The sequence below is a fragment of the Pleurodeles waltl genome, chromosome 7 (assembly GCF_031143425.1).
Source record: "Pleurodeles waltl isolate 20211129_DDA chromosome 7, aPleWal1.hap1.20221129, whole genome shotgun sequence".
In the NCBI taxonomy this organism is placed as follows: domain Eukaryota; kingdom Metazoa; phylum Chordata; class Amphibia; order Caudata; family Salamandridae; genus Pleurodeles; species Pleurodeles waltl.
This window is the reverse complement of record NC_090446.1, coordinates 65,686,446-65,758,534: the sequence shown is the minus strand read 5'-3', so window position 1 is coordinate 65,758,534 and position 72,089 is coordinate 65,686,446. Positions and strand designations below refer to the sequence as shown.

The window sequence follows — 72,089 nt, the reverse complement described above, 5'->3', positions numbered from 1 at the left end:
CTCATACACGTGAATGAAGCCTCACTCCTTCCCCGTCTCTGGCCTCATAGACTTCAGTGGAATCTCACTCCCGCCTGTAACTGTCGTCATACACGTGAATGAAGTCTCACTCCTTCCCCGTCTCTGGCCTCACATACTTCAGTGGAGTCTCACTCCCTGCCTATAACTGTCCTCATACACGTGAATGAAGTCTCACTCCATCCCCGTCTCTGGCCTCGTAGACTTCAGTGGAGTCTCACTCCCTGCCTATAACTGTCCTCATACACGTGAATGAAGCCTCACTCCTTCCCCGTCTCTGGCCTCATAGACTTCAGTGGAATCTCACTCCCGCCTGTAACTGTCGTCACACACGTGAATGAAGTCTCACTCCTTCCCTGTCTCTAGCCTCACATACTTCAGTGGAATCTCACTCCCTTCCATAACTGGCCTCCTACATGTGCACGAAGTCTCACTCCATCCCCGTCTCTGGCCTCATAGACCTCTGTGGAGTCTCACTCCCTGCCTATAACTGGCCTCATACATGTGAATGAAGTCTCACTCTTTCCCCGTCTCTGGCCTCACAGGCCTCTGTGGATTCTCACTCCCAGCCTATAACTGTCCTCATACACTTGAATGATGTCTCACTACTTCTCCGTCTCTGGCCTCATAGACTTCAGTGGAGTCTCACTCTATGACTAGAACTGGCCTCATACTTGTCAATGGAGTCTCACTCCTTCCCCGTCTCTGTCCTCATAGACTTCAGTGGAGTCTCACCCTATGACTAGAACTGGCCTCATACATGTCAATGGAGTCTCACTCCTTCCACGTCTCTGTCCTCATAGACTTCAGTGGAGTCTCACTCCCAGCCTATAACTGTCTTCATACACGTGAATGAAGTCTCACTCCATCCCCGTCTCTGGCCTCGTAGACTTCAGTGGAGCCTCATACCCCCCCTCCCCCCCAATAACTGACCTCATACATGTGAATGAAGTCTCACTCTTTCCCCGTCTCTGGCCTCACAGGCGTCTGTGGATTCTCGATTCTCACTCCCTGCCTATAACTGACCTCCTACATGTCAATGAAGTCTCACTAACTCTTCCATAGTTAGTCTCGCTCACCCCAGCATCTCTGGCCTCACAGACTTCAGTGGAGTCTGTCTCACTCTCCTAGCACTGACCTTGTACATTTCGTAGGAGACTCACTCCCCCATCACTGGCCTCACCCATGTCAATGGGGTCTCACTCTTCTCCAGGTCTGGCCTCTCAGGCGTCAATGGAATGTTTCCCTTATGAACTCCAATGGGCGCTCACTTCCACACCCTCCCCTCCCCCAATCACTGACCCCATGAACTCCAGTGAGTTCTCACTCAGTCCACCATCTCTCCCATGGCGTCTGGTCTTTCCACATCAGTGACTTCAAAGGAGTCTCACTCCTATCACTACCCTCAGTGGAGTCGCACTCTCCCATCACTGCCCTCAGTGGCGCCTCACTCACTCCCCCATCACTGCTCTCAGTGCAGTCTCTCCCCCCAACACTGCTATCAGTGGAGTCTCACTCCCCCCCCCCCCCATCACTGCCCTGAGTGGAGTTTCACTCTTCTCCCCCCATCACTGCCCTTTGTGGAGTCTCACTACCCCCCACCGAACACTGCCCTTAGTGGAGGTCCCCATCCCTCCTCCCCCCCTCCCCCCCCCCCCCCGCATTCACTGCCCTCACACTCCAGTGGAGCCTCACTAATTACTACATTTGAAGGAAGTCCCACTCACATCCGAGGTCCACACCTTCCGCCATCACTGTCCGTACACACCTGGCTGGAGTCGTCCTCCGCCCTCAGCTCTGACGTCATGCTGACAGTGAGACAGGTGTGCTGGTGCTCGCGGTATGTGCTCTCAGTGGTCCTTGTTATGGCCTCCTTTAGAGAGCTTCTCTCAAGAGTTTCCGCATACAGGGCAGGTGAAGAGTCCGCCACATGAAACACGAAAGTTCCTCCAACTCCAAATAGAACAGGGGAGCTGCACGTTTGTCGGGGTGGAAGTGTGGGCCACTGGAATAATGCGGCAGAAGAGGGCCAAATTATGCGGCAGTGTTGACTAAACTATGTAGCAAGAAAAACACGTTAATTAGCATATTGAACCACATTTTGTGTTTACTATTATCTCGTCATTTCGCTAATTTTATACCAGCTAATTAATACTTGCCAGGCAAAGGTTCCACCTCATTAGTACCACTTTGACACCCAAATACAGAAATACCCAACCGAAAGGTGGCTAGTCAGCCTCTGCGAAGGGCCTCCCGCTGTTCAACGTGTTACGGCCTTCCTAGTAACTTTGAATCCAATTTAACGAAAAATGTTGCTTTTCTAAAATCTTCAGATTACGCAGAAGATGATGGATTATGTGATTAAGGGCAGCACATCCATAAATATACGGAAATCGCTGCAGCCGCTAAAGTGTATAATCCCAATGGCCCTGAAGATAGATACACCGCTTTCTATTAGCATATGTGTGAACGATATGTGTGGCACACACCCGGCCGAAAGGCAGCAGTGCCCTGTGGGATCAGCTAAAAATGTACAGTCAAGGTGTGATTTGAAGGGGAAACGTTTTATAAAAGCGAAGAGGGACTGTCTATGCATTAATTATGTTGTATTTTTAAGGCAACCCTCGAGCGTGAGCCGTGCCCTCTGTATACCACCATGAAGAGCTCTGTTTTTGAGGGCACCTGGGCACATAATGTTTGCAATCACCCACCTTCCGAACTGTATAGGAAGTGACGTCATCTCCAGGGGTGCGTCTCCGTGACCCCCACAGCTCCCGTGCGCGACTTGCCCCCGGGTGTATTCTGATGGCCCATATATTATCCAGGAGCCGTTTAGTCGTTAATGAACTGGCTAAATTGCTCGGCAAAATGAGTCCATTAACCGCGAGGAATTCGTCAAATGGAGATGGATGGGAGAAACTTCTAGAGAGGACCAGTGAAACATTCACCCGAAGGAAAACATGGGACCATGGGAGGGGAACGGGACCGCGGCCGAGCAATTGTTTCCGCCGAGCAAATGAGACGGGACTATGGACGAAAACGTGTTCTGCCTAATTCATTTAAAAGCCTATGCTTCGGGAGAAGCTGCTTGGCGCTACAAGCCTTAGTTATCACCGAGGCATAGGTCTAGGCACAGGGTATCATTTGTCAGTCTAGCTGTCAAACAGAGGAGAGGGTGTGGCTTAATGGCCAGAGCTGCTGACTTTGAAAATGCGGAATCAGGTTCGAGTCTCGGCTTCGCCTCAACAATCTGTGATTCTGGGCGAATGTCCCAATCTCCCGGCGCCTACGGAACCATGAATGTGCCTTTCTCTAAGGTAACTGGTGCGCGTGTAAAGCGCTCCAATAGCTTCAGGTCGAGTTCGTGCTATAGAAAACTGCAAAAAAAAAAAAGTTAAGCAAAAAACCCACAAAATTTAGTGTGTGTTGCTGGGACGTTGGTCTTTACCCCACCTGGCCTCAGCACTTCCAAAAAGTCCAAAGCAAAAATGACATGGCGACCTGTCCACCGTGCCAAAGCGCTGTTGCAGAACTGTCTTAATTAAAAAAAAAAAATACTCTACTTATAAGGGTCACATTAAAATTCCTTGACACATTGGAAGTAGGTGGTATTTTTAAATATATCTGTGCAGCAGCCCTTGACAGCCAGTCCCATAGAGACGGGACAAGTACGGATGTGGCCTCCGACCAGTTGCCCCAAAACTGTGTGCCAGCTAGGTGCCATTTTCCTCAGCTTAGTGTAGCCTAAATACATTTTCAAGATGTTGGCATCGAGGGTGACCCAAGCACTGGGCACACGGCCTATTGCAGCCTCATTACCGGAAAGCAGTGGAGGACAGACAGAACAGCCACCATTTTTGGTAGATGTCCTGTTACTGTTCCCCTGTACTCCTTATCAACGTTTAGTAGAGTGCTCAATACCGTCATAGAATCATTATTAACTAATAATAGCAAAAATTTGCCTATTTTAGAATTCTGCATTCAATATTTCATCTCAATGTAATTTTTGGATAACCCATATACTGTGTGATCTCATGTGTGTGTGTGTGTGTGTGTGTGTGTATATATATATATATGTATATATATATATATATCTCGCCTGTAAAAATAAAAGGTTAAAGTAAGGTTATAGTTAGGAGAATTTGTCAATGACAACATTAATGATTTGAACAAAAAAAAAACACAGTAATTCAGCATTTATAGTTAGCAGCACTAACTATAACTTGCGACCCCCGACATCCACTGCTTATGACCTCACATATGACATCACTCATTATATTTTCTATGACGTCCTTTATGCCATTAGTGGTGATATCTCAAATTACATCATCAAAGTTTCATTTTTCTATAAATCGGTCTATAAATTGATATGACATTAGAGGCCTGACAGTAAGTACAAAATAGCTCAGGTGAATATCAGCCACCATTGCTCCCATCACATATACAAACTCTGCAGGTGTAGAAAGCAAGCATTGTGTCCACCATTCACCCTATACCATACACTTTATAAGTGGCGTAGTTCACATTGACAATCAGCCACAGATATATTGGACATGGTCATTGAGTATGGTATTCAATCTGTATACAACTGCTCTCTGAAAGCTAAGTTCCTAACAATAGTGAATGTCAGTTCCACAACAAATCACCTTCTACACACAGCGTTTATCTTATCAAACCCCTGAAACTCACCTACTTTGAGAAATTAAGTTGATATCAGTGATGAAATGGGTACAATAAATAGTGCGTACACTATGGGGAGGGTTTACTCTATACCACACTGACTGCGGACAGTGAAACGTTCATGAGGAATGCACCACAGAGTATTAAAAATGTATCTACTAAGAACAGTGTACACTCTATGCAACAGTTGCCAAAAATAAACTATTTGCTAAAAATAACCAAGATATGAAGATACTAAACATCATACTACCTTCATACTATGGTGAAATGCTTATAGGTAGTCCATCTTCTCAAACAAAACAAACATATGCACACAGCTTACTTCCTGGTTCACACAGTCCTCTATGTCATGTGGAAACTCATGCTGACATGATTCTCTCTAATAACTCAAGGTTGCTTACAAAAGTTGGTATCTACTATGTAGCATCTCTTATTGCAAACTTTTTCTGCTGCCTTTGTGGAACATAATGTACACAGGTCAAATGTCACGTGCACACATAACTACTATTGAATGCAAAATTTATAGCATGTTCAATGCCCTAAAACATCTATGGTGCACGAGGAGCGTGTGTGTTTTGTAAACACTTACACCCATGCTGTACACAATTAGGTAGACAGGTAATATACTTCTTACCTGCTAGTATGTAAACTTTAAAATTTACTAGCATACCCATTGGATGATGTCATCAGTGATCTATTTCTAAGGATTTTTAAACCTAAACTGGTTAGGTTTAAAAATCCTTAGAAATTCACAGAAAAAAACAAAGGTTAAAGTAAAGTTACAGTCAGTTGGACTTGTCAATGACAACATTACCATTTTGAACTTAAAAACCCCCAGAAATTCACCAATTATAGTTAGCAGCACTAACTATAAATTGCACCCCCGCCAAGCACTGCTTATGACCTCACATATGAAATGTTCTATGACATCATTTATGATAAAACTCATGACATCTCAAATGATATCACGGATGACATCATCCAAAGGGTATGCTAGTAAATTTTAAATTCACTAAAAAAAACAAAGGTTGAAGTAACATTATATAGTTAGGTGTGACTACTTGGCTGGAGATTTGAAAATGCTCCCACCAAGTGAGAGCATACACAGGTTTCCATGCCTCCGCTGGTAAGGGCAGGGAAACCGCTATTACCTGGGAGTGGGCTCCCTGGGACATAGCCTGTGAGCTCCTTGGGATGTAGCCTGTAAGCCAGCCTCAGGGGATGGGGTCCCCAGACCATTAATGGGTGATAGAGGGGGGCCGCACGACCCCCTCCCTGAAAAGTACTCAGCCCCGAGGGTGGGCTCCCTGGGGCCTTTGGAGGCTCGGAGAGGGGGTGCTGCATGCCCCTCTCCCCATTTTATAAAGCTTCAACCCGGGGTGGGCTCCCTTGGGGCTGTTGAGGCTTGACTAGGGAGGCCGCCTGGCCCACCTCCCAATTTTTTTAAGTTTCATTCCCCGGGTCGGGTCATTGTTCAGCTGTGGTAAGAGGAACCAAGTACATTGTTTCTGGACCATTGATCTGTGATTATCCTGAGAATCCCAAAGGGCTCCAACAGTGGCATTACAAGACTCAAGACAAAACATTAAGCAAGATGTATAATGTGTTGATCTAAACTCCGAGCGCCCTCTTTCGTGAACAGTGTCTGTGATGTAAGATAAATGTGCATGGATAATGAAAAAATATTTCCACAACAAAGAATGATTCCTTCTTTCTACCATGCTAGAACTACTTATAGGTTTGTAAGAGAAATGTATTCATGTTGCTGAGAAAATCCTTTCCCTCAGTCCATCAACTGGGGACATTATTACCATGTGGATAAAATGTTCACCTCTTTAATACCTGTTTAATACCCCAAAACAGCAATAAAAAGTATCCAGGCAACTTTTGCAGTTTTTGCCACAATGCTGTTGTCCGACCAAGAAACAAAATGCATTTTAATTGAAATCTGCATATTAACCTACAAATTCTGGATTTTGGGAAAAGTGCAATAAATCAGTTTATATGGTGAAAATGCCACAGCTGCAGGCTCGTGTATTTCCGGTGATTCTGGCCCTGGACATTGTTAGGATTGGTCAGTCCACGACCAGTGTTAACCAATGGTGTATTTGTCTTTCTTGTGGGTTATGGGCATTGTTAAAAGACCTGTACTGTACAAAGTACAACCCAGGAGTGTCCAAGGTCCTCACTCGGGCCTGTGGGCCTTGTCTGTGGACCATCCACGCTCTCTTCAGGCAGGCACGTACTTAGATAGGAGTGGCTCACAGTAGCCCATGGCCCAGGATTATTTTCTGGACTTTCAGCCCCACGGATGGTGAAGCTGTCCATGGTGCTGAAATTGTTTCTAAAACGGTTATTTGGGGCAATCAGGACTGCGGTCCCCTTGGTCCCATTTTTCACAGCCCCCCCAGGCTTCTTGCCACCGTATCATTATATTTCAAGAACTAAGCCTTTGGGAATAAGTACATTTTTATAATATTTTAATTGCTTTACCTCACAATTAAGATTCCCCGCTGTCACGAAACCTTGGTTCGGTTTTGGTTAGTTTTAAGGCCTCCGAAGGGAATAGAACAGCCCTGCATCTGGCTTCCTGACAATCAGAGGGAGGATTGTTGGTACCCCGAAGTCTGGATGTGGGGCATCAAACACCCATGGGCCACCTGAAAGTCAAAGTAAGGCGCATGCCCCACTCTTCGATGCTTTTCATTTCTTCTGCCTTGGGGTCAGCCCTGTCCCAGCAGCCACAGACTTTGAGGGAGGCTCGATCCCCAGGAGTGTTGGTGGGAGTGGGGGGGGGGGGGGGGGCGGGGGGGATGTAGTTTAGCTCTGATAGCACTTGAAACACATGGGATCAGACATTTACCGCATATGTGGCGCCTCTGCGGATCTCTGGGGGCTGTCAGGCAAGGCCCGGGCTGTCTCTTGTGTGTCCTTTCACTGACTGTTTCTAGCAGGGCAGGGGGCAGACATGTTGTGGGCAGGGCATAGACAAGCAGGCCATGTCCACAGGAAGGGGTCTAGCATCATCTTGGCCGGAAATGACGTTGCCACCAAATGGGTCGACTCTTTGGAGGTTTCCCTAAATCTTTTCGAATTACCACGATGGTATTGGCTTGAGGGCCCAAAGTTACGGAGCTGTGGCGTTACCACATTGTCCAGTCCAGATAGAATATTCTTTGATTTTCAAAGTCTCTGGTTTCTTCATGAACAAATTTGTGTGTTCCAGCCACACCTGCAGACAGAGCAAAACTACAGTGGTGTGAGTTTTGGCTTGTGGGAACAACTTGTGTGCAATTTATCCTGGCCCACAATGGGAGCCCCACGGATGCTGTGGGCATCCTCCCCTCTGTCAAGGTAACTACCCTACAGGCATAGTAATGGTATGAGGCCTTTCTTGTGGAGTGGGGGCTACATGGATTGTAACCTGTAGGGGCCAGTAAGCACTGACATCGGAATCTATGGTATATTGCCACCAACCGGACTTCTGAAAGGGAACGGGTGGGTAGACGTGAGACTCATATGTAGACTCGTGGAGTGGGTGGGTGGGTGGATGTGGTACTCAGAGAGGAGACTATTGAAAGGGAATTGATGAGTGTGTGTGAGACTCAGTGTCAGACTCAGGAGGTAGGCTCTTGGAAGGGGTGGGTGAGTGTCAGACTCAGGAGCTGGACTCTTGGAAGGGAAGGAGTGGTTGAGCGTAAGACTAAGGTGGGAGGTTCATGGAAGGGAACAGGTGGGTGGGTGTGATAATCAGGTGTGAAACTCTTAAACGGAAGGCTGGGTGAGTGTCAGACTCAGGAGGTATACTCTTGAAAGGGAAGGGGTGGATAGGCAAGAAACTCAGACTGGAGGGTCTTGAAAGAGAGTGGGTGGGGAGGCGTGACACTCAGGTGGGAGACTCTTGGAAGGGGTGGGTAGGCGTGAGGCTCATGCAGGAGACTCTTGAAAGGGATGGATGGGCGTGACACTCAGGCGAGAGTATCTGGAAAGGGAGGGGGTGTGTTGGCCTGAGACTCAGAAGGAAGACTCTTGAAAGTGAAGGGTCGGGTGGGCGTAAGACTCCGGTGAAACCAATGTTTTAACTGGGAAAGTACTGTCAGGTACTGAGTACATGCAGTTCTTTAAGTCTAAAGGAAGAGTATCTGGACTTCTGAACACTGGTTCAAGAGACTACTTGTACCTCTCATCACTGGTGCAATACTTTTAATGGGAGAGCATCTGTATGTCTCATCACTGGTGCAATACTTTTAATGGGAGAGCATCTGTATGTCTCATCACTGGTGCAATACTTTTAATGGGAGAGCATCTGTATGTCTCATCACTGGTGCAATTCTTTTAATGGGAGAATACTTGCAATTCAAAACCAATAGGAAAGAAAAAAGTGTGAGGCTAATCTGGGTACTGCAACTGCCTCTAATCTATTAAATCACAAAAGGATGTGGTAATCACTTAATGGGGTACTTTAACATTCTTAGTGTACCCGATTATTTTGAATATCAGATGGTCTACCTAAGGCTATTCAGCTACCTCAAATGCGGGCAATTCCAAGAATTGGACGAGGTGGGCTCACTCACGTAGTGTGACATGCTTAATTATTGCCCACTTCGCCCCATCCCAGTAAAATAGAACTACCTGGGCAAACTGAATCCCAAGGGGGAGATTCACTCGAGGGAGTTATTGGAAATAACTCATCTGCATACATTTTCTGAGATCCAGCTGCATTTATAAAAAATACCTTCGGATAAACTACAAGATTATTCTTTATTCATGGTACCCTCGATATATGTTAAAAATACTACAGAGTATTTTTAGAGAGGACAACGCTGGGTATTTTGGCCCTTGTGTACCTCTCTTACGCTGACATGTTTCTGCTATTTGTAAAACCTAATACAGGGTTAGGCATTCTTCGGAGCTGCCTAGGATCCCTATTTTCGCTAGGTTTTAATAGTGTAGTGAAAATAAAGGAAAGGACCTACCCCTCTTCATCTCTTGACAGGTAATTTACCTAATTTCTTTAGACCCCGTACCTCATGGCAGTGGCGCAGCGTGGGTTGTCAGCACCCGGGCCAAGGCAAGTAATTTGCGCCCCCTAACCCGTGGATTTTAGCACTCGCGAGTGCGAGCGCGCCCCCCCAGATGTTGCGCCCGGTGCGGCCGGCCCCCCCTGCACCCCTCATGGTCTGTAGGAGGGTGGGCGCCTCCGGTGGGCACACTTTGGTCACAGAGAATCGCCCTCTGAATTCCTACTATTCCGCCCCCTCATATAGCCATCTCGTAGCTCTCATCACTGGTTCACAATGTTTCCTACCACTTTTCCTGTGTGACTACCTGCACATCTCACCACTGGTGCAATACATTTAAAAGAAAACTACTGGCACATCTTGGCACTGGTGCAATACTGTTTTAAAAAATATATATTTATGAAATTTTCAGTGCAGACAAGTAAGGGCCCGATTTAGGAAAAGTGGCACTCCACCAGTGCAGCGCTGCTTTTCTTGCACCCCTTAGCGCCCCCTTATCGCCACCATGTGTGCACCTTATTGAATATATGGCGCACAATGGCGGTAGTTAGGGAACTAGCACCAGAATTTTTTCTGCTAATTTGACGCTTTGCAGTATTAGCGTAAAAAATTCTGACGCTAATCCTGCAAAGCACCCAGACGCCCTTTGAAACTAATAGGAGCCTCCTTTAAATGCCTGCTCCGAGCCGGCGTTAAAAGTGCCGAAAAAAATTATGCAAAGAAATCTCTCAGATTTCTTTACACCATTTTTTCACCCCCCCCAATGGGAAAAATGCCTCCTTTGCATACATTATGCCTGGCGCAGGCATAATGTAGCACAAAGGGTTACAAAGTGGTGCAACTCATGCTCGTTGGGCCACATTAGCGTTAAAAAAATGACACTAATGTGGTGCAAGGAGGTGGTGGGGCTCTTAAATCTGCCCCTAAGTGTGCAATACTTTTAATGGGGGAGCACAGGCACTTCTCACTGCTGGTGAAAATACTTTTAATGTGATAGGACCTGCACTTCTTATCACTGGTGCAACACCTTTAGTGGGGAGCACCTGCACGGGTGCAATACTTTTAATGGACAGTGCTGACACTTCTTGTCACTGGTGCAAAACCTTTAATGGGAAAGCCCTGGCACTTCTCATCACTAGTTCAATACTTTTACTGGTAGACTACTGGCATGTATAGTTACTGGTGCAATCATTTAATGCAAGCAGTGCAATACTTTTAATGTGAGAGCAGAGGCACTTTTCATCACTCGTGCAATACTTTTAATGTGAGAGTATCTGCACTTCTCATCACTAGTTCAAGAGACTACCTGCGTCTCTGTTCACCGGTGCAATACTTTTATTGGGAGAGAACCTCAGCTTCTCATCACTGGTTCACTACTTTTACTGTGAGACTATCTGCACATCTCACCAGGTGCAATACTTTTAAAGCAAAACTACCGGCACTTCTTGGCACTTGCGCAATGCAAAAAAAAAATCAAAAACCGTTATGAAATTTTAATTGCAAAAAAGCACTTAACAACCGTCCCCTGGAGCTAGGAGACTAAGGGTGCAATGTTTTTAATGGGGGGAAAAGACACTTGTCATCACTGGTGCAATACGTTCAGTGGGAGGGCTCCTGCTCTTCTCAGCACTGGTGCCATACGTTTGATAGACAGTACTGACACTCCTCTGCATTGGTGCAATACTCTTAGTACGAGAGTACCTGCAGTTCTCCTCATTACCTCAATACTTTTAAAGGGAGAGTACCTGTAGTTCTCATCACTGGTTCCGTACTTTTACTGGTAGATTACCCGCACGCATCCGCACTGGTGCTATACTTTTAATGGGAGAGCATCTACACATACCAACACTTCTCAGCAATGGTGCAAGAATGTTATTGGAAGAGTGCCTGTATGTCTCATCACTGATTCAGTGCTTTTAATGAGAGACTACCTATACGTCTCAACACTAGTGCAATACCTTTAATGGGAGATAACAAACACTACTTATCACTGGGGCAAGACTTTTAGTGGGAGAGCTCCTGCACTTCTCAGCACTGGTGCAAGACTTTTAGTGGGAGAGCTCCTGCACTTCTCAGCACTGGTGCAAGACTTAGTGGGAGAGCTCCTGCACTTCTCAGCACTGGAGCAAGACTTTTAGTGGGAGAGCTCCTGCACTTCTCAGCACTGGTGCAAGACTTTTAGTGGGAGAGCTCCTGCACTTCTCAGCACTGGTGCAAGACTTTTAATAAGGGACTACTTGGCCCTCTGATCACTAGTGCAATCATTTTAATGGGAGAGCGCCAGCACTTCTGAGTAGCAGCAGGTACTCTGAGTACCTGCACTTCCATACTTTCATTAAAGCGCTGGGAGGGTGTCCCTCATTAGAGGAGGGTGTGTGGCTGAAGATGGGAAGGCTCGAGGGTGGAAGCAAGGCCTTCTCAGAGGGCTATGGCTGGGGGAGGAGGAGATACCTGGGGAGGCTGTGTTAGTGAGGGGCTGGGGAGGAGGAGAGATGGGGAGGCTGTGTGAGTGAGGGCTGGGGGAGAGATGGGGAGGCTGTGTGAGTGAGGGCTGGGGGAGAGATGGGGAGGCTGTGTGAGTGAGGGCTGGGGGAGAGATGGGGAGGCTGTGTGAGTGAGGGCTGGGGGAGAGATGGGGAGGCTGTGTGAGTGAGGGCTGGGGAGGAGTAGAGATGGGGAGGCTGTGTTAGTGAGGGCTGGGGAAGAGGGAGAAGGAGAGATGGGGAGGCTGTGTGAGTGAGGGCTGGGGAAGGAGAGATGGGGAGGCTTTGTTAGTGAGGGCTGGGGGAGGAGGAGAGATGGGGTGCTTTGTTAGTGAGGGCTGGGGGAAGGGCGGAGGAGAGATGGGGATGCTATGTAAGTGAGGGCTGGGGGGAGAGATGGGGAGGTTGTGTTTCTGAGGGCTGGGGAGGAGGAGATGGGGAGGCTGGGTTACTGAGGGCTGGGGCGGAGGGCGGTGGGAGGAGTTCCCTGGTGGGCAGGTGTGTGTGAGCGTGAGAGTGGTAGAATCACTGCGGAGGGGAGCTCTGGAAAGCACGCATCAGCCACGGGGCCAGATCCGCACGGACCCCCCAGTGACGGCCAGTCTCAGAGCCCCCCCCCCCTCACCCCAGCACCCCGAGCCCTCCCGCACGCTGCTTCCACTTCTGCTGTCTTTCCTCGGCTTCTGCCAGGAGGAATCTATTCTACGCCCGGTGCCCCTTCTGCCCCACCCTCATCCCTGTGCCATCAACTCTTTCCCGGTACCGCCCTTAGATCTCAACCAGCGCTTTTAGTCGTTCCCACGGCGCTCTCTGCCCTCAGTGGTGCCCTCAGCGGTGCCCTCAGCTCAGATCTTTCTTCCCTCTGATCTCATCCTGGGCCCTCACTTCTTAAGCCGGTGCCTTCTGCCTTCGCTGGTTCCTTCGGCTCTTACCTCGGTGCCCTCACTTACTTCAGTGCCCTCACCCTGTGCCCTCAGCGCTTACCTCTGCACCGTCTGACCTCATCCTGGCCCTCACTTCTTACCCCGGTACCCTCCGATCTCAACCGGTGCCTCTAGCTCTTATCACGTTGTACTCTACCCTTCCTTCTGCCCTCAGCTCTGATCTCTCTGCCCTCAGACCCCACCCTGAGCCCTCGCTTATTACCCCGGTGCCCACTTGACTTCAACCCGTGCCCTCAGCTTCTACTCCGGTGCCTTATGCTATCTCGCTGGCTCCCTCGGCTCTTACCGTCGTGCCTTCAGCACTTACCTCAGTGCCCTCTTCCTGTGCCCTCAGCACTTACCCCAGTGCCCTTACCATGTGCCCTCAGTTTCTAGCTTGGTGCTTTCTGCCCTAGCTAGTTCGCTCAGCTCTGACACCTGTGCCCTCACCCAGTGCCCTCAGTTCTGACTCCTGTGCCCTCAGCTCTGACACCTGTGTCCTGACCCTATGCCCTCAGCTCTGACGCCTGTGCCCTCAACCAGTGCCCTCAGTTCTGACTCCAGTGCCCTCAGCTCGGACACCTGTGCCCTCACCCAGTGCCCTTAGTTCTGACTCCTGTGCCCTCAGCTCTGACACCTGTGTCCTGACCCTGCGCCCTCAGCTCTGACGCCTGTGCCCTCTGACCCTCACTCGGCCACCATGGCCAGCATGGCTTCGGAGATCGTGGCCTTCCTGCTGGCCCTCTCGGGCTGGGTGCTGGTCTGCTCCACGCTGCCCACGGACTACTGGAAGGTGTCCAGCATCGACGGCACCGTCATCACCACGGCCACCTTCTGGTCCAACCTGTGGAAGACCTGCATCACTGACTCCACCGGCATCTCCAACTGCAAGGACTTCCCGTCCATGCTGGCCCTGGAGGGTGCGTGCGCGCGGGGCTGCTGGGGGAAGGGGCTGTGCCCACCCTGGGAGGAGGCTGCGGGGGACCGGGGGCTCTACCCACCTGGGAGGGGGCTGCTGGGGACCGGGGGCTCTACCCACATGGGAGGGGGCTGCTGGGGGACCGAGGGCTCTACCCACCCTGGGAGGGGGCTGCTGGGGACCGGGGGCTCTACCCTCCCTAGGATGGGGCTGCTGGGGGACCGAGGGCTCTACCTACCCTGGGAGGGGGCTGCTGGGGGGCGAGGGCTCTGCTGGGCATGGGAGGGGACTGCTGGGGGACCGAGGGCTCTACCCACCTGGGAGGGGCTGCTGGGGACCGGGGGCTCTACCCACATGGGAGGGGGCTGCTGGGGGACCGAGGGCTCTACCCACCCTGAGAGGGGGCTGCTGGGCTCTTCCCACCATGGGAGGGGCTGCTGGGGGCTGAAGCTGTGCCCGCTCCGGGAGGGGCTGGTCTGACATCCCAGGGTCTCTGCCAACCTGAACAGCGGCTGGCTAAGCACCCTAGGGGCCGCCAACAGCGAGCCCGCAAGATTGTTCTATAGCACGGATTTTATCTAGGGTATGTGGAGGTATTTTTTCTTATATTGCCATTGCAAGCTGACGCAATGTAAGGTACTGGTACTTTACGTAATTGCTCTTTGGGTCCTGGTGAGGCCTGCGGTCCAATCGGAGACTTATAAGCACGTGCGACCCTCAGCTGCGACCTGCGCTGTTTATTTGTACCCTAATTAACTCGTGTCTCTGGTCCCCGGATGTTGGTACTCTCTTGCTTCAGTGTGTAATCTGCACCTGTTGTAGAGGCTGCGTTGGGAGTATATTACCCCTGACACAGGGCACAAGTCCTAAAAATAGGAAGTTGGGGGACTACCAAGTTAGGCGGTATGCCTGTGACATCATGGTGAGTAACATCGCACGTGGCGTTACAGGAAGTGGCATCACAACCTATGAATTTACAGGAAGTGACATCATAAGAAGTGACATTAGATCTAAAGACCTCACACATATGCTTAGTAGGTCTATCATGAGTATATTTCAGCGCATTATGAGTATACATACAAACACTCCTCGCATGTGACGCCTATGTGACGCAAGGTATCGCAATGCAGGGAAATGTGCTGCCTTGCATTCGTGTTTGTTTTTTCTTAAACAAATCAACTCAACCAAGATTTATGTGGCACTATAAATCCCAAGATAGTTTTTGCATCAGGGTTGCACCAGATACCCGTTGTAACTCTAATGCAAAATTTGCTCCTCAACGTATGCATTTGCTTTAAAAAAAACTCTACCACAAAGAAATTGGCAACAAGGAGACAGTAAATCTGTTCTGCTTACTTGGTGGAAAAGTCTGGATTTTAAAGTATCTTATGGGGTAAAGAAACCTGCTGCAGAGCTTTGGGTTTCTAGTAAATCTGGGAGAATAATAACTGTAAAATAAATTTAGTGGTTAACACATTTGCTTGAAAGATTTGTGTTTTGTCTAGTACGCCTTTACCTCAAAGTAGGATAGATGTGTCTCCTGCAAAGCTCATCATGTAACATGCAGTGGACAGACTTTTATTTATGTAGATAGGTAAGTGGGTTTCTGCTTATAACACAGAAATACTTTTATTACTTGCAGTTCTTAAATTGTATTCTGTCTAATATAGCGCAGTGAGCTATGATGGATGATATGTGACTCCTACACTTTGTAACCCTCACTGTCTTACGTAACATATCCTGAGCACTGATGTACAAATTTGTGTGACTGAATGTCAATGTAATGAGTGTGTTTGATTTAAAGCGATGTAACTCTGCATTTTGATAAGTAGCGCTATAACAGAAATAAAAAATAGTGGTATTTGAATTGTTGTTTTGTTAAATACCGGGGTGGACCAACACATCTGACATTCTTGCGCAGTGCATGCATATCACTCATATACAGGGACTGCACAACGTGAAAGTGTGCCCCTCTAAAGTACTTGTGAAGTACTAACAAACTGTGAGCCTCCTCTACTGCATTTATATCTAGATGCAAGGCTCCAGATAGGTGCGAGGCCGGATACTGCAACAAAAGGAGCCCTGAAGGCCCCTTACATTTGGCCTTTGTTATGGGTCCAGATGGAGCTTGAATCTTGCACGTTGTTGCTCAGATCGAAAGCAGACACCGTGCAGTCGCTGCTGACTGTGTCCCTGTGTCTGAAAATGACACCGAGATCCTTCAGCATTTTAGAGTAGGGCCCAGCTTCTTCTTGCAGGGTGGACAGCACCCACTCTTTGGAAATAGTGGGGGGACTTCCCACCCGTGCGCACTCCCGACTTGTGCCCTGTCCTGACCGAGGCTCTGTGACTGTCTTTGTCACAGTGTGGGATCTCCTTGAGGGGGCTGGCGCGGTACCCTAGCACGAGCCCGTGAGGGCGCGCGGAGGTGCGTGGTGCACGCGCATCACTTGCGCGCTGCACTAGTGGCTTTGCTGTCGGAGTGTGGTGGCTATGCCAGTGTGTTGCCTGGAGGCAGGCACACTCATGTTGAACGGTGTTGCTTTGGGTGCATGTGCTTCCTAATGGTGCAGCATCACTGTCCTCCAGGGGTCCACTGACAGCTGATGAGGGCACGAGTCTGCCATGTCGGACCTCAGCCTCCCTCACCAGTCATTATCACTCATGTTTGGGGCATTAAGGAGACACTGGTTACATTGCCCTGTGTTAAGTTATGGTATTACAATTGATATATTGTTATATTACGTTTCAGATGGTGGTTTATTGCTAAGGCCACTGGATTTATGCAGTAGGGGAGCACCAAATTATGCGGAACAGTTCACTAAATTATGCTGCAAGAAAAGGCAAATAATGGCACATAATGTGACACATTTTTTTTATAGTATTACTTGATTATTTTATTTTTAAACCTGATAATACTGTTTTGGCAAATAATTCACCTCAGTAGTACCGGTCCAAATGCAGAAGTTAGCAACTGAAAGATGATTGGTTAACCTCTGGGGAGTGCCTTGCACTATGCGCGGACATATATAACAACGTTTTAGTCACTTTTGATTCGTTTGAGATAGAAACCATTTTTTTATTAAAAACTGAAGATTATGCAGCAGCAGATAGATTATGTGGCAAATGCGGCAAAGCCATAACTATATGGAAATAGCCGCAGAAACTCAAAACTCTGGTGGCCCTGGTTATTGCACAGCTTTCTCGCGCTTTCAGTTTCTTTCTACGATTTGTCCACAGTAACTTCTTTGGTTCTAGCTTAGGGTTGGTACCAGAAGTGGAAACTTTGCAACTTTTCAGTATAGTCTGCGCATCCAGCATCTCATTCAGCAGTCACAGTTCACATCATTTTGGAAGTCCGAACAAAAGAGAGGCAGCAAAGTACCACGGACCCTCGGGGGCTCTGCTGTCAGTGTACATGTTTCTATGGTCACTGAGGGGCTCCCCTCTTGCTGTCAGTGTACATGTTTCTACGGTCACTGCAGGGCTCCCCTCTTGCTGTCAGTGTATGTGTTTCTATGGTCACTGAGGGGCTCCCCTCTTGCTGTCAGTGTACATGTTTCTAAGGTTACTGAGGAGCTGCCCTCTTGCTGTCAGTGTACATGTTCCTACGGTCACTGAGCGGCTCCCCTCTCGCTGTCAGTGTACATGTTTCTATGGTCACTGCAGGGCTCCCCTCTTGCTGTCAGTGTATGTGTTTCTATGATCACTGAGGGGCTCCCCTCTTGCTGTCAGTGTACATGTTTCTAAGGTTACTGAGGAGCTGCTCTCTTGCTGTCAGTGTATATGTTCCCACGGTCACTGAGGGGCTCCCCTTCTGCTGTCAGTGTGTGTACTACCGTCACTGAAGGCCTCCCCTCTTGCTGTCAGTACGTGTGTTAATAGTCACTGAGGGGCTGCCCTCTTGCTGTCAGTACGTGTGTTAATAGTCACTGAGGGGCTGCCCTCTTGCTGTCAGTACGTGTGTTAATAGTCACTGAGGGGCTGCCCTCTTGCTGTCAGTGTTTATGTTCCAACGGTCACTGAGGGGCTCCCCTTCTGCTGTCAGTGTGTGTGTACTACCGTCACTGAAGGCCTCCCCTCTTGCTGTCAGTACGTGTGTTAATAGTCACTGAGGGGCTGCCCTCTTGCTGTCCGTACGTGTGTTAATAGTCACTGAGGGGCTGCCCTCTTGCTGTCAGTACATGTGTTAATAGTCACTGAGGGGCTGCCCTCTTGCTGTCAGTGTTTATGTTCCAACGGTCACTGCAGGGCTCCCCTCCTGCTATCAGTGTATTTGTTTCTATGGTCACTGTTGAGCTCCCCTCATGGTGTCAGTGTACATGTTCCTACGGTCACTGAGCGGCTCCCCTCTCGCTGTCAGTGTATGTGTTTCTACGGTCACTGCAGGGCTCCCCTCTTGCTGTCAGTGTATGTGTTTCTATGATCACTGAGGGGCTCCCCTCTTGCTGTCAGTGTACATGTTTCTACGGTCACTGCAGGGCTCCCCTCTTGCTGTCAGTGTACATGTTTCTACGGTCACTGCAGGGCTCCCCTCTCGCTGTCAGTGTACATGTTTCTATGGTCACTGAGCAGCTCCCCTCTCGCTGTCAGTGTACATGTTTCTATGGTCACTGAGTGGCTCCCCTTGTGCTGTCAGTGTACATGTTTCTACGGTCACTGTGAGTCTCCTCTCTTGCTGTCAGTGTACATGTTTCTACGGTTGGTGTGGGACTCTCCTCTTGCTGTCAGTGTATGTGTTTCTATGGTCACTGAGGGGATCTCCTCTTGCTGTCAGTGTACATGTTTCTACGGTCACTATGAGTCTCCTCTCTTGCTGTCAGTGTACATGTTTCTATGGTTAGTGCGGGGCTCCACTCTTGCTGTCAGTGTATGTGTTTCTATGGTCACTGAGGGGATCTCCTCTTGCTGTCAGTGTACATGTTTCTACAGTCACTGTGCGACTCCTCTCTAGCAGTCAGTGTATATGTTTCTATGGTCAGTGTGGGGTTCTTCTCTTGCTGTTAGTGTACATGTTCCTACGGTCACTGAGCGGCTCCCCTCTCGCTGTCAGTGTACATGTTCCTAAGCCCTAAGGTCACTGAGGGGCTCCCCTCTTGCTGTCAGTGTACATGTTTCTACGGTCACTGCAGGGCTCCCCTCTTGCTGTCAGTGTATGTGTTTCTATGGTCACTGAGGGGCTCTCCTCTTGCTGTCAGTGTACATGTGTCTATGGTTAGTGTGGACTTCCCTCTTGCTGTCAGTGTACATGTTTCTACGGTCACTGTGAGACTCCTCTCTTACTGTCGGTGTACATGTTTCTACGGTCGGTGTAGGGCTTGCCTCTTACTGTCAGTGTACCTGTTCCTACAGTCACTGGGGGGCTCGCCTCTTGCTGTCAGTGTACATATTTCTACGGTCACTGTAGACTCCTCTCTTGCTGTCAGTGTACATGTTTCTACGGTCGGTGTAGGGCTTGCCTCTTGCTGTCAGTGTACGTGTTCCTACAGTCACTGAGGGTCTCGCCTCTTGCTCTCAGTGTACATATTTCTACGGTCACTGTGAGACTCCCCTCTCGCTGTCAGTGTATATGCTTATGTGCTATTGAGACTCGACTTCTAATATCTATGTATGGTTTTGTGGTCAGTGTGTGGTTGCTTGTGATTCCTCAGGCTAGGTAAGACTAGAAAGATGTCTATGGCAGCACCATCGAGGTTCATCAAGTTAGCTCTACAAGTAGTAATGTCCCTCCCCCTCCCACCACCAGGAGAAGTTAAGAATATTACTTAATGTAGTGAAGTAAAAATTCCTCCACAGGCCCTGACCTCAGAAAATCTGATTATCACGGCAGCCTTTAACCCCTCCCCCCGGCTGCTCTGTCCTGCTGCCCTGAGAGAGTCATCTGCTGAATGACGGTACTAGGTTCTTCACTGGAGTGCAATTAAATTGTGGTCCTGGGACCCCAGTGGCGAACAGCTGTTGCTGTATATGCTACTGCCACAACTCCACTGAGTATCCTTTAAAGGAAGTAGTTCAGTTCTTTCACCCAAAGCCTTCTGTTTTGGGCAAGAATGGCTGTCGTGGTTGGGAGGTGGAAGGGGAGAGCTCTGACTCGGATGTGAAGCCACGATTTGCTATGTTTGCCCTCCTCTTTGCTCTGCCTTATAGGGTCGAGCGCAAAGTGCTCCGTCCCTGGTGTAATCTCTCTGTGGGCTTTTAACCACGCCCACGTTACACCCATCCCTTTCATTGGTTCGCGGGCTTGTCTTTTAAAATTCGCTTGATTTAATTAGTGGAAGGCATGCATATGTCATGCCTTTTCTGGTGTTTATCCCGCCTCGAGCACACCGAACAACTACTGAAAACATACAAGGCTTGATGTTTTCCCTATGGTTTCTGGACTACTTTTTCTTTTTATTTCATAGACAGCGCAATCTCACTGGGCACTAGTTGAGTGCTTTGCATGACATTGACCCTGTTACATGGATATTTGCACTTTTGCTGGTTACATTGATAATTGCTCTTTTGCAGGTTACATGCATAATTGCACTTTGGCGATACGTTTCACTGCAAGCGAACTTCTGTTTCCTTCTGTGTGTCTGCTTTGCACTCGTGGTGGCCGTCGGCTCGCTAATGTGAAACTGTTTTACTTTTCAGTTTATGAGGCAAGGAAAGTCCAGTTAGTTATGTGAAACTGTTTTACTTTTCGTCTTCAATTTATGTGGCAAGAAAAATCTGGTTAGGCGTTTACAATGCTAATAGTCTTAACTTGTTACTTGCTAGGGCTGGCAAAGCCAGTAGGTCATGTTTCAATGCAGTACACATCATTTTCTCTTGTACAGCATGTACACAGCTTTTATGAAGGGTGTTTTCTAAGAGATGGTATCGAGAAGGACAGGCACATTTTCTTCTACCTTAACAGCTTTCTCTCTTTTATTTAGAACGCTGCTTTAGGCTACAAAGGCAAATATCAAGCTCTAAATACACAAAGTACTATACAATGAGGCACCTAAAATTAGAAACAAACTCAACTTTTACATTACACCGTTTATTGACAGTCGCAGCAACATTCCTGCTAAGACGCTGGCCAGCGTAGCAATGGTGTGTACATCCAGTCTGAAAAGAATATGTGCAAAAACAAAGTAATACGGTTTCGTTGTCGCTTTTCTGTTTGTTTTGTGACGCTTCTGTTAGCTTCACACTGATGTATTGTATGGTTGGTGCTACACAACAAGCATTGGCAAAAGCAATGATATCACATTTTGTTTATTTCAAACATATGTTGCAAAATAAATAAACAAAAAATGTTGTTACCTACATGGAATGACCATACATTTGCAATAAAAAACCTGCAAATATGTTTAAGCATTTTTTATCATTTTAAAAGAAGAGGTGCTTCCTAGCAGATGTGCACAGTTTAAAAATGGGTATAGAAAGCCTTTCTAATATTAATGCACATCATAATATGGGAAATAGGATTCTTAATAACACAAAGAAAATGTACTTTGGAATTTAGGTTACTTGTATCTGAAGACTTAGTTAAGTACTCCAGGAAGACTAAAATAAAGAAAGTGCAAAGAATGGAAAGTCATTAAATAATTGTTCCCTTAAAACTGTTGCCGCAGGCACTGGTAATAAGGCAGGGCTGCTAGAGGCTGAAGTGCTCGCTGTAGGTGAACGGGGGAGGAGCATTGGTCTTCTAGTGTCTCAGCTTTCAATTTAAATGGTAATAGCTTCTTATCTGTGGCCAAGTTCTGGGGTATTGATTTCAATATAAACAGTCTGATTTTGATCTGCTACCAGTGCCAAGACACTAGGATTTAAGATGACAAGATTCCAGGTGTTGCCAAACCTAAGATTTCATGCCTGTCTTATCCTTGCTAGCTGCTGGACTGTGATTCCTCAGTTTTGTAGAAGATATAGTTATGTCCTCATTTTTAGGTCGAATATAGCAGCGTGTACGCGCTGCTTTTCCGACATGTTGGTGTGTATCTGGGCTTTTAACCATGCCCACCGCATGCCTATCACTTGTTCATGGGCTTGCCCTTCAAAAATCTTTTATTTTCGTTGGTAAATGCTATACGTTTGTCCCTCTTTAGGGCAGTTTAGTTACCGCCTTGGACAGCGCCCCTGTTACATGGCTAATTGCACTTTTGCTGATATGCTTGACTGCGAGCGAACTTCTGTTTTTCTTTTGTGTGCTCCTTCACGCTGACGCTGTGGAGCTTTGAATGGGCTCGCTTATGTGAAACTGTATTACTTTTCATTTTCAATTTATGTGGCAAGAAAAGTCCGGCTAGGAGTCTACAGCACTAATAGCTCTAACTCGAGCAAATGTGAGACCATTGCATTGCAAATGCTTGTTCTTAGGATGCAGCGTGCAGCTGTGTACAAATGCTTTTTATTTATTTTTTTAGGTCGAGCCTGCAAGAGCAAGCGCTAGCTCATGCGATCTCGCTTGCGAAACTCTTGTGTGGAATAATGTGCTTGAAACCCGCCCACAGCTTACTATTTGTCGGCACCAATCTCACTCTTCTTTACTGCCTTCTCATTGGGCAATGTTTGCCAAACATCACATCCTTTTGGTTCAGTGGCGCAGGGACCAAGTACATATTAATTAGCTTTAGTTAGTGCTTAAGTGCTCCTCCGCTGGCTGTATTTCAGGTACTATTTTCTCTATGATGCAGTCACAATACTGGTTGCATCATAGCTTTGTTTTGTTTTTTAATGTATCCTCACCCTCTCCCTGTTTCTTCTCCCCGATCTACGCTCAGAAACCAGCTGCAAAAAAAGTGCCAAGTAGCAGCAGGTCCCACTCATCATGTTTTTAACTCATCCCACCCCCACCTTGTTTCTTCTCCCCTATGTGGAGCATGACACAGTGGAAGCTACCTGTACATGAAACCATCAGTGGGTAAGAAATGTCACAGACTCCGTGACCTTTAACGCTGTCCTCTGCTTCTGCAACGCCATTGCAGCCCAGACTCCTAACCTTGGCAATGTTTTGGAGAAGGTGGAAGTTAGGGCTATAATTACCATTGATTGACACATAAGGCGATCGCCTCTGCTTGCTTTCTCTTTTTCCACTCGCACAAGTTCTAATGCCTACTTCCATCCCAACGTACTCAGTGGGCAAGAAAGACACTTTAAACCCATGCGCCCCAGTTCCCTTGTCTGACAAAGTTCTGAGTGCTTTGATGCCACCTAGTAAGGCATCGACCTGTTGGCATCTGGCAGTGGCGTAACCAAACTTGAGGGGGGGCCCCCTGCAAAGTCCATGCCCACCACCTACCACTTTTGCCTCGGGCCCCCCCTGGAGTTCGGGGGCTGCGGGGGCTTCTGTTATGCCACTGGGTGCTGGGGTAGCTCCTGGTGACCCTGCAGGCCAGGTTTACGGGTTGTTTTGTTGCAGTGTTCTTTCTCCAGAGGTCCCATTTGGTTCCAGATCATTTGCACGACCCACTGATCAGCGGTCTATTTTTGCCATTTGTTTTGCTGGTCTTCAAATGTGGCCACAGTTTGCCCAACTTGGCAAGAAAATCTCTCTCTCTCTTTGGCAATTAACACAAGCAAGCTACCAGTCGGCCATTTACTGCTTCTGTCTGCACCGCGTCTGCTGGTGAGCGATCCATACATTCCCAAACTGTCCGGGAAAACACACTGCCCCGTGTCATTACAGAGCCTCTCGCCCTTCCCTAAACAACCACCACGTGGCCTAGTTCCAGCACGGGCTTACCATCTTTAGCATGCAGAATTATGCATTATGCTGTGGCAGGTTAAGCAGCAAAACAGGCTTAAAGACGTTGACGCACAAGTGGTCTTTGGACACAGTATTGTACTTTTTCACGACAACTCTTGCTGTAAGCAGTGAGGAAAACGTACCAAAATGGTTTGTGCACCCGATTGTTGGTCCCTTATTGTCTCTGCACACGGGTTCCATGCAGCGCACCAGCAAAAATCAGGAGTGGGAGGTATTTGTGTTAAAATCGTAGTTGGTGCCAAGTGAAAACCTGGGGGAAACTCCTTTGGTGTCTGATTTCTAGGTCGAGCACCCGCTCTCGCTCGTGACAGTCTTGTGTTCAATAATGGCCTACGAACCCACCCGTAGCTTCCTATTTGTTGCCGTCATTGTCGCTTGTCTCTGCTGCCTTCTCTTTGAGCTGCGCGTGCCACGCGTCACTTCCATTTTCGTGGCACAGGGACCAAGTACTGTGTAATTAGCTTTATTTAGTGCCCCCTCCGCTGGTCGTCTGATGCTTGCGCTGTGATTCAGGTACTATTTGCGCTTTGACCCGGTCACAAGACTGGCTGTGTCTGAGCTCTTTCATTTTTTTTAAGCGTTTCCTTACAATCTTTGCTTGCAGTGGCGACCGGCAGCTTTAGGAGGGAGTGGGGCGGGCGGGAAGCACACACAAACACAGTCATTCTTTCACACACAGACACGCACGCACGCACATCCATTAACAACACTCATAACATTCAAACATGCATGCACGCACCAAACATTCATTTTAAAACATCACACACACTCATTCTTTCACACACACACGCACATCCATTAACAACACTCATAACATTCAAACATGCACTCATGCACCAAACATTCCTTTTAAAAGTTCACACACACTCATTCTTTCACACACACACGCATGCACATCCATTAACAACACTCATAACATTCAAACATGCATGCACCCACCAAACATTCATTTAAAAAGATCACATAAAATCATTCTTTCACACACACACACGCACGCATGCACATCCATTAACAATACTCATAACATTCACACATGCACGCAGGCACCAAACATTCATTTTAAAACATCGCAAATACACACACACTTACCTTCAGCCTCGAGGTCCCTGGAGAATTGGCACTGCTGCCTTCCATCATTGGCCGACCTTAGGTCAGCCAGTAAGCCAACGAGAGAAGGCAGCAGTCCCAGCCTCGTCACACAGTGGGATGGCGTCAGTGAGACTGCTGACCCCACCCCACTCTGTGACGAAGTGTCACTGATTGACACTCGCTCTGGGCGCTTCAGGGCTTAAACCTGAAGCGCCCAGGTCGAAGTCAATGGGTGACGCTTCCCTTATGATCCGGGGAGGGCCTCGAGGCACCTTTGCTGAGCCGAGGATGTCACGCCCATAGGAGCTGTGCGCTCCTCAGCCCATCGAAGTTCAGCTGAGGCAGCCAGGAGTCTGCGCAAATCACGCATTTCTGCTCCTGGCTGCCTCAGCTTAAAATGAATGGTGTCTGTCAGGCTAACCTTTGTTCAGCCTGACAGACATTCTTCACGAGGGGTGCTAGTGCGTCTTGTCCTTGGTAAGTAAAGTTACAAGGGAACGCGTATAGGTCGATGAACCTTTTGGATCGCATGGGGTATCCTAGTCAAGCAGTAACCAATGGATAATCTATGCACATTCAATCAATAAGGAAAACCATGAAAAGCCCTATCTAATAAGAAAATACCGTCACTCTCAAAAAGGTTAATCGTTTTATTCCCTATTTGTTACAATTCTAATCAAAACCTTTATTCGACTTTTATTGTTAATCAAACTTTATTAGCATCATGAGCAACTATTCACCAAGAGTTATTAATAAACAAAAACGAGCATCAACATAAGTCAGCAAATTCTTTAACATTTGGGATAATTCAGCAATGAAAGTCAGTCAGTATACTGTCACTGTTACGTCACCCTTTGTCAAATTCTACCTAACACAAATTAGCATCAGCATGTGGGTCTTCATGCGAAAACAATTTGGGCAAAAAATCATTAATTTGGAAAAATCTATCTAGAAGAGAAAAACATTTAAAACAGCACAGTTGGTACCTAGAAGTAAAAGCACGCATTAGTCAGTCGCATTTTTATAGCGACCTATCCAAGATAGATCAGCAACGAGTAAGTCTTCGTCTCCAGGACATCAGTCATCAGCAAGTATCAGGCTCACAGAGAGTAAGCCCAATTATCAGCACTTCGGACAGCGTCTCCTGACGTCATCAATTTTCGCCTCTCCGCTCCTTGCTCTCTCCCTTTGTCATAGCTTTTTATTAGGGTCTCTCAGTCCATCCCACAAATTGCTAATTGGTCAACCTCATCAGGGGTTATGATTCCAACCTATAGTTTTTGTTTACCACTTGTTTGCATCGGTTCAAGCATCAAGTTCCATTAATATGATTGGTCCTTCTGTCGATGAGAACATCATCCGGCTCTTCAGGTAACAAAATTGTTGCCCACAGTCTTTTAGTCAGTGCCTCTATTGTTAGAGTCCTGGGAAAGTATGTTTAGCCTACTCTACACATAATTGTTTCAAATTGTCCTCATCATTTTTCCTGTTTTCTGGTACATTTGCAGGAATTTCTAGCAGAGTCCGTCTGAACTTTGTACAGTTCAAGGTCCTTCTCTCCAGTTCCAGTCTGCGGCAGCTCATCGCGTGTCCAAGTTTTAGCAAGCAAGGTCCAGCACCGACCAGACCTCTAGTTCGGCTAAGTTAAGAATATGAAGCATCATAAAACATAGATTACACCATCAAAAATGACATATTATTACACAATTGTTTATATTTCACAGTATTTTAGTATTGTTAACACACATGGTGACCACTCCCCGTGGGCACATTTTTCTCATACGTTATTTTCAATTATTAGTTTCGTTTATCAATATTTCTCATTAGTATGAATACGCAAATTATTAGAAATTTCTCTTATTAGCATATCTGCTCCAACAGGGGCAAAAGGTGGGGGGTTTTGGCCCCTCCGCCCTAAAGGACAGGCCGCACCTGTTAGCTTGTTAAAGCTTCTTTCATCATGCTATTAGCCAACCCAGCTACTTTTCGGTTCCCCCTCCCCTTTCCCCATTGCCCCATTGCCAAAGAAAATAGCTTGTTTCTCTTTATGGAGGAGACCTGCAGTGTCTCCGATTTCTTTCCACTGGCCCAAGTGCACCCTCTTTCCTGTCCCACATGTCATAGTTTGTAACTGTTGCTCTGTCACCATGCACACACATGCCAACAGACCCAATTCAGCCATGAGACTCGATTAAAATCAAAACTCAAATCTATTTCAATGTTAGTCAATGGTGAAAATAAACTGCCCCATTTTTTTTCACTATCACCCTCTTTGCTGTTTCGAAATGTTGATTTGTATGAATGCCGTAAAGGGGAGTATATGTGCAGCGGTGTGCTTGCTGTATGTGGCACACAGCCTGCATACTTCTGATTGCCAAAGGACCCAAAAAGCACCCACAATCAATGTGACGTGGTCTCTTTCACACTCACACGGAAAGGCACACTAGATCACACAAAGGCACACACGTGCACGCGTGTGTACACACACACTTTCAAAACAAGCATTTTCAATGCAACGGGTCTTGCATTTGCTCGAGTTAGAGCTATTAGCGTTGTAAAGAAAAAAACGCAGCGCGATCGCGCTACGTGGAAAATAAACAGATAAAGTAGTCTGGACCCCAGGCTGAAAACATCGAGCCTCGCATGTTTTTAGTAGTTTACCGGTGATGTGTAGGTGGGCTAAACACCGGAAAAGGCATGACGGATAAATGCCTTTCACAAATGAAAGCAAGCAAATTTTAAAAGGCAAGCCCACGAACCAATGTAAGTGACTGACATGACATGGGAGTGGTTTGAAGCCTAAAGAGAGATTACAGAATGGATAGAGCGCTTTGCATTCACCCATAAAAAGGCTATTCGAATTGGAGATTACTGCCTGAGAAGGTCATCTTTTTACACTAGTATCATATCAGAACTGCAGAAATGCCTGCTCGCACAGTTCCACCATTTGTCAAACAGTATCGGCTCCCGTCACATGTTGTCACTGGATGGAGAGCCAATAGACGGTGGTGGAAGCACACCACCCCCAGCCTTGCAGTCTTTTTTGGGGGGTTGGTCAGAGGGTTGAAGGGGTAGGAGTGACTCTTAAGCAAAGCTCAGCACTGAGCCACTCCCCCTTCCCATTCAGAAACCGCACAACAACTGTTTACAGCAGTGGTCTCCAAACTTTTTAATGCTGTGCCCCCCCAAGTTGAAAAATAAAAATCATTGGGCCCCCCTCAGAATTATTCACATTTATTTTATAAAGATGGCAATGTTTAAATATGTCTAGACCTATGTCTAGACATTGCAGTTAAGTACTGTTACCTTTTTAAAAATGCAATAACATGCTTCTGCTTAAAACAAAGGCCTGTTATCTGTATAATGCTTCTTTTGGCTAGAGTCTGGTGCCCCCCTGGGATCACTTGATGCCCCCCTAGGGTGGCCCACCCCCCAGTTTGAGGATCTCTGGTTTACAGTAACAGACTTGATCCCTTCCCCTCACTAGTCCCCACCCCCTCTTATACGATCAAAAACATTTTTAAGGTTGGTAGGTCTGGAATTAATGCAACGCCTGTTGCTATCACCCCCCTTTCACACACATACACACATAGTTTAGAATTATCTCCTTTCTCATTGATGTCAGTGTATGGGTCTCCAGGCGTGACCACACAAGTAATCTTCTAGGTGGCAGTGAATAGTCCAGGGACCGCGCAAAATCTCAAGGCATCCCTGCTCTCTCTTTAAATATTTCTGCACTAGGTAAGAAACTGACACCTAACTTGTGGCCACTGGATACTTTTGTGTGCCAAATGTGTATTATCTTTCTAATTCAAAGCATCCGTAAGTATGTGTAGTAAGCCACCCCTACATTGTCGCCTGTGTTTAAATCATTAAGGGCGGTCTGTGGCGAGGCTGCGCAGGGGACAGAATAAACATTCAACAATTGAATAAATCTGGATCTATCTCCGGGCAGTCAACAGAATTCCAAAAGCTGATTCTGTTCAGTGTCCCAGCTCCTTACATCTCTTCATCATCAATCTCTTAAAGTTTTCCCATAATCTGGGAGTCAATTCTGGTTGGACAGCAGTTGTTTTATCTCTACAAGCCAGCAGTCAAAATCTGTTATTTTTACCCAGACTATCTCTTAGAACCTGCAACTCTTTGGTGGGTGTTACCCTCATGCTTCTCCTCAACCTCAACACATTTCTGCATTTACAACCGGGTCAAGGTAGAGATGCGAGGCTTATTATTAAACTAAAATATAACAACCATCACATTACAGGAGAGAAGGAAGTATTCTGCTGACCACTACAGTTTCTTGTTTGAGAGAGGTTCAACCAACCGACCTCAACAGATCACTGAGATCACCACAGCCCGCCTTCTTACTAAATCTAAATAACTCATGAAGAAATTTGGAGGCTGCTGAACAGCGGAACCAAGGTGTTATTATTCCAAACCTTGAACTGAGACTTAATGAAACCTAGAATTACTACCTTAGGAAGCTAAATTCTACTTAGTAGCAAGAAGGTTGACACCTCACACAACCATCCTCTTCCCTAGTATTGTGGGGTATTTTGACTCACATTGCTTCTCTACGCCTCCTCTGATGGAGCTCCAGAGGGTTGTCATTTCTGTGTTTTATTTTGATTATTGAACTGTTCATTGGTTAATTGTTAACGTCAAGCCTGGTGACAAACTCTATGGAGGTTCCCTCAGTGTCCCTCAATATTACACACTTGGTGCTTGTTCTGTGGTCCAAACCCCTGTAGCCTCCTGTCCCTACCCATTGTTTCCATCCTGTGTGTATGTTTCCATGGCTTTGGGTCTCAGGCAGCTGTCAGCTGTCCATCACTCTTAATGGATTCCTCAGGGTTAATGAGCTTGAGCCCAAGCCATTAACTTAGTAAATTAATGACCACAGAGTGTTTTGGAGGTGCAAAAACAACGCTTGGCTGGGAAGGCGCAGCTCCCAACAGGACATCACAAAGCAGTCAGGAGTTTGATAGACCAGTGGGTGCTTAACTTGTTGGAGTTGTTTACGAAAGCTCCTACATTTAACCTAGGTGAAGGCAGTGACTGGAAGGTGGCATAGGGTGATCACATGACCAAATTAGGGTAATCATGTTATAAAAAAAGGACGATCTAATGACCAAGTAATTTGACTGCCTGACCACCTAGGGATATTCTGTTACCACAAGGAGACATGCCTGACCAGATAGAGAGCCCAGCATGACCAGTTAGGCTACATAAAGTTTTGTTATTCTACCATTACTAGCAGAGTGCATTGGATCATTCACTAGGTCCCCAGATTGATTTCAAAGTCAGCTGTCGTTAACAGTACTGAGATAAATACCTGCATTCCCTGAATGAATATGTAGGCAGACCTGCATAACCACATAGAGACCTGCATGACCACAGAGGCTGACATGTATTACAACATAGTGTGAATTGCATGGCCACAGTGGGTGATCTGCATGACCTCAGAGGGAGTCCTGCATGAAAATATAGCGTGACCTGCATGACAACACAGGGTGACCTGGATGACTACAGAGAAGGACCTGCATGACCTCAGACGGGGACCTACATGAAAATATAAGGTGACCTGAAGCTTAAGCAGCCCAACATGACAGCTCAGGGTGACCTACATGACCACTTAGAGCGACCTGAATGACCTCAGAGGCTAACCTGCATGCAAATATAGGGTGACCTGCAGCATAGCCATCCCACCCTGATCACTTAGGGTGACCTGTATGACCTCAGAGGGTGCATTTCATGACAACATAAGGTGATCTGCACGACAACATATAGTGATCTCTATGACCACAGAGAGGGCCCTGCACAATAATATAGGGTGACCTGCATGACACATTAGGGTGACCTGCATGACCACAGAGGGGACCTGCACAACAACATAGTGTGTCCTGCATGGCCTCAGAGGGGGACCTGCATGACCACATAGAATGACCTGCATAGCCACAGAGGGGGACCTGCACGGCAACATGGGGTGGCCTGCATGACCTCGGAGGGGGACTTGCACGATAATATAGCGTTACCTGCACGACTACATAGGGTGATCGGTGCGACGCAGAGGTTCCCACACGCACATTTTGGGTGAACATACAACTATAATAACCCTGAGAACACAATTACTACTACTGCGATTAGCACTATTGCTACTAGTATTACTATTTCAACTATTATTACTACTATTACTACTACTACGACTACTATTACTACTACTTCTAATACTACTACTGTACTACAATTACTACTACTACTGCTACTACTAATAAAAATACCCTGCTCAAAATCTGGAATTCTACTGAAAGAAACAAGCCCTTGGTCAACAAAACAAGTTTTAGCAACTACAAGCCCAGTCATTTGCTGTTGGATACTCCTCGTCATACGCAAGAGCTGCGTATACTCATGTTATGTTTCGGGTATGCTTTGCTATGATATGTTGCGATTTTTTGTGTTTAGCTTCATTAGATTGTGTATCTGTTTTGTTCACATTATGTTTTTCTATGCCATGTAATATTCTGATGGTGTTGTCATGTTATCGTGAGTTTAGTCATAGTATGTGTTGTCCTGTTCTGTTTGTTTTCTTCTTCTGGATTATGCTACGTATGTGTTGTTTGTTATGATTTATTGCTCAGGGTGTTAGGTTCGGCCTTTTTCTGTCTGTTATGGTTTGGTATGTTTTGTTAGCCTAGCTTTTTAAGTAATCTTATTGGTTGTTATGTTCGTTATTTTGATGCATTTTTATTAGTCTGCAACAATTCATATTTTGTTGAGTTTTGTTTTATATTTCTTAGTTGTTCTTTGTTTTCAGTGTACTAAGTTGGGATGTGTTTGTTATGATGTGCTTCTTTCTTGCTATTTATGATATGTTATTATGTTCTTTGATGATCTTATGCTATGTAGTATTATTTGGCTTTTATTTCTAGTGTTGTGTTGTGTTGCAATGTTTTGTTTTTATTTGTTGTGTCATGCTTGGCTTTATTTTGACATCTATTGATTGGTTACTTTAAGTCATACTTTCTTATGGTATGACAGTTGTGCTGTGTTTTGTTATCTTATCCCGTTACTTGTATTTTTTTTTTTATATATGCTCTGCAACCGTGTAGTCTATTTTACTTTATCTCATAGTTTGTATTCAGATTTTTTGTTCAAGGCTGCATTACAATATTGATGTTATATTTTGCTTTCATTTGCTACCTTTTGCTGTTATTTTAGTTTTTTAAAAATTTTGTCGTTATGTTATATTTTATATTCTGTCTTGTAAATTGTCCTACGCTATTGGACACCTAAAAACCATGTGGACAAAACCCGCTTGTTCCATTTGACAGCAGGGACAGGTCAGTGAAACTGTGGGGTGTATTTTAGTAACCAAGAATCGACCCAGAGGGAATCCATTCCCCGTCATTAGAGATTCAAAGATGTTAAGTCTGCATTCTCAAACAACCCGCCTACCCCAGTACCTCAGTTGTTCAGGGTATTTTATTTTTGTCGACTAAGGTGCCTTATGTTGTGATGGTTTAGTTTATCATTTGGGATATATTTTGTTCAGGTCTGCCACATTGCTTGTATTTTGTAAATGTATTTATATAGCACTTATTACCCCAAACGAGGCATCAAAGTGCTTTTCGTCGAGTAGCACGCTACTCCGTAACACAAAAAGGATTAGTGGTGGATTAATCTAGCAAAATATGAGTTTGAGTGGTGACTGTTAGCTGGATTGAAGCAGATAATGGAGGGATCGAAGAGGGAAGAGTCTAGAAAGTATTATGCACGAGATCATAGTAAGATGAGGTTTGGGATAAGGTAAAGGAGAGATGAAGGAGGAAAGAGTATCTAGAAATGGATTACAGAGATCATACTGGTAAAATGAGGTTTGGGAGGAGTCAAAAGAGGGATACATGAGGGAAGAATTTAGAAAGGGTTGTTTGGGAGATCATGGTAGTAAAATGAGGTTTGGGGTGATCCGAGGAGGGATAGATGAGGAAAGAGTCTAGAAAGTCTTATTTTGGAGATCACAGTAGTAGATTGAGCTTTGGGATGAGTTAGAGAGTTGAGACAAAGGATATATTTTGAGAAGGGTAAGACATAGAGTAGTGCATTGGATAGAGTTAAGGGTTTTTGTTTTTCTTCTACAGTTGGAGTAAGATAATAAATATATAGACACATAACTACATAGAGAGCGTATACATGTATAAGGAAGAGAATATATAGATATTTAAAGTAGTATTTTATAAAGTAACACTTTGAAGTGTTGCTGTACTTTAAGATAATTTTTTTGTGAATTTTTATAACTAATATTTTTTTACATTTTATATTTTCCTCAATATTTAAATAGAGAAGCACCTGTAGAAAAATAGTTATAATACTATTTACATATTGTGATAGATAGATAGATAAAACAGAGACCCATAAGTATCTATTCAAATAACTGATATGAAAACTATGAAGTGACTATATACATATTAAACATAAAATAATTACTTACTGACGGTCGGCAGCAGGCAGTCATAGTTAGGACCTAGTTTCCATAGGAAAAGCATTCCCCATCCTGCCACCGACCCCGGCACCTCGCGACGAAACCCCACGAAATCCCCAAAATGAATATGACAGTTGATTCAGCCACTGGCTTGAAAGTCTCGGGGCGATCATATTATGATGTGTTATGCTTTGTAGTCGTTGTTATTTTATGCTGTTATTTCATGTTGGATTTTGTTTATTCATTTATACTGTGTTTTACTATGTTATGTTACAGCATTGGTTAGGATGTTATATTGTAATGGGGTGTGTTAAGATGAGTTTTTTATGTTCTGGTTTCTGATTAGTTCTATTTTTCTGCACTGAAATATTGTACTTTTTTATTGTGTTCTAATGATATGGTTTGTTTTATTCTGTTTTATTTTGCTATGGTTTGCTATGGTATTTTGTGGTTTGTTATGTTATGTGTTTTTATGTACTATCGGGGTATGTTGTGGGGTGTTTGTCGTGTTATGATTTGGTCTGTTTTGTTGTACTCTGTTTTGTTATTTGTTACTATGTGCTGTATGGTGTTTTCTTCTGCTACAAAATGAAGTGTTATTCTTTATTGGGTTTTCTTTTTTACAGTATTTGGTGTTCATTTAACGCTGCTTTACGTGTGATTTCATTCACTAATTTATACTTTGGTATTTTATTTTTCAGGCTTCAGTGTTAAATTTGCTTATCTGTATGTAATATTTGGCCAGTGAAGGAATTAATTTGCAGCTAGCATCTTTCAACATTTAGGGGGTCATTCTGACCCCGGCGGTCAGAGACTGCCGGGGCCAGGGTCGGCGGGAGCACCGCCGACAGGCCGGCGGTGCCCCGCAGGGCATTCTGACCGCGGCGGTTCGGCCGCGGTCAGATGCGGAAAACCGGCGGTCTCCCGCCGGTTTTCCGCTGCCCTTGTGAATCCTCCATGGCGGCGGAGCGCGCTCCGCCGCCATGGGGATTCTGACACCCCCTACCGCCATCGAACAGGATGGCGGTAGGGGGTGCCGCGGGGCCCCTGGGGGCCCCTGCAGTGCCCATGCCAATGGCATGGGCACTGCAGGGGCCCCCGTAAGAGGGCCCCACTTTGTATTTCAGTGTCTGCTATGCAGACACTGAAATACGCGACGGGTGCCACTGCACCCGTCGCACCTTCCCACTCCGCCGGCTCAATTCTGAGCCGGCGTCCTCGTGGGAAGGATGATTTGCCCTGGGCTGGCAGGCGGCCTTTTGGCGGTCGCCCGCCAGCCCAGGGCAAATCCCAAAATACCCTCAGCGGTCTTTCGACCGCGGAGCGGTATTTTGGTGGGGGAACTCTGGCGGGCGGCCTCTGCCGCCCGCCAGGGTGAGAATCACCCCCTTAGTTATTTGCTCCATGGGCACTCGCACTCTGGAATCCCCAGAGTATTAGCCTACTAATTAGCCATATACATTAAATCAATACAAGCACCAGAAATCACTAGCACAGGTGAACATCTGCAGCTGGGTAGTTGGTCTGAAAGTCTCCTCTCCTATCCTTAGGTCTGGCTTGACAATGCAGCTGCCCCCTCACCTTATGTCATTGACAGAAAACAAACTTTAAGTTACTTTACTGAGCGAGGCTCAGACTGGGCCCACATAATGAGCTATCTTCCTGCAGGGTTCGATTGGGTAGAAGTTGTGCACTTTTGGAGAAAATGAGGGCTTGTTTTGCATGGGTTATGTGCAATACAGCAGGCCTGTGTTGGTTATTATGGCACCCCAATGATCAAGTCTATACGCCTGGTTGAGTAATTAGAAAAAGTTATGTCCGAAGTCATTTGTTATATCTGTCATGGAACCAGTGGCAGACGCTTTTTAGGAGGGAGGGGGCGGACAGGGCACACATGCATACATGCACACATGCACACTCACACACAATACATGATATTATAGTATTCCCTATTAGTGTAATACAGTGGTTCCCAACCTTTTGACTCCTGAGGACCCCCACTGAATCACTACTGGAAGACGGAGACCCCCAAGCAATTTGTACAATTCAAATCACAAACATTAACAATAATTTTCTAAAAATACAAAACCAACTACACACCAAACAAATACTTGAATTACTAAAGATATAATTATTTTATGTTGAAACAACAAGCAAAAGTGGAAAAATGTCTATGAGAAGGTCGGTGCTGCATCTCGGTGACTAACTTTTCAATGTTTAGTTTTATTTAGGAAAGCTGAATCCTCAAAGTCAGATTCTACATCCACCAGGCAATTTCGTTTTTTATTTTTTACATACATAAGATCTGAGAAAGCCTTTTCACAAAGATATGTGGTGGGGAAAAGAAGTAAAACCATAAGGGACTTTCATGTCTCCATAGCCCCTGTGTCACATTGTCTATAGCACCTCTCATACCAGCGTAGGGTGTCAGAGCACTTTACAGGGGACTACAAGGTGTAGGATTCACATGTCATCCACACTGGTAGGCATTTTGTAAGGATGCTTTGCCTGGAGAAGCACAAACACAGGATTTGGAACATAATACAGTGGTTAGTGTTGACTTTAATAATAAGAAATTATTTCTACGCAAATAAACCCTTTTTAGCCAGCATAAAGAAAATGAAAGCCTTTGAAAAAAATATAACTTTCTAATTTATGCCATGCAGTTTGCATGCAGCTCTTTGATGGCAGTTCATAGCTCACTGTGCTAGATTATGATCATAATTTATGGACTGCACAGCAACAAGATAATCTCTGTGACATAAGCAGTAACCCACTTTACTATGCGCTTAAAATACAGTTCTTTGCCTGCTACACGTTCTTTGCAGCAGGCACATTAACCATCTGCCCTACTTTAGATAAGTCAAAACTCTCATCTCTATCCTCCAAGTACATTAATCACAAGAGTTATCTTGATGCCCAAAATATTAAATATTAAAAATATTAAAACACACATGTGTTGCTGTGAGAGGTCCCAGCTGGAGAAGTGCCTTCTTGCCGGCCCAGGCCTGAAGACTCCCTGGGACTGTGTAACAGACCCCTGGGGGACAGCAGACCACAGGTTGGGAACCACTGGTGTAATACACACTGGCACACACACACACCCACACACACACATCCATTCACAACACTCATTACCAAATATTCAATTTGGCTGTCAATCAGGTGCTTATAATGAAATACATTTATAAAAAATACACACACAATGAGGCATTCACCGGGGGATGTGAGTAAGGCCTCCTCACCCATTGTCTGTTTGAGCATCATTTACATCTTGTTTTCACTCATTACAGCACACAGCAAGGGACAACTGGTAAACTCGTGAGTGACAGCATTTTGCCTGATCATCATGAAAATGCTTGTACCTAGGTGCCAAGACTTGTGGGTTAGTCCTTTGGTTTTGCACTTTCTTCTTTGATCGACCCCCTTTTATTTTATCTTTGTTTATTTTTTATTTTTGCTACCAGGACACTATTTTGCAGTAATTTAATCTATGGTGTTGCTGCATCCTGCAGGACACTGCTCCTAAACCACAGGGTTCCCTGGGGATTGTATTGTCCTCACAGTTTTATTGTTTCAAGCTGGCCAAGACACTGCTTGTAAATGTGACAGCCATAATGCACGTTCCTAATTTAAAACTATGATATTCTATGCACAATACCATTCAAAAATGACTGGCCCTTGCTATGTTTAATTTTTAATCTATTTTTTATTCCAATCATATGCCTGCCATACTTCGGCAGTGGCATCTTTTCTACTTTTATTACATTTTCTCGCATTAATTTGTCTTGCACATGATTGCTGACTGTGTGTTTGTGTTTTATTGTGGATGGCTGAGGGAAGGAATGCAAGAATGATGAGTGCAAAGATGAGTGCAAAGATGAGTGTGAGAGTGCATGTAAGATTAAGGTGAATGATGAGGCACTTTCACTTATAAACCAGAGCTAATAGCATTGCAACTGCTTGTTTACTCCTTGCAGTCAGCATTCACACCTATTGTTCTGGCAGTCATGATTGACAGCATGCAGAGACGCTCACATCAAGACCAAGCTTCTCTGTTTCAAGAGACATCAGGAGAAGAAAGTGGAATGTTTCAGTCTGTATTTGTTAAATCTGCAAAAAGGGACAACTCTGAGTCGTAGGTGTGTGTAGAGCGGGTACTGAACTGAATCAGGTTTAAGAGGCTGGGTCTATGAGCACCACGCTGAAGAAGACTCAAGGGCTGGCTGCGGGTCCATGGCACACCCCAATCAGTGTACTTGTAAAGCGAGGGTAGTCACCCGCTAGGGTCTCAAGGCGCTGGTTCACCGTCCTCACATTGCTTGTGTATCCTGTCTTCTCAGGGTACATCCAGGTCTGCCGTGGGTTGATGATCGCCGCTGTCTGCCTGGGGTTCTTCGGGTGTGTTTTCGCCCTCATCGGGATGAAGTGCACAAAGATCGGTGGCTCAGATGCCTCAAAGGGGAAGATAACCTGCTTTTCTGGAGTGGTGTTCATACTCTGTGGTGAGTACAATCCAGAGGGCGCCCTTGGAGCAGTGCTGTAGGACTCACATAAGCCCTCATTAAGTGTGTGACAACACGAGGCCCAGTTTAACCAGGTGTCTGAATTAGGATCACGTGCATGGCCTTTGTGATGAGGACTTCCTATGGATGAGGGGGGGTGTGGCCCTATCAGTGTATCAGGACTTAACAGCATTCAGTCTTGTCTGATCTGCAGGAACAGCGGTACAAGCCGGATATTCGGTACAATATCATTCTATGTTCAGGATCCGTAGATAGCAACGACTAGTGTTCAAGTTGTTTCTTTCTTGTAATTCTTTATCTCCAGCCCGGTAAGATCCTGGGTCCTGGTGGTGTATTGCTCCACTGATGTATTCTGCATTTCTCCCAAGTGGTTGTGGGCGGCCTTCATTCTTTTGTATGAAATGAGCAGATGTGAAAGGAAGTACAGGCTCCAAACAGCAGCCAGTGGAGACCTGGGACAGAATGTGGTTGAATTTCTTGATTCTCTAGATGTGGTGTACAGCAGTGTGGAGGGTGCAGGCTCCAAGCGGCAGCCAGTGGAGACCTGGGACAGAATGTGGCTGAATGTCTTCAGTCCCCAGATGTGGCGTACAGCAGTGTGGAGGATGCAGGCTCCAAGCAGCAGCCAGTGGAGACCTGGGACAGAATGTGGTTGAATTTCTTGATTCTCTAGATGTGGTGTACAGCAGTGTGGAGGGTGCAGGCTCCAAGCAGCAGCCAGTGGAGATCTGGGGCAGAATGTGGTTGAATGTCTTGAGTCTCTGGATGTGGTGTACAGCAGTGTGGAGGGTGCAGGCTCCAAGCGGCAGCAAGTGGAGACCTGGGGTGGAATGTGGCTGAATGTCTTGAGTCTCGGATGTGGCATACAGCAGTGTGGAGGATGCGCTGCAAGAGTCAAGCAGGGACTCTTGAGCACAGACCTGGCACCTTACAGATGGGAGAGAGGCCAAGGCTTGTATGACAGCTCTAGGGGATGTGCAGTTTGACCTGGAGCAAGGGAGACAATAGTCACTGTGTTTCCTTTGTGTAGTGAGGTTTTATGGATAGGTCCAAGCCGATGATGAAGCATAGGGACTTTCGGACCCATTTGCTGATGACACCATCCTGTTATTGAATGATTCTGTTGCCTTTTAGTTTCCTTGTGAAAAAGATTATATTTATTTTGGCCTGACTAACGCCACGAGAAGTTTTTCGTCCTAAATAACCTGCAAATTGCATTCCAATAAATGATCCACACTTTTAGCTCTGAGTGGCACAGGAGGCATTTGGCTGATTGCTTGCTCATGGTTAGATATAACCTTACTTTTGGACGTCCTTTGGGGTCCAGCTGCAACCTCTGGCTTGCCTTTTTTTTACCCCTGGCACTGCCTTTGCGACCCCTGGCCTCAGAGGTGTCAAATTCAGTGCCAGGAACACAGGGGCAGCTCGTCCTTATGGACCTCAGTTGGGAGTCCACTCTCTTTTCTGTCAATTTTGTATTAAACTAATAGTAAATAATATAGTGTTCCCTATCAGTGAAATAAAAATGGAGTACATTTACCTGGAATATGCCCTTCCATGGTAAGTGAGGTAAGTAAAAAATGCTTTTAAGTGTATGTTGTGTGAATACTTGTGGGTGAGAGTGTCTTTATGTGTGAGAGGGCGTGAGTAAGTGTGAATTTGTATCTATGTGTAAGTTTGTCTCTGAGTGAAAGTGGTGGTCAAAGAGCCTGTGATGTCACTTCCGCTACCCCTGGCGTTCTCGTGAATTGACGTCCATGACACCAATGCTCATATTTGCCAATCACTGTGGCAGATCACTTGACATATCTGCTATTCCGTGGATCACTGGACAAAAAAAGGTTGTCTAATGATGCTGCTGAACTGCCTTTGAAGCAGTCTATAAAGGTTTAGGGGTAACCCATCCATTCTAATTAACTGCAGCCAATCAGAAGGGCTTGAACATGTGGTGTTTATGATTGAGTGAAAAACAACCTATTGTAATGCGTGAAACAACCTAGTGTTCAAGATTAACTGATTCGGCACCCTTGGACCAGTTCTTACTGACTGCTCTGTTCTAGCCATTCTGATTAGCGACTGGGCACCCAATGAGAATGAGTGTTGCTCTCACAAACCTCTTGAGCAAGTTTTTAGAGTCGAGCCTGCGGGTGCATGTCTAGCGCATGCATCTCGCTTGTGAGACTCTGTTGTGTTCAGTAAAGGGCTTGAGGCCTGCCTGTCGCTCACCTTTTGTTGGTTTACGTGACCCTCTTCTTTACAGCCTCGTAATTCATCAAGGCCCGCCTGGCATCATTTTCGGTCCTCTGTGTGGAGCAGGGATGAAGCACTTAATAATTCATTCTAATTAGTGCCCATCCGCTGCTTCCAACGTGATCGAGGTACTACTTGTTCTTTTTATCTTCTAGTGCCCTGCAAACAGAGGACGTGTGACTGGCAAAAACGTGCGCAGCAGCACAAACAAAATTGCAAGTTTTATTTTTTAAATCTAGCTTTCCTTTATGTTGCCAAGACGTCTTTTCTCAGCTGCCACTCATATTTTCTTTTGTTTTTGCTCGTGGGAGCTGTTGTCAAAAGATGACAATTAACTAGTTCGAAATACACGAGGCCTATTGCATTGCAAATGCTTGTTATGTTCAGGAACGAGCAGAGTGACATACCACGAGGACTGGCCCATGAAGTGTATGTGGACTTTCCACTGCAGCATCAATGGGATGTTGAAACATTGATCAAGGGGGCTTTTGCCATATTCACCCTTTGAAGATAATATTTGCTCATCTCTAATAGCGATGATTCTATATCTGCCCCGTGCCGGAAGTTTGGCCATCATTTAAGTACAAGATTCATACAGTTCACATGTTTTTACATTTCATCCATGTCCTTCCCCCCAGTACTTTTGAGAGGGATTTTAGCCCCGAATGAAAAACAGAACCCTACGTTGAAGGTGTACACCTTCTCACCCAGGGACCACTCTTCTTCTCTGATTTCAAGCCAAGTTCTCATAGTTGGGAATGTTGTCTTGCTCAGTCTTTAAGGATGTCAGCTGCATCACTCTTGAGAATCACAAACAGGCAAACAAGACTATAATTGTTAATCCCCTTGAAATGTGCAGTTATTTGTCTGACAGGTTGGACTGCTCTCTTTCAAGGGAGACTACGACTGTCTTAGACATTTATATGGCTGATTCCGCCCCAGTCCTATTGGCCTTCCAGAAGCAACAGCCTTTTGGGCAAAGTTCCTGGGTACCAATTGCCCTGTCATCCCCTGCTCATAGATCCTCAAGGATACAATTTTGCAGGGAACGAAAAGGCCCCATTAAGTGAGAAAAATTTGAAAACATGCAATAAAGTACTTGGATGCATCTGAGATTTCACAGCTCTGTCCATGTTCTACCCACAGGTCTGTGCGCCATGTCTGGAGTCTCGCTGTATGCTCACAGGATCACTTCGCAGTTCTTCGACCCCACTGTCCTGGAGCAGAAGTAAGTCTCACTTGTCTTGATTTTGTGTTTATCCACCTGGACCTATGCTCTGTTGGTCAGGGCATAGTCGGCATCAGGTCAGTTTGTCAGCAGACCAATGGATCTTGTGCGTCTCAGTTACTGTGAAAGACTGACTTCCAAAAGCATAAGATTTCAAAACCAATAAGATGTATCTGGTTGTTTTCTGTCTGACCTTTACTCACAGAACCCATAAGGTATCCAGCTTTTCCACTGTGATCCACTAAAGCATCTATGTGAGGTTTAGGCCTAATTTAGAGGTGGCTGTGAGCTGACATTCTCCAATGTCTGGGGCATTTGCTGAGGTTTAGGAAGTACCCTCCTGTGGAATTTCTTTCATAGTTCCACCCCAGTGATGGAGGAAATTCCAACAAAGACTTTGCCTAAAGTTGAAACACTTCCTCGTGAAATGTGAATATTTCCAGTTGCCACACAACTCTAAGTTGGTACTATGTCCTACACACAAATGTCTTGGAACAGGCATCCACTTATACATGGTTAATAAACCTCTGAAATGTCTCCTCACTATTAAGGCTTATTAAACCAGACTCCACATCCATTATTGATTCATTGACTCTTGCTGAAGCATCCTACGTTGTCCTCGGAGATTGCACTTCAGCTCAGAATGCTTGGTTGCATCTCCAAGATCTTCAGAAGTGCTGAGAGGGCTGAAATATAGCATCCTCTGGTGTTCATCTGCTTTAATTTTCCACATTTAGGTCTGCTGTATGGGTGTATGTGAGCATACCGATAACAAAAATATTGTGGCCTGAATGCCGTTTACAAAAACATTGCTTAATTGAAGGTGGAATTTACATTTTAACTCAAATACATCAATATTTTCGTAAATGAAATTTAGGACACAGTTTTTTTGTCAAAAGATATTTAGGCCAAATGGACCTATTAACATACTGATATACTTGAAGCTTATGTTCTTGGCATTGCCTTGTGCTTTGCAAATCTTAAACAACAATTACATGATCATGTGTCATGATAAGACCATGGTTGTCCCTTCTGGAAGAGGAAGCTCAGAGTACGCTTGGACCTTACCCAAGAAGCCCCTGAAAGAAGTCAAGAAATATCAATGTTTTGAACTGGTAACCATGAGTACATTTAATTGGGCGCGACAATGGCCTGCTCTATTCAAAATACTTTGACCGTAATGACGGGTATTGAGCGTTTTAACAATAATGTGATAAAAACTCAGCTATACCCTTTACAAGGGTACACGAGACAACATTGATTGTGAAATTACCGTAAAGGGCTCACTTTGGAGCAACACAACCAACTATTTTGCTTATATTAGAATAAAATCAGATTTAAAGTGTGATGAACAGCATTAGGTTTAGGATTAGGCAGTCTAAATTTAGAAGCAAGAATTGAGTTGGACTTACTCTCTGTCAGTAATTAACAAATTTCCAAAGATCCCCGCTGCTGTGAAGAGGTGAATCCCTAAGTAGCCAGTAAAGCGGTTCATGCAACACATAGAGCGTGTGCCCACCCATCAAACACAATCTGCCCAGAGGCAACCAGATCAGGTCTCTGGCGACTTCACTTAGCATTTTATGGAACGTCCCTGCGCTGCCTCAACTTAGGGAGAATTGAACTGATGATTCAGAGAAGACACACATCAGCTCACCTGGCATTAAGTTGACAACATGTTTGTGTTTGTGTATTCAAATGAAGACCTTAGCTTACAGAGAAACATAGACTGAAAATATACCATAATTAGGCTAGTATTTGGTTTCAGATTTGGTCTGATAAAATATTGACATGGAGAAGGAGCAAGGGTACTTTCTGCATCCAGCAGAGATGTGCATGATTATTGAGTGGGAGGATTTTTAAATTTCAGTAGTTTTTATTACTATAGTCAAAGCTTTCCTTAGAACTAGTTGACTTTTAGGACCAAAGTGTTATTTAAAAAATGCCAGTGTGCAAAAAAAAAACGTATTGTGGGTTTTATTGACAGGACAATCATGCAGTTATTTTGCTAGTGCTGGCCAAACATTTGGAAGCATGTGAGGGGGAACTGTGATTACTCACAGTTTTTATATTAAGATAAACCAATGGGCCCATTTTCCCTGTTTAATTCTATTGTACATATTGGTACAATAATTGTGATTTTATGTTGAATAATGCAGGAATCATTTGTTTGATATTTTGATAAATGGATGACATCAAATATTCAAAAAGCTCTTTAAACTGGACATTAATCATATTTTAATTGTTCAATTACAACCAAAGCAATACAAATTGTTCTTACTAAAATTGTTTAGGGATCATTCTATTTTTTCAGATTGTGGTATGTCGTTCATCAGTAACATCAGTTCTTTTCTTGCAGGTATGAGCTGGGAGCGGCTCTGTTCATTGGTTGGGCGGGTGCCTCCTTGTGCATCATCGGTGGTGCCATGTTCTGCTTCTCTATGGCACAAGAAACCACACTTCCAAGGTAAAGAAAGTCACAGCTGCAATTTCACTGCTCTAGCCACGGATGCGGCATACCTTGGTACCTGCAATATGATACTGATGCCTTCTTGAGAAATGAATGCCTGGAAGGTGCCGAGGGGCCATGTTAATGGTTGGGCTGCACATTGCTATTGCAACCTTTTAGTTAGTTGACCTATTAATTTGCTCGTCTTTTGGTTTTGCAAAGCACCAGTTGGGTAGTCTAGTGCTTGAGTAGCCTATCCGTAGTTTGCTTATTAGATTTTAAGTCTGTTGTTTGAAGGGTTTATAAATAGGCGGCATATTGATTGGACAGTTATTAGTTGAGTAGCCTACGGGTTAGTTGGCTTTATTGTTATTGGTTGGGTTTTCTTATCATTGGTAGCCTTTGGGTTGGTGCCTTGTGGTTATACAGCCTATGCTCTGAGGAGTCTTTTCGTTGGACTGGCGGTTGTGTGCTTTTATAGTTGGATGGATATTTATTTGACAGTGCAGTGAAGCAGTTGACTATAACAAGGGCTTTATGAGAGATTGATGTGGTAGATAAGTAGATGTATGGATGAAATAATAGATGAACAAATGACTGTGTGAATGAATGCATTAATGTACTCATGGGCATATTGGTGCGAGAGTATGAAAAAGATGGGTGTGTATAAAGTTAAAATAATAGATATACAAAGTTCATATGATGGGGATGCAGGTGGGCAAATTGACAGATGGATCCACTTTACAAAAGGTCTTGAAAAAGGATAGATAGGAGAGTTAAATTCACTTTTCCGATAGACATATGAACAATGGTTAAAGACATGCCGAGACATATGGCTACTACAATCGGGGCTGAAGACATCGCTGAACCTAGTGATATATCAGCAAGGGTTGTAGACAATCAGGAAGTATTTATATATATTAAAGAGACTCAAACAAATGTGAGGAATTATCTATAAATCGCTGTGTGTCAATGGTATCTTGAGGATTATTTATATAACAGCAGAGATCAAAGACCGCCAAGGACCTACTGATATTTCAAGAAGGGTTGAATATTTCAGCATGCTAATTGGTAACTCCTGGACAACCTAAGCAACATCGGACTCAAACAACTAGTCACCAGCCCCACACACACTACGGCCCAAACCCTGTACCCTATCTTCACAGCCCGTGAAAAAATCAAGTTCACCCACAAAACGAAGCTCACATGGACCAACCACCACCAGGTACACTTCACCATATCCAGTGGACCGGTGCTGTCCACCACACCCCCACCGCCCACTCTCCACAGATGGGGAAAAGTCACAGATACCCAAGGGGCCACCACCCTCCAGTCCTGCAAACCCATCCTCTCTGGTAACCTCGAACAACATGCAGGCAATCTTTCCAAATGGATCCTCAGCAGTGCCAACAATGTCACCCTGCAAGGAGCACTGCCTCCAGAAGATCCAGCAAGCCTGCTAGGTGGTTCACCACCGAACTACGCACAAACAAGGGAGAATGCAAAAAGCTTGGAAGATGCGTGGTGTAGTAGCAGGAACCCCGAAGATTGCACCACCTTCAAAAATGCACTGAACAAATATCATCTCCACCTCAGAGAAGCAAAAAATGTCACCAGGAAAACTCTTCAAGATCATCAAACAGTTCTCCTGCCCAGCAGCCACCGAAAACACAATCCAACCCACCCAGATACTCTGCGACTCACTAACCGACTACTGCCTCAACAAAATCACTGCCATCTACAGAAACCTCCACCCCAACCCATCCGCATTTGAACACCTACTGATCCTGTCTGAGGACTTCCCCAGCCACAGCATCACGGACTGGAAGCCTCTATCCATCACAGAAACAGCCACACTCACGACTTCAAACCACTCCGGCTCACACAACGACCCATGCCCACACTACATCTTCAACCTGGGCCAGAAGGAAATCAGCAGCATCCTCTCTCCCATCTTCAACATATCCATCAGGACTGCCACTATCCCCGAAGCATGGAAACAAGTAGAGGTCAAGCAGCTCCTAAAGAAACCCTCCGCCTACTCCAGCGAACTCAAAAATTACTGCCCCATCTCTCTGCTCCCCATCGCAGCCAAGGTCCTGGAAAATGCCATCAACAGGCAGCTTTCCATACACCTGGAAACACACAACCTACTTGACTCCTCCCAAGGCGGTTTCTGCTCCAACCACAGCACTGAGACAGCCCTGATCGTGGCAATGGATGACATCTGGTCCTTCCTTGACTACTGAGAGAAAGAGGCCCTGATCCTCACAGACCTCTACGCCTTGTTCGACACCATCTCCCACTTCACCCTCACCTCCAGACTCCTACACATTGGGATCCAATCAATGCCCTCAAATGGATCCACACCTTCATCAGAGGCCACTCTCAGAGGATCCGCCTCCCAACCTTCTTCTCAGAACGCAAGAGCAATGCGGTGTCCCCCAGGGATCATCTCTCAGCCCACCCTTTTTGAGGTTTAGCTGACTCCGTTGGCAGAGATTGTTCGTTCACATGGACTCAACATCATCTCTTACACTGACAACACCCAACTAATACTCTCCCTTTCCGAAGACCACGCCACCCTCAGAGACAACTTCAGCAATGCTATGACACATGTCGCAGAATAGATGAAATCCAACTGCTTAATACTGATAAGACAGAGGTTATCATCTTCTGAAACAACCCCTCCCCTTGGCACGACTCCTAGTGGCCCTCCACGCTTTGACAACCCTGACCCCAACTGACCACACCCACAACCTTGACATCATTGACAGCAAACTCACCTTCAAGCAGCAGATAAACTCAGTGGCCTCCTTCAGCTTCTACAACCTCCACATGCCATGAAAGATCTTCAAATGGATCCCCATCAAAACCAGAAAGGCAGTCATCCAAGCCATCATCACCAGCAGACTACAGAAATGCTCTCCACGTCAGACTCCCCACCCAGCTCCTCCACTGCTTCCAGACCATCCAGAACACAGTAGCGCAACTCGTCCTAGACCTCCCCAGAAGGACCCACATCACCCCCTACCTCAGAGGTCTGCACTGTCTGCCTGTGCACAAGAGGTGCAAATTCAAGACTCTCACTAAAGCATACAAAGTCCTCCCCAACATAGGACCCAAGCTAATCAACCGCAGACTCTCCTTCCACAAGCTAACCAGAGAGCTCCGTTCAACAACTCTCATCCTGGGGCATGTCCCGAGAGTCTACCACAGACGCAGTGGAAGGTGCTCCTTCTCCTACCTCGCGGCCAAGACCTGGAACATCCTCCCACTCCCACCTTTGCACCTCACCCACCCTCCTCAACTTCAGGAAAAGGTTCAAGACATAGCTCTTTGAGTGCTAGCTATGATGCACCTTGAAAACTTTGAGTGCTTGAATACTCCCCAGGGTGATAAGCCTCGCTTTACAAATCCAATGATTGATTGATTGATTGATATAGCAACAGGACCCAAAACATCCTAGAGTTTATTGCTACATCAACAAGGGTCAAAGACATTGGGGGCTAATCTATATATTAATAAGACATTGAAGACATCTCCACAATTCTTGGTATGTTAACAGGGGTCAAACACACCTAACAGTTTGCCAATAAATGTGCAATGATCAAAGACATATCAGGCTTTATCTATATCATTAAGTGACAACATTATGGAAGGACTTTTGAATATATATAAAAAAGGGTCAAAGACAAGTTTGTTAAATGTATGTGCCTGGAGTCCTTTCCATAACAGTATTTAGGACAACCACCAGCTATGTACATTAATTCCATTTGTTTATTATCTGTTAATTTATTTTATATGAACATTCTGACATTGTACAACGGAAACAAGCCTTTCTATGGATCAATGGTAAAAAACATAGTAGAAAAAAACTCAAAGTGTATTCATATATCAATGAGTGTTAAATACATCAGTGGTAAACCAATACATTAACAAGGGATGAAGATGTCTTAGGATCCACTAAAATACACCATTGCTTTTACAACTACAATAATAGTAACTTATAAGTATCTAATGCTTTCATTGCAGAATGGGCTATTCCTACAATGGAGCAGCTTCGGTGATGTCTTCTCGGACGAAGGCGCAGGGTGGGCTTGGGCGAGCCGATCACCACCCAGGAAAGAGCCCTCCAAAGAACTTCGATAAGAACGCATATGTATGACTACCACAACTGGCCACAGAGACTATTATCATGGACAGACCAGAGACATGATCATGGTGAAGCCAACATACAAGGGACAGGAGGTTGACCTCGTTTTATGAGAAATGCTGGAGCTACCAAAACGTTCTGACGCTGATGGCCTCTACTATTACCTCTTGTCTCTCACTTAGCATCACTTCTAACTCTTCTTGGCCTTCTGTTTTACACTACTCTCACCTCTTTCACATTTCTATATTCTCTTTCCCTTTAATTCTCCAGTTCTATTCCTTACCCGCTCTCGCCGTTTCTTCTCTTAGCACTTTTCATCCTTACTGCACTTGACTCTCTATTTACATTATCAACACCTCTTACACCTATTGTAAGCCTTACTCCACCTCATTTTTTCACTTCTAACCTTCTTGTCTACACCCCCTGTTCTCTGTCTCACCTGCCACCTCTACTGACCTGATAACTTTGTCTCACCTCTTGGTGGCTTTTTCCTTGTGTTGAAATCTTCTGTTTCATTCCTCTCATCCATTCCCTGCTCTCAGGGGTCTTGATTCACAAAGCATCCTTGAAATTATAATCAAACATTGACGCTTGTTAATTTACGGCTAAAATGTGTGTACATTTCATATTTCTCTGGGATTCACAAAAAGCAACTAGGTCATTCATGGAAATCTTTGCAGGTCATAGATTCCCTTGCTTTCTCACTATGCACTGAAATTCTTCTGGAGTGCACATGTTAGTGCATTTTTTTTTACATTTTTGTTTCTATGTTTTCCACATGTAGATGTCTCTCAACACCTCCATGAAATATGGATGTGTACACTTTCCTTTCCAAAAACTAGAATAGCACCACTGTCTTGCTCAGGAGTAGAAGTTAGTACTTGTCCTGGGTGGTAAACCGCTTGCAAAATCTGAGTAACCTGAGAGATAGCTCTGCTGTTTGATGCCTGAGGATGTGGAATTTCTGAAATCTGAAACACTCTGCTGATTTTAATCTTAATGTTACCAGAAAGGTATAAAGGGCTCCTAGCACCAAAAAGGTCTCTTTACACCATTAACTAATTATAGGCAGTGACTCTAAAGTTGCATTTGTTGAACAAGGAAGTTGATTTTTTTTAAAACAGGAACTATGAAGAGATACATCTTAAACCAGGAGGAAGATTATTTCAGAGGCGCAAGGCCAAAGTAGAAAAGGCTTTTAAAGCCAAATGTGAATTGCTTACAAGGTGGTTGGCTGAGTAGCTGAGCTTGAGAGAATCAAAAAGTTTCAGGATGACTTATAAAAGCTAATTTGACATTTTAAACCATCAGGCATTGGTAGATCAGACAGAGATCCTTAAAAGAAATACGGTTTTCAATTTGTAGCCAATGAAGAGCTGAAGGAGAGGGTTAGCCGAAATAAAACGAATGGAAAGAGCAACCAGTGTGGCAGCTGGATTCTCAATTACTGGAATTGTAGACATAAGATATTTGGCTATTCCTAAACAGAGGGGATTACAGTAATCTGTCTCGACCCAATTGTTGAAGTTACAATATTTTTACGACTGTTGACTTAATTAAGGGACATTGAAGGTTTCAGTTTTTACAGCCACTAAGATGAGGGTGATACCACTGCTGAGATTTTCATTTCTATTGTAAAGTTCTATTCAAATTAATTCCGACATTTTTGACAGTGGCTTTAGGGACAGGATAATCTCCAGAACATGCAGGTTAAAAGGAAACCAAAGGTAAATATTGTAGGGTTTCCCTACACTAAGAGTTTAATTTTTTCTGTGTTTATCTTCACCCACTTTTGATCCAGCCAGAGTTTTACTCTGCCCAGCCATGTAAAATGAATGGAACCTTAGAGCTCTGCTGTCAGTGATGCTGCCTTTGGGAGGTGTGCAACCTGAGGGGTAGCTCTGCTGTCTGAGACCGGAGGATGTGAAATTTCTATAAACTGAGGGGAAGCTGTGCTGACTCTTGTCTGAGTATGTAAGATTCATATAGCCTGAGGGCTGTCCTGTTAGTGGTAAGATCTGATGTCTAAAGGTTAGACTCTTAAATTTGTGTTACCCAAGGGATAGCTCTGCTGTCTGAGACTTCAGGATGTGAAAGCTTTGTAACCTGATTAGAATCTCTGCTGATTCTTGTCTGGACATCTAAGATGAAGATACCCTATGAGCTCTACTGTTAATGGATAGGTCCGGGGTTAGATTCTTAAATCTGAGTGACCCTAGGAATAACTCTGCTGTCTGAGACTTCAGGATGTGAAAGCTTTGTAACCTGATTGGAATCTCTGATCTCTGCTGTATCGTGCCTGAGCATGTAAGATTGTGTAACCTAAAGGCTCCGTTCACTGTGCTTTGGCATGGGAGAGAAATGCAACCTTGGAGACTAGTCTTCTAAGCAAACCCTGGCCTAAATACGTATGTAATCTAAGTTGCAGCTCTGATGTGTATTGCCCAAATTCAACAATGTGTTTAAAATAAAATATAGTTTTGTTGTTTCTTACCTGAGGCTTTAACATGTCTTAAATTTGACAGACAGCTCAGGTGTTTGGCCTGTGATGTCTTCGTAACCCGAGGGGACAGCTCTTCAGCCTATGAACCAAGCATGACAAATGACTTCAAGAGGCATCTTCTAGGGTCCTGCACCAGGATCAGCAATTGTTTGGGAACAACAAGAGGCAATCCAGGACATGATGTAGAGTTTGCCAGACGACCAGTTTTAATGACGGTCAGGCGGACCTTCAGGTTTCCATTGGTGCTGCCCCATCGGCTCTTATTGATAGAAATGTTTCTCCAAGGATCTGATAGAATGCTGGCCATCCAAGTAAAGGGATCACACCATCCATCCAATTTAGGGCCGACTCGCTTTTTTACTTTTCATAAGTGCCAGGGCAAATCTGGTGGTGACAAACCAAAAAAACATAAAACAATGACACCCACACACAGAAGAACTTAATTCTCTGGCTGTGGGTGACATTATTTGTTTTTCAAAATGAAACTTTCATTTTAGGATTTTGATTTTTGAAAAACAAAAAGTTTGGTGGATGGTGACAGCCACGCAACAATCTTTTTGACCTTCAGAGAAACTGCTGTGATGGCCATTCATCTGAATGTACAGAGATCCCAGCTTGGTGGACAATGATCCTTAAAATGGAGGCCTTCAGTCCGTCTGGGAGGCTTATGTAAGGTCCTCTGCCTCCCTGATGGACAGAGTAAAGTCTACCAGCCATAAATCAGGTCTAGTGTTTCCCACAAATCTCTATTGAAGGGTGGGGAATCTCTATGTGTTGTAACTTTGCTTAACCATTGCTACATTAGTGCACAGATGTGATTACATGTGTCTCCCAACATTAAAAATCTTGTGATTCAACCTGTTTGCCACAATAAATAGCAAAGTGCATGCGCTAAACCTGTGACATTATGTGATTGGATCATTGCTGCTGCTGTCAGGGATACGTTACGACCAACCATGGACCTGAGAGAAGCCTTGGAGACAGGCACAGCATCAGAAACAGAGTTTACATGATCACCGCTGTCATTCTGTAGGGGGACGAAGTGCCCATAAGCAAGGTGGTTCTGCATCATGAAGAGCAGAAAAATTCACTAAGCATGGTAGCTTTGTACTAGAGAGTAAGAAGTGTTAGGAAGCAACGTACTACTGTCATTACGGAAAAGAAGAAGCACCATGAAACAAGGTAGCACTGTCATTATGGAAAAGAAGATGTTCCAAGAAACAAAGTAGTGCTCTCACTACAGAGAGGAAGAGTGTCAGGAAGCAAAGTAGCGCTGTCATTACAGAAAAGAAGACACACCAAGAAACAAGGTAGTGCTGTCATTACAGAAAAGAAGACGCACCAAGAAACAAGGTAGCGCTGTCATTGTGTAAAAGAAGACGCACCAAGAAAAAGGTTATCGCCCTTATTACAGAAAGGAAGATGCACCAAGAAACAAGGTAGCGCTGCCATTACAGAAAGGAAGATGCACCAAGAAACAAGGTAATGCTGTCATTACAGGAAGGAAGATACGCCAAGAAACAAGGTAGTGACAATACTTCATAAAAGTATTCTTAATAACACATTCCCCCCAACAGAGGACCTTGCTATGAGTGGGCAGTATTGGGGAAAACTTGTTTTTTTGCACCTGGTTCGGCATTACAAGTTGCATACCATAATTAAAATCCCAGAATGGTTCCCATGCAGAGTATACCAGGAAGAACCTCGAGAAATCTATATGGGAGAAACTGGTGGGAATGGAGGGAAATCTGCAGCAAAAAGGGGGCTCATTGAGCAGTTTTACTGGTTATCTGACGCTCCAAGCAGGAAAACCCACAAGTGTCAATACTTCCACAGACCAGGGTGTCTGCAAGTGTTGTTGGAACAATTTTCGGTCTGGGGGTGCTGCCATCAAAGTTACATCGCAGAACACAAGGGGATTCTGAAAAATCCAAGCACTAGACAATACACAAGTATCACAAATGAGCCACGCCCATCAAGAGAGTGGTAAGGGCGTAGTTAGTATGTAACTTGTGGTGCACTTTAGAGCACACTTTCACAAATATATTACTAAAACATGGTGTGGTAGCACACTCATTTACAGACAGCACACTTTTCATTTTACTGATAAAACTACATAGAGTACAAAGGATAGTGCATGAAAACTGGGTTTCAGCGAATATTTGTCATTAGGGCATCAGCAAGTAAAGTGTATGTTTTTTTTTATCTTATTGAAATCTTTGTTTCCATCATACTTCAGTATTATAAAAAAAATGCTTAATTTCTGCTAATATATTTTGAACTATCTGTGCCATTCCTTTATTCATACTTAAATGTTGTTGTGTTAAAAAATGACGTTCAAAAGCCTTTTTTTTCACCCCAGCAAGATTGTCACAAACTTTACTTTACAAAATCTTCTCTTTCCTCTCCTCTCAGTCAGAGAAGGAAAAGTAAACACCAATCTCCATGTTCAAATAAGTAGCAATTTGTCAGAAGCAATAACCTGACATTTGATCCTTGTGCTGGAAAGCACAACAAATTTGACGAGATAAAACTTAAAGCCATTTTTAATGCTCAACCTTGGAAATCTAGCATGGTTATTTTGGGGGTGCTCCAGCCCACCTACTTCCAGTACATAAATGTCTGCTACAATTTAGGAGCCATATATTAGTACTATTTCCTTTTTGAATGTGGAAGGTGGTATGTGGAGATAGTCACGGCTGGCGACGGGGCAAAGTGGCAGGGTGGTGGAGGAACAAAACAAAAAAAACAAAAAAGACTTACCTTGATGCACTGCAGGCATAAGCTACCAGCCTGCCCTGCAGCCAATTCTGACACTGCTCAGAGCAGCGTTACGATTGGCTGGAGCATCCTGGCTGGGTGCTCGGAGGCATAGTGGAAGTCTCTGCCTGCTCTCTCCAAACCGGCAAAATAGTGCCGAGTTGGAGAGAGCTCTGTGCGCATGTGTGTTTGGCTGGCCCGAGATGGCCGGCCAAACATACATGTGCACTGACAGCATTCCCCTCCATGGCTGTCATCCCCCCTTAGCCCCGCCCCTTTAAACTAAAAACAATAATAAACATTGTTTATTATCTTTTTACTTCTAAAGGTTTGCAGCTGCTACTGGCGAGGGAGCCGCCCCTGTGTGTAGATTACTGTAGGGCTTTGTACAATGATACGCCTTCAAGGGCATGGCCAGGTTGGGCAGCCGTGCAACTGGGCAAGTCCCTGTGTAGCTGAGTGGTCTGCTTCCCCAAATTTATACTGGGGGGATGGAAAAAGAAAAGAAGAGAAATAGATGAAGGACAACCTTTTGTCTCCTATAGCGGAACTATAGGAAGGCCCCTGTTTTGTCACAGAACTTGTGAAGGTGTTACATCAGGTAGTTACAATGGTTAAATGCTTCTGTGGCTACACATTTATGGCTTTAGGGGCATATTTATACTCTGCTTGCGCCGAATGTGCGTCAAAAATTTTGACGCACATTTGGCGCAAACCCTGCCCCATATTTATACTTTGACGCCCGACCCCGCGGATGTCAAAATCCCACCATGTGCGTCATTTTTTGGAAAGGGGAACCAGCCTTGTGTTAATTATATGCAAGGTAGGCGTTCCCTTCCAAAAAATGACTTTAAGGCCTGTGCGCCTTATTTATACTCTGGCGTCATTTTGACGCACAGGAGGGGGTGGGCCTTAAAAAACGGCGCCCAGCCTGATGGGCGCCGTTTTTTAACGCCTGGGTCAAGGCAGATGTTAAGGGACCTGTGGGCTCAGAAGGAGCCCAGAGGTGCCCTCCCCTGCCCCCATGGACACCCCCTGCCACCCTTGCCCACCCCAGGAGGACACCCAAGGATGTAGGGACCCATCCCAGGGAAGGAAAGGTAAGTTCTGGTAAGTATTTTTTTTATTTTTTTTAAGTGGCATAGGGGGGCCTGATTTGGGCCCCCCTACATGCCACTATGCCCCATGACCATGCCCAGGGGACATAAGTCCCCTGGGCATGGCCATTGGGCAAGGGGGCATGACTCCTGTCTTTGCTATGACAGTAGTCATGTCAATGGAGGTTGGGCGTAAAAAAAACGGCACAAGTCCGGTGTGAGGCCTGATTTTTGCCTCAGACCTGACTTGCACCATTTTTTGACGCACAACCCCCATTTTCCCATACGCCGGCGCTGCCTGGTGTGAGTCATTTTTTTTTTACGTGTACCAGTCCGCAGCGCCGGCTAACGCCATTCATTAAATAAGGCGCCTGCATGGTGTGTTGGAATGGCGTTAGCCGGCGGAATTTTTTTTGACGCACAACTACGTTGGTGCAGTTGTGCGTCTAAAAGTATAAATATGGCCCTTAATCTCTATCCGTAAAAACTATTATCTGAGCATTAGCACGCAATTTTTATCTCATTATATACATTTCAGGACATTTTGTTTACTGGCTGAAGACGGCCTGTAAAGGCGCCAGCCAAGCGCACATCATGATTAATTGCAAATAATGTCAGTACATCTTCTAGGCTCAAACACATTTTTATCTATGGAGAAGACACATTAAATTTATAACAAATACTAATCCATTCTAAATGCTCTAGACACATTTCTGAGTTATAACCTTTATTTTATGTGCTGTTTTTATAGCTGAGCCAGGAGACTCATCTTGAGTGCTAATAAACATACTTCCCATGTCACACTTTCTTTAATGAATCAGAAATAATGTATGCCCTTTTTATTGCTGTGGACTTCTCCATTGCCTCATGTAATGGCCTCTTTACAGCGAAGAAACAAAGATGCATGAACTGCTGATATGAGGATGCTCCGCAGACAGGTTTACTTGCTCCTGTTATGCAATATAATCTGCTACACAGTCTGTAACTCATCTTTGAAAAACAGACTCTTCCCCTTGTAGATGTGCAGTACTTGATTTGTGCTTGTTGTTTCCGGTGCGGAGCACCCGCACATATTTTTGAGGGCCAGCACTTATTTTTCTGCCTCAAGCATTTGCTGCGAGCAAAAGACACATATAGGAAAGACGGAGGAAGAGAAAAATGAAAAAGCGTCACAAAGGCAGAAAGCCGAAAGCTGCAAGAGTGAGCTGAAGGGCCAGGGAGTGGCTTTAAATGGATTAAAGAGGCTCGAGGTGGCTTTAGGATTACCTGCCTCAGTATTCCGTGTTCGCACATTTAATTGCAGCAGCCGCGTGTTTAAGAGGAGGGGTCTGGGCACCCGCACTTTTTTATTTTCAAATGAAGCACTGTAGATGTGAGAATGCTAGGACTATGGAGCTTCTTCGTGTGATGTAATTTCATGTGGCCTTTGTCCTTTATGACCTTTGCCCTTTGAGATATTTGTGCATTAAGCTTCCCACTTCAGTTTTCAGGCCTGGTGACCTGGTGATGAGTGATGTGGAGCTGTTCTCCACCCTGGAACAAAGCACAAGGAAAGAGAGGGAAGGGAAAGGGCAGGAGGAGGGATTAAGAAGATGGGGAGAAAGAAAAACAGAGGAAAGACTGTTGGAGAGAAGAGGGATGGAGAAGGAGAGAAAGGCAGACATGTAAGGAGGACAAGTACTGCCAGGAGGGCGCGGTGCACGATAAGGACCACCGGGAGGAACAAGCTTAATCACAGTGCTTAATTTGTGCTTGTTTTTTCCGGTGTTGAGCACCGGCACCTTATTTTTGAGGGCTGGCACTTATTCTTCTGCCTCAACCATTTGCTGCGAGCAAAAGGCACATATGGGAAAGATGGAGGGAGAGAAAACGAAAAAGCGTCACAATGGGAGAAAGCAGAAAGCTGCAAGACTGAGCTGAAGGGGCAGAGAGTGGCTGTAAATGGATGAAAGAGGCCCGAGATGGCATCAGGATTACGCTGCAGCAGTATTCTGTATTGGTACATTTCATTGCAGCAGCCGTATGTTTAAGAGGAGGGCTTTGGGCACCGGCACGTTTTGATTGCACTGGGCCACTTTTGAACTTTTGAAATGCGGGGATGCTCCATATTTATAAAAATACGGTGCACCCCTGTGTTTCCCCCAGCGCTGGCGCTACATTTAACTGCCAGCACTAACGCAGTGTCAGTGTTGAGGGGAAAGATTGTTTATGTGCAGGAAGGTGCCTCTTCCTGCACATAAACAATTTACAATAGCGATTTGGCACTTCTATGTGTGCTGCCACATAGAAGTAGCAAAGCCTCATTTTTGAATGATTGTTTATGTGCAGGAAGGGACACCTTCCTGCACATAAACAACCATTTATGGCCTTTTGCTCTTTCTATGTGTGCTACAGAATGCAGCACATATAGAAAGGCAAAAACGAGGAGCAATAAAAGTATTTCTCGTAAATCAGGGGCAGCGTCTAAGTCAAAAGGTGTTGCGGTGGAACGCCCACAGCAACATCTGTTGCAGGACCCTCTGATGCAGAAAACTTCTTCGGAGATGCCCATACATATATGGAGGTGTTAAGCCACAAAAAGTGGCTTAACCCCTTCTTATAAATATGGCGCAGTGAATAGCGCCACCGGAGCATCAATAAAAGTGAGTCTCCAGTGACACTAGGGCCTTGTAAATCTGGCCCTTAGAGTGTGGGTTCAGCCCATTGCTTATTATTTCTTGTCTTCCCTGTCCGTCTCATGTGATTGTTTCCTATTCAATGGCTTTCCTTCCTCTTCATTTATTCCTCCTCCTGCAGCATAGCTTCGCCATCCTTTGGATCCATATACTTGGATGGCTGACATCAGGGAGCTACTTATTCCTTTTGTCTTTCTGCACTCCGTGTGAGTGCATGTGTTGTATTTTCTTGTGTCTCTTCTGTGAGCTGCTTCCCCCTTTATATACTCACCGCCCTCCTGCTCGGTGGTGGTCCACTCATCCATTGCTTCCCCTGACCCTACCCGCCTGGTTCCGCTTTTATTTTTGCTTTTTTCCCTATCCTTTGTGCACCTCAATAGTTACTCTGCTGGTTCCACATCCCTCCCCACCCACTACTGCTTCCCACTTGGTGGCAGGGACATCTGAAAGATTTTGGGGGGCCTGGGCCAAATGTATTTTAGGGGCCCCTGTTGAGAACAACTTCGAATTTATGATCCGATTTCAGCTCTTTCATGCCCTCTTTGGCCAGGTCACTGACAGGGACACAGGCACACTCGTCCAAAATCCAAATATTTTTACATCAATAATTCAGGGATAGTAACAGGTGTTTTTAATATTGTAACAAAGCAGATGATTTCTAATATTACTGCAAATAAACTCTGTGACACTTCTCATATGTGAGGTCCTGTTTTGATATAAAAGAACATTTTTTTAATGGAAGTTTCATGAAACACAAAACACAAAATGTCACTGCAAAATGTCTGTAACACATCAAACATATTAAAAATAAATCACAGGAAAACAGTAGTCAAAACAATCTGTTCAAGATTTATTAAGAGTTTCAGGGCAAGCCTCTTTGCAGAACAGAGCTGGCTGTATCAGAGGGGCTCCTGAAAGGCTGGGGCCCTGGACCAGAGCCCACTTTGCCTGTGCTTTTAAATGTCTCTGCTTGTTGGCCTTGACTTATTCCCACACCAGTTAATCTATGTTCAGGCCTCTCATGCTTGTTTTTTTTAGTTTTGTTTTTTTGCTTTTTGTGTGTACAATTTTTTTTCTTTTAGGGGCGACCAAACTGCTACTTGTAAAGCCTACAGCTTTTTGCATAATTCACTTTTGTAGACGTTTTCTTTTTAAATGTAATGCTGCAAGATTGTCATCTGCCATTTTCAGGCAATAAAAGTAATTAAAAAAGGCTGTCAAGGCATCATGCGCATATGTGAGCATGCGCGGCGAGAAAGGATCATCATGTTTGTTTTTGTTGCTCATTCTTTTCAACATCTGCAACAATCATGTTTTTCCTTTTTGCTAATGCTGTTCAGTTTCGGTTAAAATGAAACAAAAAAAAATGAGGCCGGTGAAACTCAGTATGCCATTTTGACTTTTTGTATTGCTGATTGCGGTCAGCATTGGGTGCAAGTATTGGATGAGCGAAAAAAGATGTTGACGTTGGCGGGATCAGAGGGGCACCATGCTTGTTGATTTATGAAAAACCATTTGTCTACTTTTTGTAAAAGACAACCGTCCTGGGATGGTTCCGATATATTAATTGCCTCAGCTGAAATGTCATTCAGTGAATCTCCTGTGCTGTGAAACTGACCCACACAGACAGCTAAACAAGCCTTCTCGCCAGGGTGCCTGCTTGCCTGAAAGAAATGCAAATATTCACTATGAGTTCATCTGCAAATGTAAAAGGTAATCCACAAATGTAAAGGATGCTTTGGAGCAGGTATTGGCTTCAGTTGATCCAGTCACTTGAAACTTTGTGATGACAAAGATTTATTATTTTTCAGTGGTAGTGCAGAGTTAACAAATGAGCTGTGAGGTGCATGCGTTTAGTTGTAATTGTATTGCACTTACTACCTTTAACCAGGTGTGAAGGGATAGTTATGTAAAATAATTCCATTACATACAGTCTGGGTTTTACTAAAATCTATATTTTGTAGGCACCTTTTTATCTTAAAACCTTTTGCTCATTTTGTAACAGTCTATCTTATCCTGTATGGAATGCAAGTCAAAAATAATGACTTACATGTTCACAGTGCTTTCTGTCACAGACTGACCTCATAGCACTAAACATACTCAAGTCACTTTTCTCCACTGCACCAATCAAGATGTAATTCTGTGGCTCTCTGGTTACTTACACAGACCACTGCAGTGAATTAACTAACAGAGTTTTCATAATGCACTGTGGTGCATTTTTTTCTTTTACCTATTAACAACTTTTCACATTGATTTTAAATTCAAGCTGCACCTTACAGCGAAAGTCCAAAAAAACATACAGAATGTTTTGTTTTTCGGCCACACCTTTGACACATCCCCGCGCTCACTAACCCGCACCCATTGCAAGAAGCATCACAGTTCCCATATATTTTATTAATGCACTTCGACCACTAAGCCAAAAAGCCAACTAACACCTTTCTAGATTAAATCTATTTGCAACAACGCGTTTTTTCTTTGGATTGTGTTAATTAGAGCCGAAGAAAGAGTACTCACGTTGTTTAATACAACCGTGCCACCTTGCGGTCCGATGTCGGTAGTTACATTTCACGTTACATTTTGATTGGTACTGCGATCACATATATCTTACTCGTTAAAACATGGAAGAGGCAGGCCTTTAAAAAATATATACATATATGACGTCGTATGAAGGTAGTCCAACGTACTAACTGACATTCTGAAAAACATAAGTTTTCAGCTCAGAGTTCTCCGTCCTCGTGAAGGGAAGACGTTTTAGAGCTAGGTGCGGTACATTCTAAAAGCATAAAAATATTTAAGCTTCTATATGGCCCGGGCATCCTCCTCCTTCCGAGACCAGGGGGAGACCGGAAGGGGGCTGGTTAGCGCCGCTCAGGAACAAGGGAGACCGACCACTGCAGAGGCTGAGCCCGCCATGGGCCACATTGTACCCCAATCGCGCTTCTTCCCATAAATATCGACCTTGTGTTGCCTCAGGCTGAAAGGGAAAAGGGGTTTGGGGGAGTCTCCTGTACTGTAAAGAGAGAAAGGAGACAGACAAAATAGCCAGCCTGAAGAAGAATCAGTCCTTCTCTCCCAGCTGCTGCTATGTAAAACAAGCATAGACAAAGCCTATGGGTCTCGCCTATTGGCTTTGGCAATGTGTTTTTGCCTTGATGTACAGCAGGGTGGCTGCTGGTTATGTTCGTCATGGGCCAGCCCATGACGCACACTCGTGATGGGCGATTAAATGGGTCTCCACTGCTGCGTGGGCGCTGAAAGATGTGACCGGTGACATTAACCAGTGTTAATAAAAAGGGCCGGGGAGGCTCCCTCGTGGCCATTAACCAGCGTTGTGTGTTGTTTCCAGTTATTAATGCTTAGGGCGCTTTCAAACACTGTTAGGCCTGTACTCACGTCTACAATCAAACAAACACAACACTGATCAGCGTGGCTAAAGTTTAGTGGCGTGGAGTGTCTTAGAGTTCAGTAGAGGGAGTAGAGTGTCGTAGACTGGATTTGTTGGAGAAGAGTGTCATGGAGTGAATTAGAGTAGAGTGGGGTACATCAAACCGGACTGGAGGAGGTAGATTGGACTGGAGTGGGGTGTATTAGATTGAAGCGGGTGGATTGAAATGGGGTGGGATGGGGTGGGGTGGGTGGATTGGATTTAGGTGGGTAGACTGGAGTGGGGTGGATTGGAGTGGGATGGGGTGAACTGGATTGGGGTGGGTTGGATTGGCTTGAGGTGGTGTGGAGTGGATTGGGGTGGGGTGGATTACATTGAGGTGGGGTGGATTGGAGTGGGGTGAAATGGATTGAGGGGTGGATTGAATTGGAATGAGGTGGACTAGAGTGGTGTGGACAGGAGTGGGTTGAACTTGGGTAGGATGAATTGGCATGGAGTGGAGTGGATTGGACTGGAGTAGATTGGATTGAGTGTGATTGGAGTGGGGTGGATTAGGTTGAGTAGGATTGGATTGGGGTGTGGATAGATTGGATTTGGCTGGATTGGGATGGACTGGATTGGTGCGGGTTTATTGGATTGGAGTGGGGTGTATTGGATTGGAGTGGGGTGGTTTGGATTCTGGGCAGGACTGGCCATATTGAGCATCAGGCATTTCCCCGGTGGGCTGGAGGCCAGGGGCCCGATTTTTGCCTAAGGGAGCCGATTTTCAACTACCGGGGCTGCTCTCAGTAAAGGCTGAGACAGGACACGGTAATTCCAGCAGGCAAATGCAATGAAAATATAAGCCTCTGCACAGCCACCCCTGAGCTGTCTGAGACTGACTATGCAGTGAGGGGACTACTCCAACAAAATTTGCCAGGGCTGCTTTTGGCTCTCAGTCTGGCCCTGATTAGATTAGAGTGGGGTGAACTGGAGTGGGGTATATTGTTTTAGATTGCAGTAGGGCATATTGGAGAGGGCCAGATTGTTTTGGATTAGAGTGGGGCAGATTGTTTTGGTGTGGGGCTGATTGGAGTGAGGTGGATTGGATTGAGGTGGGGTGGATTGGGGAAGAAGTGGGATGGATTGGATGGGGGTGAGGTGGATTGGAGTGGGGTAGATTGGATTGGGGTGGATTGGGTTGGTGTGGCGTGGATTGGATTGGAGTGAGGTAGATTGGAATGGGGTGAATTGGGACAGAGTAGGTGGATTGAGATGAGGTGGGTTGTATTGGAGTGTGGTTGATTGGGGTAGGGCAGATTTGCATGGGGTGGACTGGAGTGGGCTTGAATTGACAGAATCATTTGAAACTTCGTGGTGACAAAGCGTTTTTGCTTTCAGGAGGAACTGTAAAGGTGTGACCAGATCTGGAAGGTGTCTTTTTTATTGGTAAACTATAGAAAATGTTGGCACCAGGTAGAGTCTGATTGTGTGTAGCTAAAAATATACTTTATAAAGCACTGTTAGCACTTAAACACTGAGGCTTAGATTTACAAAGATTTAGGCCCATATTTATACTTTTTTGGCACCACATCTGCATCACTTTTTGACGCAAAAGCAGCGCAAACGTACACAACACAATTATATTTTGAAAGTTTGCAATGCTTTTGCGTCAAAAAATAACACAAATGCGGCGCTAAAAAAGTATAAATATGGGCCTTAGTCTTGGGTTTGCGTTACTTTTTTAATGCAGACCCAATGTAAAGTCCAGTTTGTTATATATAAATAAGTGCAAATGGTGATTTGTGTTGGTCTATAACCAAAAGTAATGCAACATAGCGCAATGCGCTGCCTTGTGTTACTTTGCTTCAAAGGGGTGTTTCATGGGTGGTGTTTGGGCGTTCCCGTGCATCCACCTATGGATTTTACGCAAATCCTTATCTACAAAGCATTGCAGATATTGACTTGCACCAAAATCCTGCATCTTCCTGAGGCTGGTGAACCAAAAAGAAATTTGTTTTGTTTCTCCTTGTGTTTTCCTCTTTGCATTTGTGCTGCTTTGTGCAGCACACATAGTAATAGGAATTTCCCCTTCAGCATAATTTTTGTGCAGGAAGGAACACCGTCCTGCACAGAAACTATGCTGACCACAACACAGACCCCATGCACTAAGCCCAACGGTGTCTGTGTTCGTTCATGGCTACATCAAGTGCTCCGGCGGAGGGGGGGAGCAGGACTGCACAACCTCTTTGTAGATGGTGCAGTTCTGTGCTGTATGTCGTAGCACGACTGTTTTAACAATTCTGATCTCATTATAAGCAGACCCACACACTGAAAGTCACTGAGGGCCTTAAAAAGGCAAAAAAAATAATCTTGTGTTTAAGTCTCTACAAGTCAAGAATAATCGACAAAACAATCACGATATAGTGACCTCTTAAAGCCACATTACCTGCCCACCACTGGTCACGAGCCAAACATTCATTACTAGGAGGGAGTGACATATTCAGAGGAAAATTAGAATGAGTGAAACTTGCTTTTTGTGCTTGTGGAAGGAAATCAAAGTTGCTTCATGGGTGAAAAAAGTTACTCAGATCACAGAACTGTTGTTTTCACTGTCAGAGACCGCGTCATCTAACAAACCTATTGGTAATCGCATTAAGGTAATGCCATTGCTTGGGGCTCAGCAGTACTCCTGAAACCAACGTCCCCATCTGGGGACCCTTTGAGTGGGACCTGCACAATGAAATACATGGCATACCAACAGGCAGGCACTGCCACTCAAATGCCCCCTGCTGGGGAAGTTACTTTCATGGGCACAGAGGGGGGCGGGCCGTGTGATGACTGTATGCACCTACCTTTAAGGTAATTACTTTGCTCAGCCCCTGAAAGTGCTTCTGAAAGCAAGCAGCTGTATGCATGTATGGATGTATGTGGTATGTATGTTCCATTTTGCCTAGTACGCCTTATTCTCTGAGCTTGTGCATCACACCTTACACCTGCAGTACACAATGAGTACCAAGTACTGGCACTAGAGGTCTGTCACTTATAGGAAACTGTGAGAAGTCGTGGGAAGTAAACACAAAATCATAAAGCTTGTCCTAGAGGTGAACTTAAGCCTTCAGCCAGCCTTCTCTGATTGTCTCCCATTCTGGAGGACTGAATGAATTCCCAATCTCACAGCTAAAGTGATGTGCTCCAGGATAAAAGTCACAAAAACAACACAAATCAACAGCAATCAAAGCAGGTGTGCATTCACCTCTCACACTCTGTCAGTACAGGATCACGAAATCTGTCCTTTGTCTGGAAGAACGTCCCTGGAACCCTCTAAAATCTGAGGATCTTGGTGCTGACTCAGCAGAAACAGTATGCCCTGTCATGTTTTGGGGATAAAGTAATCTTCATCCAGGTTTATAAGTCAAAACTGCAGCACAAGAGCACTCTGATGGAGAGAATATGGGACTATTAAAGATGGAATTATTGTGGTCGTGGGCGAATCTGGATTTTCCCAGTGTGAGCGAAACAATGTTTTTTATGGATTCCACTAGCTAATGTTCGACATGAGGTATGGAAATAACACCACCGGATCGCTAATCAGCCTCATTTAAATTCCGGACTACTCCCTGCCTTTGCACCTGCACCTCAAGATTGACTTTTGGAAATGCTCACAATGTCACCCCGACCCAACAAAGCGCTCAGAAGCCATCACGAGGCAAGGTAGCACAAAAGCAATTCAGAAGATGAAGCAAACGCTGGGGCAGACAGCAATAGGTAGCGACTGAAGGCAAATGTCTAGTGCTGCTTCGGGCCCTGAAGAAGCTGCAGTCGTATTACTAGAAGAGGCTCTTCATAGTTGAGACTGATTATATAAGCCACAGGCCTGCCTGAACTCTTCTTGGGAAGCGGACAGGGAGGTCCTCCTGTTATCCGATTTGCGACAGTTGTGCAAATTCTTTCGGAGTCACTGCCCATCCTACAAGAACGCCAATGCCGGCGGCCTGTCCAGAACGCTAATTGGAGGAATTGGTCAGACACCTATTTTATGCAGCCTCCAATCTGGACATTGCATGGTGGTTGACCAGCATTGACATTGGGTATCTGTCCTTTGACACATTATCCCTGGCATGACCCTTTAAGGGATGGGGAGGCTCTGTTGTGGAATAGGACGTACCAACCAAACAACATTCTGGCCTAGGCTCATTAAACTCTAGAAGCCAAGCCTCCCGGCCAATCATGATCACTACAGATTTTCCTTTTCCTACCCTTTTTGGGTTCATTGCCAATTCTCAATTTTTTTTTAAATATTGGAAAATACGGCTACGTGTACAAAGCTCTCTGGAGGTCACACACCCTACTATTCGTGAAATTAGAGGATCAGTGACTGGAAAAACATTTCCATTTGCAAAATGGATTTTGCAATCCATTTTGAATCTCAATGAGAAAAGGGCCTAAAAGGGACATCCTCTCTCAATTGGGAGTAGCAATATATTGCAACGACATGTATGAATTGAATCTGCAGCCTCGAGGGGGAAAGGTGGTGGTCCTTGGCCTGCTTCCCCTAATGTTTTCCCAAAAGGAAGCTTTTTTTAAAGCAACACCAGTTCCCTTAAAGAGATGGACTGCTCTTAAAAAATGTATGCCATTTGGCAGTGCAAACACAGGGTTGGTGTTCTGCTTTTTCGCAAAGGCCACCATCGCTGTGTAGGTGTTGCAAATAGCTATGTGACTAATTAATAATCAATAGGCAGGTCGTACTGCAACTCCCTATGACTGGGCATTTGTATTGTGACCTATAAGTACAAAAGTCGCATCACAAATTAAAGACAGAGCCCATAAAAGTCAGAGCTCAATTCAGACCACTTTTTGACACCCTTCATTTGATAATCTGGCACCTTGTCGTCACCATACATGTGTGGATAGAATGGCCATCAATGATGAATTTACATGGCTTCTATCTCAAATAACCATCATGGTTCTGTCGATGTAGTCATCCCTCTCTTAAGCTGCTAGCCCTCCTCTTCCAACACTTACCAATTGCTCTTGTCTATCAGTTTCTAATTGCAAAATACTTTCCCAGGCTCTCTTGTACCAGCACATACATCAGCCAAAAATGTACAATGTGCAGACTCCACTCTGCTATGGTTCACAATACTGTGCTCTTGCTGTGACTCAAGAACACAAGAAAATAAAATGTTCAGGGCTAGATTTATCAACACTTTGTGCTGGTGCCAAGTCATGGAAAAGGTTGCTTTGCTTTACTTTGCGTCAAAGGTGCGTCCTATCAGTGGTACATGGGTCTTCCCATTAAACCACACATGGCTTTTGATGCAAAGCCCCACCTACTAACGTTTGAAGACAGATCTTTGTTCCTAAACAACATGCCTCCTTGAGGCAGGCGTAACATTTGAGAAATGTTTTCTTTTCTCAAAACTTTCCAAGTTGTGATGTACAGCATATGTACCAGTTTGAAAAGTTGTAAACAGTGTCTAAGCCTAGAGTTTTGTTCTGGAAGGGTAGCCTTCAAGTACAAACCTATGCTGGACATTACGCAGATACCCTTGCACTACGCTGCAAGAGGTTGTGCGTTGTGCAAGGCAGCCTAATGTGCGCCAGCACTGGGAATTAAATCGGTAGTGCCAGATCCTAGTAGAAATGGTGCTGCGCTCACGCAAAGCAGCACTGCAGCCAGTTGTGATAGATGATTTATAAGTAATGTGGCTCTCAGATGTTGCCACCACAACAACAGGAAGTGTGTTGCTACCCATGTGGGTGTTAGCTATCAGCTCCAGCGCTCCTGATGAGGAAGAATACATTTCCTATTTTGCATTTCAATTTAAGTCCTAGTGACCTTTATTAAACCAAAACATCTACTCCTAGCAATATTTTTATCTTTCATTTTGCCTACTCCAAAGTTTACATCTTATTCCCTTCTTCCTAATGTCCAGGTTGGCAGAAAAGTGTTTGCAAAGTATTTGGACAAAGTATTGATTTGTGAATATCAGAAGACATAAATATCGAGGGAAAAAATATTGTGACACAAAAATATTGTGATGCAAAAACATCACTGTCAAGATTATTATTTTTGTAAGTAATATCATTTTAAAGAATATTTAGGTTTTTTTAATACCATTTTCAATAATATAGTTGTAAAAAATATCACTTTTTAAGTATTTATTGTGATTTAGTTTATATATGTATTTTATGTGTTACTATTGTTTGTGGAATTTTTATTCATTTTTGTAAAAAAAAGGTTGCCATTTCAAGTGGTTTCGATTTGTTTTATTTAATTAATAGTCATTTATAGTGTTGTAGTGGATAATGGGTTTTTAGAGGGATAATGTGGGAAGTTAATTACGCAAAACCTAATTATTTATTATTTTTTTCAAATAATAATGTGATTGATAATAATTATGTAAATTATGTAATACTGCTTTATTTTAGTTGTACTAAGGTGTAGGTTGCTAGGTCTGTTGGGGAATATGGTGGGAAGTTATTCAAGTAATAATTAATCAATGATTGTTTTATCAATAATTATTTCAGTGATTATTAATTAGGTAAATGTTGTAATATTTATATATTTTTGTTATGTTTTAGCTGCAGCCACTGGATTATTAGGGGTACATGGTGGGAAGTTAATAAGTAACAATTAATTAAGAATGATACTTGTGAATTAGTTAATGTATCATCAGTTATTAAAATTGTGCTATACTAATTTTTTTTAGATATATTTTATGTGTGGGTTGCTAGATTTTAGGGCTGTAGGGTCAGAAGTTAAATAAGTAATAATTAATGAACAATTATTTATTAATTTACTAACAATTATTTGATTATTATGTGAAGTGTGCAGTAATTATATATGTTAGCTATGTTATAAGTAATAATTTATTAACAATTATTAATTGTTAACTATTTGATTATCAATTATGTAAATCATAGTGGTGCAGGGTGGGCGGTTAATTGAGTAACAATTAATTCACAATTGTTAATTGTTAATTGAATATGTAATTGATTATCAATTATGCAAATTGCATAATACATATTTTAGTAACATTTTAGGTTCATGCCACTAGCTTTGCAGGTGTATAGGGTGGGTAGTTAATTAAGTATTAATTAAAAAACAAGTATTTTTAATTGATAATTAATCAATTGTTTAGTATGTAAATTGTTTTTTTAATATATATAAATATGTTCATGTTAATAATGTTCATATTAAGAGTTTATTATTTTTTCTTAATGAATAAGCTTATTCAAATATGTAATAGTTAACTACTTTCCCAACGGCTGCAGAGACTGGAGTGGGAATAGTAAATTTAACTCCTCCAAAATCTAAAGCTTTCATTACTGCTGCTTAGACTTGAGTGGGAATAGTAAATCTAATTTTTCTGAAGTCAAATGCTTTCCATATGTAACACTGTTTGGAGTGGGAATAGTAAATCAAACCGCTCTAAAGTCCAACAAGTGGGAATAGTATGTCTAATATATCTAGACTCCAATAGGTTTCTTATTATTGGTTAAATATATTTTTTAACATCATTTGTTTATTTTAATTTTTTTTATAATATTTGTTTATTTAAAAAAAAATATTTATAATATTTTTGTAAATGTCTTTATGTTAAATGTTTTTTATACAATCTTTTGCACTTTACTTAGGGCCTCATTACAACTTTGGCGGTCCTAAAAGCAGACCGCCAAAGCCATGGGAAAGGATGCCTCTGACATACTGGAGGCGTCCCACCCAAGCATATTACAATGTTTCCTTCTGGGCTGACTGGTGGGAACATTGTAGTACACATTCCCACTGGGCTGACAAGCGGGAACTGTGTTATGGTATTGGTATGGAAAAACGATCGGGAATGATGTTCCTGGCGGGGACGGCGGTCTCCAGGGTAATAATGTCGGGGTCGGACTGCCACAGTTGAGGTGGTGTGACCGTCACTGCAATCAGGCCCTTAATGTTTTGTAAAGGAATTGTTAATACTTTTTAAATATATATGTATATTTATGGATAGATAAATTGATATGTTTATATATATTATATATATATATATATATATATATATATATATATATATATATATATATACCAAGTCCAAAAGTTCAAGTAGATAACGCACACTCAGGAATCCAAAAAGCAAAAGTAATTATTAACACAACGCGTTTTGGCTGTCTAGCAGCCTTGATCACGTGCCCATTTGTTGTTGTGATATATATATATATATATATATATATATATATATATGCTTTTCATAGTAGTAAATCTAATAAATGAACCAAAAAAAGAATAAAAAACATGTTTTTTTAATTGTTACACTATATATATATATATATATACACACACACACACACACACACACACACACACATATATATATATATATATATATATATATATATATATATATATATATATGTTTTATAGAGGTATATATTTATATATATAGTGTTAATTATTAGTGAGATGTATTTAACATTATAATTTAAAATATGAGTTTGACTGTATTTGTGTCAAACAGTATTGTTTTCTTCGATATTGTGTCAGTGATCTGGTTGCAAATTAAACTTAAGTTTCAAATGAGAGTTGCAGTTTTTTAAATACATTTGGATGATTGGTAATATTGAAATTAAAATTACCAGGCAGTGTTTCCTTTTTCTATATATTGGTGCCGCACACCTTTATCTGCAAGTTAAACACACAGAGCTGATCTATTTGTGGCCTTCAGGCCAAAGGTTTGGTTCCTGTCAAAGTAAACTCAGCGTTGCATCTCCAGAGGTAGGTAAACTGAGAACCAATACATTGTGTAATAATAACATACGTTATAAACAGAACAGAGGTGCCATGAACTGTGGTGTTTAACAATCTACTGTCATTATTGTTGCATCAAAATACATTTAAGTGTCATTGTTGAAGCTTCCAGAAGAAGTCCTGAGAAAAACTCACAGGTTATGCGGCTGCTACAGAAGGACAACCTTTTTGTAGATAAAAAACAATGTATTTAGCTACCTTCTTACAGTCCCCATAGTTGTCTGTTGCATGTATGTCTGTTGATATTTATTTTGTATTATTTTGCTTTATTTTGTTTAGAATAACATGCAAATGAATTCTGGCCGCACATTGAATTTTGAGTAATTTTTAGGTCAAGCGTTAGCGTTCGGCCTGCTGTATACTAAAGTATACAATAGAGTGAGTTCCAGCGTTCTGATTTGTTAGTTGCAGTGTCCTTCAAAAATCCTTGCTTGCTAGTGGTCAGTTTGCCTCTTTGTCCTGCCTTTTTTCACCTTGGGAGCAGCACAAAGTACTGTGTAATTACGCTATGTCCTGTTTATCTCTTATGTAAGGGACTTTTTTTGGCATTTGCCTGTTTCACCTCAACAGTGTGGGTGCTTGTTTAGTCCCTCCTCCCTATCAGCTCCCTCTGTAAACATAAACCAACAGCAGAGGGGGGCTTCTCCATGACCAGCTCACCCTCGCTCTCTTCCTTTTGTTGTTTTCAGTCTATGTGGCAATAAAAGTCCAGTCAGTAATTTACAACGCTATGAGCTCTAACTCGAGCAAACACGAGACTATTGCATTCCAAATGCTTGTTATGTGGTTATTGTCACAGAGAGCTTTGGCGGGCCGTTGTTGGCATGACAGTATAAAATAAACAAACCTTTACTAATTGAACCCTAACTACGAACGTCAGACAGGCTTTGTGTGAGATCGGGATACTCTAAACGTTCATATATTTCAGTGCAACTATCGCTTGTAAATAGTTTCAGAGTGATGTTGTGTAGCTCTGAGATGCTGATATCGTGTGACAGGGACACCTCGAAAGTGAAGTCTGAGGAAATGCCTGTTCCTCTGGCTGGCCCTGTTGTGTCACTCCGCTCTACTCTCTCTCCCACCAGCCGGTTTGCCACTGGTCTATAATTTATCAGACCTGCCTGGACGGCTTCCATGGACAGTGTGCAGATTCCCTGAGGCCGGAGACAGGAAGAATACATAGCTGTCAGCCGGCAGCGCTCCGTCCACACCCCGCCACAGGCCTCAGCCTCTAAACCCAGAGCCACGAAGAAGGATTCCTCAAAAATCCCTGCACGCACTTCCGCCTCACAGCAGTGATCCAGAGAACCCGCACAGCCAAAGTTCAGAAAACCGTGCCAGGATGAAAGCGTTTAACAAAACGTAAACATAGAAGAGAAGGGATGTCCAAAAATGTTCCAAACTCCACATAAACACACATGTTACAAAGTGGAGGCAGGAATGTACGACTATGAGTGAGAATGTGCAAGTAGGTGGTGGCTGGTGTAAAAGTAGTCTAAATGTGGTGTAAGGTGACTGGAGTAAATACAGGGTGATCATTCTGAGTGTGGTATTCATGCACTAGGAGTGAAGTAGGTGCAATGGGCGTGTTTGTTCGGTGTAAATCGGATGTACATTGTGAATGTAGTGTCAATACAGGGTGACTGTGGCAAACATAGTTTAACTGATACAAGTGCAGTATGAATGTGCTGTAAATAAAGGCAAAGCAGTGCTTAATAGCCGGTGGTTCTGATGCGGGGCATCTGCACTTATTTTTGAGGACCGGCACTTATTTTTCTGCCTCAAGCATTTACTGAGAGCAAAAGACACATATGGTGAAGACTCAGGGAGAGAAAAACGAAAAAGGGCCACAAAGGGAGAAAGCAGAACGCTGCAAAAGTGAGTGAGTGGCTGTAATGGATTAAAGAGGTCAGAAATGGCTTTGGGATTACACTGCCTCAGTATTCTGAGCTCGCACATTTCTTTGCAGCAGCCGCCTGTTTTAGAGGCGAGCTGTGGGCACCGGCACGTTTTCATTTACAAATTAGGCACTGAGGTAACCAATGTAAATACTGGGTAACTTGAATATTAATGTAATGAGATTGGCGAGAGTACAGCGCAAGCCAGACATAAATACAGGATATTTGTTGCAAGAAATCAGGAAAAGTGTAGTATGAATAGAAGTAGAGGTCACCTGAAGTTCATCCTGCTTCAGATACAAGCCTGGTGGGCCTGCCAATAACTGAAAAAATGGGAAAATGTTGGAATATAAGGCTCCGGTTCCCTGTTTGCCAACACATCATGTTTGTACACCCATGACTATGTAACCCCGGCGGAAGGGGCTATGCAAAGCTCTACTCGAGTTACTTACAGAGCAGCTCAAATGGGTCGTGTTTGAGCAGCATGAAAACGTAAGTGAAGCTACCCTACTTTCATCTGTGCAGGGATAGATTAAAAAATGCAGTGACTGACTCTTTAGAACAGTACTGGCAACATGGACGAGGACTACCACCTTTTAGGGAGAGTCAGGCCTCTGAAAATCAAATCACCCTATAACAGAGTGCCTTGAAGTGAATGTCTTCAGCAGTGCCAAGAAGTGTGGGCGCTGAACTCCACAGCCACCCGTGTAATCTCTTCTTTGGGATTTCCCAACTATGGTGCGTGCTGGGACCGGGTGAAGAAACACTCTTGAAGGTAGGATCTAATCCAAGAGTTGAGGCCTACCAAAGGGGAAGGCATTGATGCGGCCGCCTCCTCCAGCGACCCAATCTTGTCACCCTTGTCGCTCTGCTTTCTGGCGCTGCCACCTCTCTTAGGGCCGTGGGAGAGCCCTTTGCTATCGCCCTGCTCGGCCTGGCAGAGGCACCAGCTTTTATCCTGGCTGACAGGGGAACGTACATTGGCCTGATCTGATAAGGGCTCTCTGTAGGAGGCCGTAGCCCAGCCCCTGG

At 44.4% G+C, this 72,089-nt stretch overlaps 1 protein-coding gene across 1 annotated transcript; it reads left to right on the top strand.

The window, feature by feature from the left end:
* Positions 1–12,833: 12,833 nt before the first annotated feature.
* Positions 12,834–50,453, top strand: LOC138303642 (claudin-10-like). Its single transcript, XM_069242938.1, has 5 exons — positions 12,834–14,045; positions 37,695–37,856; positions 41,274–41,355; positions 43,715–43,822; positions 47,840–50,453. The coding sequence occupies exons 1-5, from the start codon at positions 13,826–13,828 to the stop codon at positions 47,970–47,972; spliced, it is 705 nt and encodes a 234-aa protein (XP_069099039.1). The 5' UTR covers positions 12,834–13,825; the 3' UTR covers positions 47,973–50,453.
* The last annotated feature ends 21,636 nt before the right edge of the window (positions 50,454–72,089 follow it).

Excerpts from the sequence above, each read along its gene's own strand:
- LOC138303642 (XM_069242938.1), top strand. The coding sequence starts at position 13,826 with ATGGCCAGCATGGCTTCGGAGATCGTGGCCTTCCTGCTGGCCCTCTCG. Across the intron at positions 41,356-43,714 it reads CCCACTGTCCTGGAGCAGAA|GTATGAGCTGGGAGCGGCTC; the intron begins GTAAGTCTCACT and ends CTTTTCTTGCAG. Across the intron at positions 43,823-47,839 it reads CAAGAAACCACACTTCCAAG|AATGGGCTATTCCTACAATG; the intron begins GTAAAGAAAGTC and ends CTTTCATTGCAG.